Source organism: Musca domestica, unplaced genomic scaffold, assembly GCF_030504385.1.
Source record: "Musca domestica strain aabys unplaced genomic scaffold, Musca_domestica.polishedcontigs.V.1.1 32, whole genome shotgun sequence".
NCBI lineage: Eukaryota > Metazoa > Arthropoda > Insecta > Diptera > Muscidae > Musca > Musca domestica.
In genome coordinates this window covers 10,272,058-10,344,146 of record NW_026712311.1, presented here as the reverse complement: position 1 = coordinate 10,344,146, position 72,089 = coordinate 10,272,058, and the positions used below count along the sequence as shown (strand labels likewise).

General features: G+C 36.1%; 1 protein-coding gene across 1 annotated transcript; it reads left to right on the top strand.

Annotated features, from left to right (window-relative positions):
• Positions 1-18,729: 18,729 nt before the first annotated feature.
• LOC101894020 (mucin-2) lies at positions 18,730-53,671 on the top strand. Its single transcript, XM_005178010.4, has 5 exons — positions 18,730-19,177; positions 49,451-49,766; positions 49,824-50,061; positions 50,120-50,282; positions 50,343-53,671. The coding sequence occupies exons 1-5, from the start codon at positions 19,091-19,093 to the stop codon at positions 53,181-53,183; spliced, it is 3,645 nt and encodes a 1,214-aa protein (XP_005178067.2). The 5' UTR covers positions 18,730-19,090; the 3' UTR covers positions 53,184-53,671.
• The last annotated feature ends 18,418 nt before the right edge of the window (positions 53,672-72,089 follow it).

Genomic DNA, 72,089 nt, shown 5'->3' with positions numbered 1-72,089 from the left:
CTAAAATGGTAAAGACCGGACCAAATGCATTATGGAAAAATAGTTAAAGTGAAATATATGTAGAGGCGCTGCTCATAAAAGGGACATTTTAACATAAAAAGCATAATTACAAAGCCGTTTCTACAATAACATTTTCTCTTAAAAAAGTTCGGCCGGGTCGAACCTTGAATACCCTTCACCATTTGGAACGAATATGGAAATTTTCAAAAAAGAACAAAATATAAAAATTAAAATAAAAATAAATACGTAAAATTAAAAATATCGAATATAAGGAGGAGTTTATATCGGGGCTATACGAAGACCTGGACCAGCATAAGCTACTTTTGTCATGAGCCATTACAATATTCAAATACGAAACTTGAAAAAGATATCAGGTGGATAATGTAGTTAAAATAATCAAAATACCAAATATATGGAGGTACCAGGGGACAAAGTACTCAGAAGAAACTCCTTTTGTGAATTTTCAGATAATTTCATTGAAAAATTTTGGCTACAATCATCAAAATACCGAATATCAGGAGGAACCGTTTTATGGTAGCTATACGATATCATGGACCGATATAGCCCATCTTCAAACTTGACCTTCCTGCAGACAAAAGATTGATATGTGTAAAATTTTAGCTTCCTATTTTTATTCGGTTTGACTCTAGTGTGACTACAACAGACGGATGGACCGGACAGGTGGAATCGGTGTAATTTAATTATAAATTAGCTTGGCTACGAAGTTCACTTTAAAAATTTACAATCTCTTGTTAAATCGTCATTACGCCATAACATAACCAACCGCATTTGAATTTAGAAGACCCCGAGATAGAATGATGATGAGGAACGTTTATAAAACGATTTTGTTTCTCCTTTTTTTATAGCTTTCGATATATGAATGAATTAGTGCAGATATACGACATGCATGTGTGTGTGTATGCGCCTGAGTGTGATTATAAATTGTACCAGATTCTCTGTCATACAAAGAGATAAAAATCCCCCCTCAACGTGTACATGCAAATATTCACACACACACACACACGTATATAGACCGAACAACGTATTAAACATGATATTGATTGAACATAACAACATTTATGAGACAATTTTCCTTGAAATTAAGGAATGGGCCAGGGTGCTGCTGACGATGATGATCAAACCGTCATGGCTTTGTGTCAGTGCAAGTATGTAGGTGTGCTTCCGCGTGTGTGTGTATGTGGTATATTCTGTGCCGCCGTTGAGTGTACACGATGCATATGCACATTTACACAATTGAGTGAGTACATCATCACTGCTGATTATGATATTCCTTGTCGCATCATGAGATTCAAAGCTTGGCGTGGCAAAGAATCATTTGGACGATGATGCCACCACACAGCCAACCATCCGATATCAACATTGTCATTGCACCGCTACCAATACTACAACTGCATTGTACGGTGGCCGTGTTGATGCTGGTTCCCGGATCACTGGCAATGTTCTCTGTCGATGGGTAGTTGGCTGTCTGTGGTGGTGTCTCTGTCATTTAATAGTATTATTAACGTTACGTTTGTTTTTATGCATTTAATTGAGTAAAACGCAAAGAAAAAAACCTCCAGCTATAAAGAAAAGCGTATCATTGAAATGTTATAGCAATTATTCGAGTTTATATGGAATTTTTATTTAAAAAGATAATTGTGAATTATATGCACACAGCGACAGAATGGGTGGAGTGTGTGTGCGAGTGTATGTGTGTGTGAGAGGAAATCAGTAAATTATATACTGGCATTCACTACTTCAATCATCATTTCGTTGGCATTTAGTTTATTGGCATCGTATAATCGTCTTTGTAAAAGAATATCATTTGTGAAGATTGATTTATTGGTGTCATATGTAGATGGAGAATCGACTCTAGCCATTAATTTGGTAACATTGTAAGGCAAGCTCGAACAGGAGAATAAGTAAGTCAAGATTTTTTTAATAAACAATAATTGAAAAAATTTATCAAGACATAGACAAAATCAAATAAAGAGGCAACGGTTCCAAGGGATTTAATATTTAATTATTTGACGGCGTGCTGAGTGCGAAGGTGTTGCTGTTGGAATGTCCAAGGTCTGCGGATAAAATGTTTGCGTGTCCAAGGCTTTTATACACCCTCCAGATGATTTTTGCGATAATATTCGGCATTTATTCTGATGCCACGGTCGATAAATATGAGCGGAGAACGACTATCGGCTGTTATGGCGGCCCACACCATCACCATGGCCGGCGCTTGAGTTCTGGTGGCCAACCGAAGGTGCTCATTTTAAGCTGGCATCTTTGGCAAGTAAATACGATCATTTTGTTTGTTTAAAAACTGCTGGAAATGAATGTTTACTCATCGGAGATAACCAAATTCGGCAGTTCACCATTTTCGGTCAAGCGAAGCAACTCTTCAGCTCTTTTAAGTCTATTTTATTTCTGTCGCGGTGTAAGTTCATGCACATATTTACCTAATTGAATCTTGCGATATTTTCAGCTCACGAGCCATTTTTCGGCCCCTGCGACGCGAGTTTCGATGAAGTCGCTTCTCTACTTTTCGAACCATTTCTGCTGATGTTGCTGTTTATTCCGTCCACTTCCTTGACGTCGGGCTACGCTACCAGTATCACGGTAACGAGCAATGGTACGAGACATAAAAGATTTATTCATATTTAATTGCTGGGGTGCTCTAACGATAGCCACTTGTGGTTTTCCAGCCAAATATAAAGAAATCACGCTCGAATTCAATCACGAATAACTTCTTTTCTGGAAAATTCTCACCAAAATGCTTTTGGACGCTTATAAACAATATAATGAGCTATCACTAGAATGATTTTAACAGCTGTCGGACGAGTGGCTTAAAATTACATAAGTCTGAAGTTGGTTGCAGTTTTTTTTATCACAGCCAGAAATATATACAGAATTGATTTCGATGGGTGCAACAGGCAAAAACGAGACAATCCAAATAAAAAGACAAAAAATCCACAAAATTGGGAAAATATTCATGAAAGTCAAGATTCTGAGTTACTGAGGAGATTTTAATACTTGTATCGAACTATAATGCCTTTAATGTGAAGTTCAGAACTAATTTATTACATTCAATATTCAATAAAATGGAATAATTTTCTCACAATGACTAAAGAGCGCCCTAAATCGCCTCACCCTAACTAGACTATGTCTAAGTTGTCATCACAGTACTCACTTCTTAGCCACTTCAATTACCATAATAAATGAATGACAATTTCTAGTCGAGATGCAAATAGTCAATGTTTATGCTTGGAACCTATAATGGGCACAATTTCTGGCATGAGTTGCAGCCAAATGGCAATCTAAATAATGCAGGGAAGAGACGCTCCAATGGCAACCTAATTTCCCACTGGAAAAAAAAAAAACTGAAAAAACAGAAACTTTTCAGACATAAACACTCACTTAATGTTCTCTGATTTGCATTTGCCTTGGATTAGCATTTGGTGAAAATTTTATAAAATTATGGGTACTTATTTAGCCATATTTTCCATTATTCTTCCTGTACTTCTCGTGTTTTTTTACATTTTGAAATTGTTTTCAAGTGCGTTTGCCAACAAAGTCTGACGGGCACACTGGAAAATCAACAGACAACCGGAGAGCTGGAAATTGTCATCAGAAAATTTAATGCGGGTGACTATGTGTGTGGAAATCACTCACCTAGATAATCGCAGAAGAACTGCAATAACCATGGCTGTGGAAAAGTGTTATGCGGTTTTTCCTGGTTACATTTCATGGTTACTCTGCTGATACGCTCAAATATGCTGGCAGCATTTGTAATGACTGTTTTGGTTTAGTTTTTGCTTTTATTTCAAGTTCCGTTGTGATTTTTCCAGAGCTAATGTTAGCCCTGCAGTTGACGTCTTAGATCTTTGTAAACATTTCAATTACGGCAATTTGGCATAGAAACCATGATTCGTTTAAAATAAACCCAGGAAAATTGTTACAACGCTGTGGAAGCGCGAATGTGTGTCACTGACAAAAACGTGACCACAACAGAGATATGCAGTTGAATTCCGTAGACCGCGACACACGTGAGAGGTGAACCTGAGAATTTGGTTATGAACCGAAGTTCGCTTCAGAAAATTAGCAATTAATTTGTAATGCACTCGGAAATATACTCTCTATGTCTTGCGAAGACATTTTTTGGAAAAGCTTGCGCTTGTATCGCAAAGAAATCGCATTTGAAGTCAACAAAGTGGTCAATTAATGTAATGTTATCCAAATTTTAATTAGCTTCTTTGTAAAACTATTTATTATCGTTATTCTCCTGGCGAGTCCTCAAACCCTCCATTCTGGTACAACATTTTGGAATAAACAATTTTTTTTCGTTTGATAAGAAATTACCTACAACACAGTTGTATCACATTTACACATACCATATGACTTATTTAAACTCCTAATCGGATCAAACCGATCTATGTTTCACGTCATAATTAAAATGTCATAAACGTGTTATCAACTTTACTACTCAAGATGGAAGTGATCCTCTGCAAAGGCGACACAAAGTGACTATCAAACATCTCTAAAGATTAGCTTCTCAAAAAAGTTTCAAGATTTGTTTTCTTGTGTTGTCCGTTGTATCTTGTGGTTAAAGTGAAATCATATAAGCCGACCGTCCATCTTCATGAAATATCGGTCATTATATTCATATAAACCAGGCAATGGCAGAAGAGGCGAAAGAACGGAAGATAAACAATAGAAAACACATCACAAATTACCCAGATTGTTTATAATAAGCTTTGGCAAATTATAAGAATATGTTGTTGGTTTTGTTGTTCTTTTGGTAAATTTGCGCATGCGTAAACTGGGTCATTGTGGTGGCTGGCTGACTAGACATGAACATTTTTTTTTATTTTTTGTTTAAACAATTTTAGAACTATTTTCTGTTTGTTTGGTTTCTTCACAATGTAGAGATTTTGCAAACACAAACGGTTATTGTTGTTATTTGGAAACTATTTATAATTTTGTTGTTTATTTGTTGGCAATTAGCCACAAAATGGCCAGAAACATGAAGAATTTCTACAAATTGAGAATTGAATCAAGAAATATCTCCCATGTGGCTAGTTAAGAGTTAATTGTTGGGAGATTGAAAGTTTGCCATACATGCTAACCGAAAAAACTGCCGGTGGTGTTTCTTTTCCTCACTTTTTAAGCACTTATAAATCAATTATTAGAAATCGAAAAAAAATCAGAGGAAATACAATGTTATGTTCTCAAAAAGTTGCTAAAATGTGGGTTTTGAAATTAGATACATTTCTAAAAAGTGAAAGTAAGACGGAGAAATGCCTCAAAAATCCTACTGTAATTTTACACTTTTTCGGATAAAATTCTGAAATATGTTAAATGTAATTTGTAGCATTTCATTCCAAATTCGAGAGCATCATTTGTAAATCGTAAAGATTCAAATGTAGTTCTGTAATACCGTTGGCAATTCTAATGTTTGCATTTTTTCCGAATTACCCCTGAAAGAGTGTAGACAGCTAAATCTGAATTTGCGAATTTCTGCTACAGTAAAATGTAGACCACTTTATTCGGCTTAGGAAAATTCTTATATTATTTTTTTCTGATCCCAAAATGTTGTAGGCATGTTAGGAAAACTTAACACCAACTTATCAATATACGACCACGTTCTGGTATTACCCTCACACGAAGCCTTTTCCATGATTTCAGCTATTTTGAGGGTCTTGACCGGACTTTTTTAAAAAATGTTTTTTTTTTTTTTAATTTTGTATTATATTGAATTTGAACCCCAAGAGAATATTGGTTGTGTACGTAGACTTAAAAGGTATTTCTATATGGAGGAATACTATAAAATGAAAAATTTTCCTGAAAATGCAAAATCATTTGATTGATTTTTAGTTGAGAACATGGATCTAGGAGGTTCCGTTATATGGGGTTCACCATAGTATATACATATGTTGAAAATTTTCCGTAATATGGTTCTCTACCGCCCAAGTAGCATAAATACAAATTTTTAACCAAATTGGTTGGAAAATGTGGCCAAGACCCTCGAAATGGTACTTTATGTGAGCGCTACTCCGAAACGTTGACCTGCATTGAAGATATTCTGCAGAGAGCTTTTCTGCCTCCTTTGAAACTTAGGTGACAAATAAGTACCAAATCAATTGAAAATGTGGCCCATATCCCGGGGTTATACCAAAACGTGGACCTATATTGATAATTTTTTTGCAAGGCTACTTTCTTGCTACCAAGAATTCAAATAAATAACATTTTCCGAATTTAATTTTAAAACCAGTAAGCAAAGACTATAGTCGTAGGGGCCGACCAAGTGATACCCTAAAATCTATTGAAAAACTCCCTTTATGTTCAAAACCATTTTAGTCGATTTTTGAAATAATTAAAACAGGTTTTTGGTTAATTTCAACCTCTAAATATTTTGTGATAATCTACAAGCACAATTGCATGTCAAATGTCGTGAGGATCGAGCCATTATTGCGACCTGTAGTGTGATTACAAATTAACATGTACTGACGGATAGGCGGACATCCATAGCTGGATCAACTCAGCTCGGCGAGATAGGAAGATCCATATATAGAATCGTGGGTCTGGGACCAATTTCTCGACGTGTTACAAACTTTTTGTCCCAAGCAAACTTTTTATACATCCAACACACAATGTTGTAGTCATACCCTACAACCTAAAACTAACAAAATATACTTGACGTCGGGTTATACGCTTATATGGGGACTATACAAAACCGAAAATTTTGTACAAATTATTCTACATGTAACCCATAGGGCTTTATCAAATTTTAAAAGTTCTTTCTTAAATTTTGGGAGCTAAATATTTGAGGCCCTTTGTGTGTGGTTAAAGCTATACGTCTAATGGGCCCAAAAAAAAGGTTGACCGTGAACCCAAAGCACATTGGGGATTTTGGTCTACTAAAAAAAACAAACTCCTCCACTTGTAATTTCCCAACCACCAGTTGGGCAGTTGTACAGGGTAATAAACGCAAACTTATATTTAAAACTGATAAAACATAGTTCGCTCAGGATATGAAATGGGAAATTAAAATTACCTCGGTTGAAAAAAAGCACAAAACGTTCACAATACCCGTAGGTGGCCGATACCAAACAGGGAAGTATTTTTTGTCAATAATTTGTGTTGTAATTATTGAATGTCCACGTTACGCTCTTACAACATACAACACACATTAGGAATAATTATGCGAAGATCACTTAGTGTGATCCACACACTGACTTGTAAATAGATTTTTTCTTAGCGTTAAGTTAACTTGAGTAGTGTGTAAGTAGAATAAGTTTCACTCTGAATAAAGCAACCATCGAGAGCAGAAGTGCGTTTTATTAACACAACGGCAGCAAAATAGAGGACAAGCAGATTTATATTCAACAATTTGTAAATAATGCAAATCCATACTTCGATAGAGTAATAAAGTTTGATTCAAAATTATGTTCAACATATTTGCAAAATGTTAACAAATCTCTATTAATATACTTTAATTTATACAATTTTTTTTTAAATTGCGATATGCTGACAAATATAAAATGTAATTAACCTTTGTGGCGTCCGAAATATTTTCACATAATGAAATAGGTAAATTCTGATTAATACAAAAATTAACTAAATATCGGAGACTGCTTCAAAAATATTAAAAACTATTCAATTTTTCACTTAAGAACTTCTAAGAATAATCTACAGAATTCCATCGTAATCCTCATGAAATGTTTATCTATTTTCTCGCAACTTGTTACGATTCAACAATTACTTATTAAATTCCTTTGCTTCAAATTCCCTGCATTGATTTCAAACAATAATCTCATTTTCTCATCTAATATCGCAGTTTCAAGCATTAAATTGAATATTTAATGATTTCAAGTTGAACACGGTAACCCCGAACATCATTACTCTTCTCGATTTGAGTTCACTTGAGTTTTCAGATGGTTTGTATTTGTGGTTGATCAAATAAGATGTTGAACATGAAAAAGTGTGCAAAGTGACAGGAAGATGTAGAAGAAGAGCAAAAGAAACACACGGACATCTATCAATGTTAAACACACCTCAGCAAAAAAAAGCACAACGCAAGCTTTAATGTACAAATGGCTGTGTGTGGGAATGTGTGCTTGTATGTGAGCATCCATGTGTGTTTGTGTGCTAACTAAATGAAATAACAAGGATTCCCTCAAAACGGAAAAGCTGAGTGAAGATAACACGTTAAAGCATTTGCACATTTTTTACAGTTTGACACTGAAGGCAATCGATCACAGCGAATCAATAAATTTGACATATAAAATGATGGTTTTGCTTTTGTTGCGCACACTATACTCATCCCCACCACCCCTTACCCCCAGATCAAATGCTGGAAGTTGGAGGTGAGGTTACACCATTCCTCGTTTGCTGGCGTGCAGACAGACGAAGTAAAATGTACAATCCACACAGAGCGATGAGCGATAGCTACAACACCAGCAATAACAAGGACAAAAATCATTCAAACTTGAAGTTGAGTTACGTGGGAGAGTGACAGGGTTCTCGACAGAGTGTGAGAGAGAAAGGGTATTTGCTGAGAAAACGCACATTTTTCATATGATTAGTTGTCATAGTTATAGTTGTTGCTCCTCTTATCCTTGTCAGTCAGTCGTTGCATGTGTGTGCAGTTGCATTAGTGAGAGTAACGATGATGATGATGTTATTGCTGCTTCTGCTGATGTTGTTGTTGTGCCGTTACCGGCAGCAGCTCATTTGACATTAGACATGACACGACATCAATTTCATCAATTTTCCTGTTTAACACAGCCGCAAAAAAACACGATTTCTTTCTCAAGAAGAAGAATATGAAGAAATGGAAGTGGGAGAACTAGAGAATGAGATATGTTCAATAGGTTTGATGTATGGCAATGTCTGTCTGTTGAGCACACAAGTTCACACGATTTTTGCTTGTGAAGGCAGAGGCGTAGTCAATATTTTCTGTGAAATATATAGGGATGGCAGATGGTTAAAAAAAATTAAGTATTAGTGGTGGAACATTACATTTTCTTTGGATCCATAAATTAGACTTCAGAGTGTATGAAAGTATCTTTCTCCCCAAATTCTCCTGTTTGATTTTAGACTTATATAAGGTTTTACTCTTAAATAAAAATCACCTTCATCCCCAAATTTTTCGTGTATTTTCTACTTTTCGTGTATTTTCTACTAGTCAAAGTGTGAATAATTTAAAATTATACCCTACGGAATAGTTAGCAATTTCACAGTATGTTTGCAATTTAAGATGATAATGTCGGTAAGACTGATTGCCGGATAGGTTGGCACACTTTTCGCTTTGAGCTGTGTCAGAATCACACAGCATTTGACGTTGACGATTTCATACGTTTGAGTTGGGGTATGGTTAGCGTTCACTGCTGCTAGGGTAAACGTTCAAAATTAAATGTCTTTATTGAAAGTTTTCACGTCGAACCCTGCGCTGCTAAAAATAAAAGTATTGGAAAAGTTCTAACTTTGTGGCCCCCAGTGAAAAACAAGGAATAAAACTTTAGTATTGATCATCATTTAAGGTTAAGTATACAATTTGCTCGCAACCATCCGGCGAGCGACATAAGATGCGGCAGCAGCAGTCGTACTTGTAGTACAAAAAAGAAACGGAATATGTACCACCACGCAAAAGGTGTTCAAGATAAAGTTGTCGATGGCAAATTCTGTTGTTGCTTTTGAGCATTTCAAAGCTTTTGATTTAGAGTGTGATGCGAGCACAGTATTCGGAAGTCGTAATACAAAAAAACATAAGAAAATGTAAGTTAAAGCTTTCGAGTTTTTGGCAAATGCATCGAGAAGGGAGTAGTACAAGTGGATATGTGATAGAAATCCTCCTAATGTCTTATTATTTTGTTTTTGTTTGTTTTGTTTTTATTTTGTTATTTACCCAATGGACAGTTAACAAAGAGTACTATCCATTGACATCATAAAAAGGATACTACTCTTCACAAGCTTTTCAACGATACCAATATTGGACCGGCAGAATTTTCATAAAGTTACTCTGGTCAGCCATTTTTTAATATTCTTTTCAAAATATTTCCCAGAAATCACTTTGGAATCAGTCCGAAATTCCTCCTATGATAAATTCCTATTCTTAATCATATTGGGTCGTTAGAATTATCCTGGAAGACAATGGGTGTTTTGTTGCCCTACAGTCTATGTATTCGCTTTAACGTTGACAGAGCTTATGTCTTCAAACTCTTTAAGAATATAATCGCCCTCTTAATTCCGAAAAGGCACCTCAGGTATGAATATATATTTTTTTGTTTTACATTTTCAATAGGAATCCCTTGTCGTCACACTGTTCCACAGCACAAAAAATTACCTGCTAGTGTGTTATTTTATGCGGTGAAACTAACGATGTTGCGGAGGATATTAATGGACTTATCAAAATTCTAAATTTAAGCAATTTGTCAGGCTTTAAGTTTTCTTTGAAAAGATAATTTTGTCTGCAAAACTTTTTCTACAACATTATTTGGTGTTGTTGTTGTAGTTAGAGTAGCTAGCTAGCTGGCTGGTTGGCTGCTGTTGATGTGTCTTCACCCGTACATCATCTTGTTGCCAACATCCGACACAACTTTTCCACAAACACACTTATTCTCAATGCAATGGGTATGGGAAATGGCTTAGAAATTTAATTCAATTAATATTTTTTATTGTTTGGGGGCAGGCTGGCTCGAACAGGGTGGGTGGGTGGCTGCACGGACAGCCGACACAATCCAACACAACTCAAGTATGTGAACATAATTTCAATTTCCGCTTTGTTTTACAATATTCTGCTAAGTAAGTGAACCACTTCATTTCACACTTTCGATTCAATTGCACTTCCGGCCTCAAGAGGTCTGGGCAAATACGAAGGCGACGACGACAGCGGCCAAATGTGTGCCAGCAGACACCTACGCCCCCTAGAGTCTGGGAGTTGCAATCCAAATTGTAAGTACGAAAATGCTACCAGTTCTGGCACGGACTCAATTCTATGGACAAAGCATTCAAGCAAGTGTATGTGTGTGTGTGCGTCTAAGTATGTGTACATTTGTGTAAGCCTCATGGATGTGGGTGTGTGTGTTGATGTTCTCATTCTGTTTTTGCCGGGGTAAATGTTATAATGATTTAAATACTTTTCGTTCACTTCAAAAAACGTTTGTGTTTTACTCTTTACCTTGTTTACGTTCTCTACTCTCCTCTTGCAACGGAGAATTGCAATTAACAAGAAGACTTATATCTAAAGCAGAAACGTTTAACCATGTGTGTATGAACTCAAATATGAGGGAGATGCAAAAAAAAAACGGCAGAAGACAACAACAACAACCAAAATTGTTAAGATAAAATTGCCACTTTGTTAGTTTTATTACATTCATTGGTGTTTAAGAACCAACTTTGTAAATTGTAGGTCAGTACGAATTATGAATGTGAAGGTATATCAGAAAAGCAATTATGGATGTGAAGGTGTCTCAGAAAGAAATGTGTTACATGTAGTAACATTGAATGGGTTCTAATTAAGGACCATCAGAGTGACTATAAGTGTACTGGAAAGGCATGAAGTTCCTCAGCGGATCATTTTGGGTACCATGGTTTGGGAATGGAAAATACTTAGGTTACTTTGCGATTTAAAGTTTTAAAAAGCGGATACACGTGTCTTCTACTTATTTTAAGCAAGCTTTGGAATTTTTGCTGTAACTATATCAAAAATGTAATTTTGTCACACAAGTTATTGGGAGAAAATAGAAATTAGAGTATTTCCTCCTCCCGTTTTATACCACCACATTCTATCGAGTGTATATTAGCTTTGTCATTGTAACTCCTCGAAATACTCATGTCAGACACAACGCTTGATCAGCGTAAAATTCTAAGCCGATTTAGCAATGTCCATCTGTCTCTCTGCTGTAATCTTTCGAACGAAATTAGATAGACAGTTAAAATTTTGCCCACATGTATATTTTGCCAGAAGGCAGGTTAATTTCGTAAATGAGCCTTTAGGTCCCCCTTATCTCTCAATATTCGGTATTTTGATGATTTTAGCGACTTTTTTTTTACCGGAATTATATCAAATTTCGTAATTGAAGTTCGAAATGTGTTCTACAGCCTATGATTAAAAAAGTGGATCGTCTTCGTATAGCCCCCATTAAAGGGGTTTCATTTGAGAGTTATTTTTCTAAAGAATTTTTTTCGAAATTCCGTCAAAACGGTGGAGGTTATTAAAATCTCGAGCCCGGCCGAACTCAGCTTAGCACCACATAATGGTAAGGGGATTATGTATTTGTGCATTTATTTGTAACATGGAGAAGGAAGCGAGATAGACCCATAGTTACTTTTCAGGATCTTCATAGACAAATTTTCTGAGTCGATTCATGTATGTCAACCCGTCTGTATATGTATTTTTGTGAAGAAAATGCAGGTCGCAGTTATTATCCGATTGACATAAAATTGTCCTTTACCCAAGGACGAATTCAGTCTAGAATCAAGTGTAACATTTTTGGTGAAAATCGGTTTAGATATAGCTTTGGCTCCCACATATATGTTTCATCCGACTTGCACTCTACAATAATGATATTTGATACCAGATATCAGATACAACCCGAAAATACCTCTATAAAATTTTATCGCAATCGAATCAGATTTTGATATAGCTCCCATATACATCTTTATTCAATATAAGGTTTATTCTGCACCAAGTGGCTAATATCAGCCCAAATGAACTGAATCTCGACAATTTCTAAAAATAAGTACTTCAAATTTGATGAAAATCGGTCCAGGTATAGATATAGCTCCCATATATATGTTTCATCCGATTTGGGGTTTTAAGTACCTCACATGCGTAAACAACAATAATATTTGATATTGGACATCAGATACAGCTCGAAAAGACCTCATTCAAATGTTATCGAGATCGCTTTAGATTTTTACATAACTTCTATATGCATCTTCATCCGATTTTACGATTATTGTTCAAGTACAATTATATTTTGTGAAATATATTTAAAACCCTACTTCTGTCATTCCCAAAAACTTTCCGAGTATTGCTTATGCGAAAAATGCACAATGCATATGATTAAGTGATAATTTCCACTTGAGATTCGCCATCATAAAATCATGGTTAATCATAAGCGTTTAGCAAAGAGACATCATCATCTGAATTCAAGTCATTGTTTTATGGCGCCTATCACCCCCTCATTCGTCCGATCCAAGGGGTTGGCCGCCAACTCATTGGATATTTATGTAGCATGCAAATTGGGTCAACACCGTCATGTTTATCACGTCGTTCGTCGTGTTCAAGTCAAAAACAGACTCATTTCTTTGCTCTTAGTCGACTTGATTTGAACATCATTATTTGAGAGTCAGTCCAGCGGGCAACAATGGCCGTAGATTATGGCCATCATTGAGCTTAGCATGTTGGTCGAATTGAAAATAATGTTTATCTCAGAACGATGCCGTCGTCTTGCCAACGCCGCCTCCACCAGCTACGTTCGTTTGTTTTAGCCTAACTGACCGGAATATAATGACAGTGAAATTTTATGTGTTCGTTGGTGTTGTTGTTGCCGCTGTCGTTTCAACTAAAACTCTCAACTCTTCTTTATTACCATTTTTGAGCGAGTGTTTCGTTGTGACTGTGTGAGAGAGTTGGTTGTTTTCCATTTCTTTTTTGGATTATTTAAATAATGAAGCCTTTGTTGTTGTCACTGGTCTTGTGTTTTGGTTTTTTTCTTCACTTCCATTTCTTCTTCTTCTTTAGATTATGACCAAACTTTTACTTTTTCTTTTAACGATTACCATAAATGTATGAGCGAACGAATGAATGACCGAGCCATTCCAAAAAAAAAAAAAAAAAATCACAAAAGCCAAATGCATTCTTCCATCGAAAGTGTTAACCGAAGGAGGAACAGAAAACAAAAGCGATTTTCAAATTATGATCTCTGCGCTCTGGATATGAAATTGAGATTGAATTTCTTTGTGCCTAATTATAACTTCTGAGGAATGCAAATAAGAGCGAAAGTGGAACACTTTATGTTCTGTCAGTTTATGTGCGTTAATTAAGCTGGCCAAGATCATTTATTATGGCCACAATATTGTTAATGGCCGTAAATGAAAGTGAAACTTCGAATGATTCTAATGAGAGGGGGGAATTTGTGAAAAAAAGTAAATTTTAATTGAAAATCTGGGGGGGGGGTCTGTATGAAAAGTTATAATTTATGAATGGTTTCTTTTCTTTAACAATAGAGATTTAAATTTCTTTGCAGCAATTGTAATGCTTTAAATAATTGTCAATAAAAAAGATATGGCCTATAAGAAAAAATATTTTCTAATAAGGGAAAAAATTTCCGTTTCAGATGTCATTTTCTTTGAGATATCCAATGACGCAAGAGACATATGAAACAAACGATTGAAGGGCAAACATTTGTAACTTCGAAAAATTAATAAATTTATAAGAATAGATGCTTACGAAAAACAAACCAATGTATCACATCAATTCCATTATTTAGTTCGAAAAATGGCTATATTTTTGGAAATGCTTGAAAAGTATTTGGGAGCCAAATTGCTAAGGAACATTCACGGTGAATTTTAGATCCATATAAACCTTTCGAAAAAACAATTTGGATCACATTTTGATTACCTTACAATGCAAAAAATATTTTCCGAACGTATATTTTGTTATTAATAAAAGTTCGGCAGGTACTAGTCCATTGACACCAATTTTATCCAAAATTTTTTAAGTGCACCTTTTTATACCCTACACCACATAGTGGTAAGGTTATTATGTCTTTATGCATTTGTTTGTTACATGGAGAAGGAAGCGAAATCGGTTCAAATGTAGATATAGCTTCCATATATATCTTCAACAATTTGTAGGTAATTGTGCACCAATTGGCCAATATCAGTCCAAATGACCTGCATTTTGGCACATCCGACCGAATTCAATCTAGAAACAAGTACATCAAATTTGGAGAAAATCGTTTCAGATATAGGTATAGCTCCCTGTATATGTTTTATCCGATTTGGTGTTTGAGCCCCTCACATCCACAGTAAGCACTCCACTCGAATGATATTTGGTACCAGATATCGGATACACCCCAGGAATATCGCCAAATTTTATCAAGATCGGTTCAGATTTGAATATAGCTCCCATATATATCTACAACCGATTTCAGTTTTTATTGTGCACTAAATGACCAATTTCAGACCTAATAACCTGAATTTTGGCACATCCGACCGAAATCATTCTAGAAGTAAGTACATCAAATATAGCTATAGCTCCCATATATATGTTTCGTCCGATTTGTTCTTTAAGTCCCTCACATTCGTAATATGTATCGGCAACGATGATATTTGGTACCAGATATCTGATGGAGCTCTGAAATACCTTTGCCAAATTTTATCGAGATCGGCTAAGATATGGATATAGCTCCCATATATATCCTTAATCCGATTTCAGGTTTATTGTGCAAATAATGGCTAATATCAATCCAAATAGAGTGCATTTAGGGACGTGCGATTCCTTTTGGTGGAACTTGGTTGCGATACATATTTATTTAATATTCTATAGCAAAGTTATTTGGTATAAATGATAAAAATATCTCCGCCAAATTTAAAGAAAATTGATTTAGAATTGGATATGCCTCCCATATATTAGTTCCCTCTGAAACCAAATTATAGCTGCACTAAAGCCAACGGTTTATAGGTGGTTTGCCATACTTCAAATAAATTATTTTGTTACGGGAGCTCAACTAAATATGCATAGGGTATTATATAGTCGGCCCGCGCTACTTTTGACTTTTCCCTCCTGGGAAAAGTTCTCTTCATCCCGTAACAGAAAAAACTGTTCTGAAAATAGTATTATTTTTGTAAAATCGATAAAAAAAAACATAATTCCAAGTATTCAAATGTTTTCTTACATTCCCCTATTCTTTGCAATTTGCAATAAATAACTTGCCTTTTTATCGCAAATTATTCGAAGAATGCCATCGTTGCTATTAATTTCCAATGAATTGCGTTGATTATAATTTTCAACACTATCTTTTTAAAGAGAATCTTTACATTTTATTATGAAATTAGCATTCTTATTACCCTTAATCTTCTTTGGGGGGTAGAGGTCTTTCATAATTGCATTTCGCCAGACACCCTTCGTGTTTTTTTTTTGTTATTTACAGAGCATTCAAGTGAATTACAAAAATGAAACACTTTCATTGCATTTGGATTTTCTTCTTTCAGTTTTATAAGATTTGTCACCTCAACTAAAACTAATATCTACCCCGCCGCCCATCTCTCGCTCCACTTTTGGCATTCCCCTGCAGGAGTGAAGAAGCCACCAATGGAAATACCAGTTTTATTTCATTTTAATTTCCATTTCTTCAAATTCTCTCTTTCGCTGCTGATGCTGTTGCCGCTGTTTAATAAAGTCCAAAGATACTAAAAAGAAGCAGCAAAGCCAGCGTTTTCTTCTTCTTCTTCAGCGCCACACAGCAGACAGTTAGAAAGATGGCAATGCAGTAGTTAACAAATTCCAGTGATTCCACATTGAATGGAATATGAAACGAAAAAAAAAAAAAACTGCATCTCAAAGATGCAACATAAACCGCATAAACTTCCATCCAGTTCGAGTCTTGGGTTAAACAGAAGAAGTGCCTCTCTGCTTCTTGGCTAATAAAGTAGTTTTTCATTTAAACTGTTTCTTTCTTTGATTTTTCGGATTTTGTCTTTGAAAAGAGTTTTCATTTTTTATTTTCCTCGGAACAAAAGCAGCTGACGACAGAGTCGAGATAAAAAAGGGGGTCTCCGTTACTCTTGCAGAGCGGGTGGGGGTAAAAAAAGAATGAGACTGATATTTTCACTTTTATCTTTCATAGGCAGTATGGTGTCATAAGATATGAATTTAAATTCAATTCAAATGGTATTGATTTGAATGGTATGATTTGAATGGTATTCTATTGGAAATATTTACAGTTATGCATTCGAAATGGGAGAGCAAGAGATTAATAAAAACCAGCATAAAAAATTGAAAGGAAATACAATTTTCGGGAGTTATTGTCAATCTCTTTTTATAAAAAGGTATATTCGACTGGTTAGAAGGTCTGAAAATATAATTTACTCTTCAATTATTTTGGGTTGCAAAAAAAAAATGGAAAGACTACCTGTCGAATAAATATGTGTATAAGATCTTTAGAGCGATAAGTCATCCGATTCGGTTGGAAAATGTAACTGCAACCTCCGATATGCCGGGTATCAGAAAATACTTCAAATCAGATGCTTGCCATGGTATACACCTATAATGTTTCCTTTATTTTACAAGGGGAAAACTTTGGAGGACTTCTTGGAACTGGAGGACTGTCTCTAAATACTCCTCTTAGATCGCATCTAAAGACACCTATTAGTCATCCCAAAAGAAATCCTCTAATCATTATCAGAACACGACTTTTGAGTCTCTAAAATCGCCTTCTAGGTCGTCTCTAAAGACACCTATTAGTCATCCCAAAAGAAATCCTCTAATCATTATCAGAACACGACTTTTGAGTCTCTAAAATCGCCTTCTAGGTCGTCTCTAAAGACAGGCTTCAATTTAAGCTGTGGTTATAGATTATGTCTTTAGGTTGCCTGTAGAGATGCACTTTAGTTCGTCTATATATATACTATACTCTCAGCACCTCAGGCCTTATCTCTCCTTAAGACCACCCTTTAGCTCGTCCATAAAGACCACTTTTAATCTACAGAGACCAACCAGCCTTTATAGAGACTTCCTTCAACTAGTCTTTAGATACCACAATTTTGAATACATTGCTTCCCTTCAGCTCGTCTATAAAGACTCCCTCGCTTCGTACAGACATATACCAGGAAATTCCATCTATTTTAAATTTGAAGTCTTCAAAATGTGAATGTCACCAAACATTTTCTCTTCATGTTGGCTTGCAATTAGAAAATGTCAAACGGCTATTTATGTTTAGCTTATCTAACCAGCAAACGTTGGGATGAATTTTAAAATATTTAATTCTCAATAAAAAAAAACTTCAACAACCAAAATCTGTAAAATAAAAATATTTCCATTAGTGTTTGTATTAAATTTGCTCAATTTTTTTTCTATTTCAGAGCTCTTGCATGGTGTGATGGTGCTGTAAACCAATCTATTAACTGGTGATCAAAGTGGGTAATAGGAGAAAAAAGAAAAAACTAAACAACAACAGCAACACCATTCTAAGCAAATAACATTGAGGACAAAAACAGCAGAATCGAACACCCAACTTCTGACAACTCATCGTTCTTCATCAATTTCATCACATTTTTGTGGCCAGAACAAAATAAAAAATAAAAATAAAAACAAAAAACAACTTTTCACCTCTCACCGTGGCTGCTTCATTAGTTAATTGGACAGTGTTTTTCATAGTTATTCCGAGAAAGATAGAGGACGCGCTGGTTTTCTGGTGGCCACATCGGGAACAAAGCACAAGGACAAAGTTGCAAATTCAGAGTGGAAAACAAAGTTTGGCCGGCAACATAGCGGCAACGGCAACGTCATCATTGTCATAGTTATTTTTCCAAAACAAAAAAGTGAAAACTGCAAAAACACGTTCGAAAATTGAACAGGACATAGAATAGAACTCAAACACACACACACACACACACATATATATATATAAATATATATAAATTTAAATATGGGAATATCAGAGGAAAATTGATCGTTTTGCCACCAACAAAAAAACATTGCAACTACACAAACTATCAGAGGAGAGGGAAACGCCAGCTCTTCAGTATATGTTTTGCCGATTGGTCCACTACCATTTAGCCCATACATATGTGTGAGTGCTGCTTCAAATAAATTTCTACAGAAAGTGTATCCGCCGCGCGCGCTCATTTGTTTGCATGCAGCTGCAGGACAACGGCAGGGGCAGCAACCATCCGACGTTCAAGTAGACGTGAGTGAATGAGTGTGAAATATTAAAATTTCACAGAGTGTTTCATAAAAATAAACAATACGGGTTGTTTTTGCGGCGTTCAAAACGTTTGAAGTGTCGTACCAACACAACAGCAACAACAGCAAAAAATAAGAAAAAACAACAACGAGTACGAGAACTTTACCGAGCAAATCAAAATGGATACGGTTTATGGTACAAAAAAATATTTCCAAAGTTTATCGGGCGCCAGTGATATCTATCGCAGTCCAGCATGTCGGGCAGTGGTGAGTATTTATTTTTTTAATTTTTGTAAAATTTTATAACACAAAACTTTTCGATTATCTTTATACTCTACATTAAGGATGATACGCAAATATCGACTATAGTTTGCTTCACATTTATTAGTTATAAGAAAAAAATTATTCGTAAAAAAATGTGCAGAAAAATGTTTAAATTATTCAAATAATTCTCAACTTAAAAATATTAATACTGAAACGGTGGCTCTGATTCCTCTCAATGTGATAACAAAAAGCCGACTTCAGTTGTATTGTCTTTTTGGAATGTAATCCGAATTTTTTATTACAGTTTAGAGTAGCTTTTTGACAAAGGTTTTGACAGGAAGTTATGACACATTTCCGTCTCCGTAGATATCGCCAGGACTTTTGACAATGTCAGGCATGGTGAAATTTTACTAAAATACCAAGGATTATTGAAATCAGGATCACTTTAGAATAAAAATGGGTGAGCGACTGTCAAACCGCAGCCCAGTGTTGGCAAGTGTTCCTCAGATATTATTCCTTGATTTGTTGTTAAATAAAATATTTTCTTGTTTAATTCGGGCTCTCTCTCTGTGACCGTCTTCTGACCTATACTGATGATGTACTGTTAGTCTATTTTGATCCTCTTGCTAGGTCGGTTAATAAGTGCCCTCCTCAATATTTGGTGTAGCCTTTCAGGTGGTGTTTGATTGGATCCGTCATACAGACTACGTCCTGTCCAGGGCCAAATATCGGTATTTTGGATATGGTGGAATCTTGACCCATGATGTTAGGCTCATGGTCTTCCGACAGTTGAGCAGGTCCCTTGTCGCGTATGCCTTCCTGGTCGGGTTTGACATTTCATCACCATTTTTATTAACTGATGGAAATACTAAACTTATGGGAAAGAAAAATACTCTCCCTTTTAGCTGGGTCTCCGCTAACCCGCAGGGCAGATAAAATTACTTAAGGACAATCTGTGATAGGGTGCAAGTCATTGGCTTAGCCAGACATGCCATTCGAAACCATATCGGGGGAGGCCCAAATGAAAAAAAAAAATAAAATAAAAAAATAGATTCTCAAGCAAAGTTTCCAAAAAGAAATATCTAAAAATTTACCATTTCAGGAGGAGACCCGCGCTCCTGCCCCCGTTGGTGCAAGGAGATATAAATAATTTCTAAATAACTACAATTGAAATACCCCCTTAAGGCAAGAAAACGTCACTTTCTTAAGTAATTCCGTATTTAATGGCAGTGTAGGGCATCACATAACCGATTAACTCCTGAATTTCCCATTTTCCATGTTTTATTGTTTGTTGCTGTTTTATTATTTTGTGAGTTATTTTGGCACTCTACAAATCCATTAAATAAACTGCGGAGAAAAACATGAAAGGATTAAGGCTTTCAGCTTTCAAACTGACACATAATATGTTTTAAAGTTTTATTTTTTTTTTGCTGCCATTATGTTTGGAATTTATTTCTCATTCCAGTTCTGTATTTTTTTGAGAGTGGGAAAACAAGAACTGGGTTGGGGATGGAGGCGTATTTATTTTAATTTCGTTAAAAAAACATCGTAATTGTATCTTTCACACAGCTAGCTAGTCTGCAGGATGGATTGGCATTAAGGAATTTATGGAGCTTTTTTCAAGTCAACACCCACAGCCACAAGTGTGATGACTTTTTGCCAGTAGTCGCCGGAAAAACTAGGAGAAAAATATTCGTTGGTCACGTATATATCATGAATTGAAATATTTGTTTTTTTCTGGATTGGTTTGCGTTGACAAAAGTTTGTTTTTGTCTATTTTGTTAAATAGAAAAAAGTTTTAATCAAAAGCTGGAGCATTACACATGCGTCTCTAATTGGTTTGGGAGCATTAATTGAAAGGTTTTATTTTAATTGGAAAACTACAGTAGGGTGATTTATTTTAGAGTTGAGATGCAATCGTTTGAAATGGGGTGGTAATCGTGCGGTGGGGAATGGGGTATTTGTTTGACAGTCCCGGGAAGACGTTTTCCTTATTTGCCAGGAGAAAATCTAGGTACACAAAATATTTCCCCCGCGTTTTATGCCTTGGCTCACACGCATCGGATATACTCTAGTATATGCCGTAATTTTGTGTTTCTCCTGATGTATATTCACTACTTCATTTCATCTTCACATTCCTCCCATAATAATCTACATCTGCCTGAACGTATCTTTTCTCTTTGTCAAAGAGTGATTAACCTCGTAACAACCTCAATACAGGACGATTGTTGTTCTCCAACTGCCAGCAAATAATCAGGTGGACATGAAAATGACAATATCCTAGAAGTCATTGTTGGCCAGGCAAGATGATAGAGTATGGTAGTTCATATATATGATATGATGTCGTATTCCCCTCCCTCTAATCACAACAAGTTTCCCGCTTTCATTCGTTGGGTCAACGTCTTGTGATAAGCTAGACTGCTGAATGGATTTAGCAACATCAGTGTTCATCACCGCTTCCAGGGTTGGCCAGAACCTTGACTTTTTCAACCATTCGAATAGAAGCGATTTCATAGCATGAGCTTTCTTATATTTTCAGTACTGAGAGTAAGGATTATATGCTGGGTGGATGGAAGAAGCAGCAAACCTTAAGTATGTCAATGACACCAGTTAGTCATCTTGATGCCGGAGCGAAAGGCAAGATTTACCAACTCACACACACAAACACATTGTGTTGAGACAAAGCCTCAAAAGAAAAATCATGGAAAGCGATTCCAGCATCCGTTTAAAAATTCTGTTTGACTGATTTGTCTCGGTTCATAATCTAAAAGTTGGCAACATTATTAACACTCGTCCTCATCGCTTTCCACAAGTTTTTGTGTCCATGAAATTAAGACAAACTTGATTATGATCAGTTATTTGCAAAGGGGTAAAAAATATGTCCAGTTTCGAGGTTATCGATGGCAAAAAAATATATGGCATAAAAAAAGCATTTTATATTATACGATTTCATGAGCCCCAGATATCCCATGCACACAGAGGGTCAAAATTAGGAGCACTGAAAACATCATCACTTAGCTAATGCAGTTAGTATGTAGTTGTTATTACTAGTTTAGTCATTACCGCCCATTAAACCTAAAGTAGCTGGTTTAAGTCTCCTACGCTCATACAAGTCGTTAAACAACAATTAATGTTCGTACCAGTCGCCTCCATCAGGCCTATAAAAAACCAGTAAGGAAAAGTCAAAAGTCGGGCGGGGCCCATTATATTATACCCTACACCACGATGCACATTTAGTAGAGCTCCCATATCAAAAAGAAATTATTTGAAGTAGATCATACCACCTATCAACCTTTGGCTTTAGAGCAGCTATAATTTGTTTTCGGAGGGAACTAATATATTGGAGGCATATCCAATTCTGAATGAATTTTTCACTAAATTTGACGGAGACATTTTTATCTTTCATGCCAAAAAAAAGAAAAAACAAATATATATCGCAGTTAAGTTCCACCAAAAGGAAAAGCACTTCCCGAAATTCACTCCATTGGAGATGATATTAGCCATTGTTTACATTAGCACATTAAACATGAAATCGGATTGAGGATATATATGGGAGCTATATCTAAATCTTAGCCGATATAGATAAAATTTGGCAAAGGCATTTCCGAGCTCTATGAGATAACTGGTACCAAATATCATTGTTGTCATATGAATATTGCAAATGTGAGGGACTTAAAACCTCAAATCGGATGAAACATATATATGGAAGATATAGCTATATCTGAACGATTTTCACCAAATTTTTTGTATTTGCTTCTAGACTGAATTCGGGCGGATGTGTCAAAATTCAGGTTTTGGGAGATATATCTAAATTTAAATGGATTCCCACTAATTTCAATATGGTTCATCCTTGGGCCTAACAAATATTGTTTGGAAAATTTCATCTCAATTGGATAATAAATGCGTCCTGCATTTTGTTCACAAAAATACTTGAACAGACTCAGAAAGTTATTCTATGAAGTTCCGCAACTATCTGTCAATATTGTTTTCTTCTCCATGTTACATCGATATGTGGTGTAGGGTATAAATATTAAAAAAATATACAAAGATTTTGCCGATGCTCCTAGAAGTCGTTAAACAACAATTAATGTTCGTACTAGTCGCTTTCAACAAATAAAAAAATAGAGTCGTGGAAACTAAAAACAAATTCCAAATTCAGTTTTGTAAGTACTTACTTTCCACGATGTAGCCATGACGAAATAATGTGTTAGGATGCAGTTTTGTAGGTATTGACTGGGGTAATTATTTACTTTTGCTGGGTAGAACTTTTTATTATTGACCAGTCCAAATCTTATCTAATTTTTCCAAAGATATTTAAGACTACGTGCTCGAATTGTCAGAATTCTAGTGTCTCAGGGAAGTAGGGGAGTCCTCAAAGCGTGCAAGATGCTCTAAATTCATTTTAGTGCCCCAATCAATTCAGGTCCAACGATTTTTTACTTTTAACCAGTCAAGCCCACTTTTGAAAACTTTGTTTTGCCTTAAAAATGTCAGTAGGTGTAACCCCAATTATGGTTTTTATTATTTTCTTGGAAAGTGTTTTCCACAAACTTGTTCAAAAACCATATAAATTAAAAGCGAATACCACAAAAAGGTATTACAATTTATTATTAAAAACAAAATTAAACCTGTCAAAGTTCAATGCCAATGATTTGTAACGAATATTGGTTATATTAAATGTAAGTGTACTCTGTGTTGTGCTAAGCAACATCCCTACCAATAGCGAAGAATTTTCTTTGGCATTTCCAACTCTCTTCCATTTTTGTCTACCCCCCCAAGAAAAAATAGAGTTCCCCAAAAATGCAATAAAATATTCAAATGAGAAAAAAGTGAGTGATTCTTTTTTGAACCGTCTTCACATTTACTTTGCTTTGAAATTTCTACAAATTTTGGCAAAATGAAATACAGACTTGGATGTAAAGTCCAACATCATTTGAATAGCAAAGGTGATATTAAATTTCCGACACTTTTTTTGTTACATCGACATCCTGCCGTCGATGTAACTTTGTCAATTTTGACAAAGCGGTCGGGTCGACAGGGCCAAGATTTAAGTTGGGATAAGCGAAAAAATAGGTATTGTGTGAATTTTTATTTTACGCTGCCTGTGACCAAGAGAAAACGTTGAACTATGTGTCGTCCCCTTCTTCGGATGTAAATTATCATTCCCGGCTTAACGTATTACCAGCAAAATCGTTGCGTTGTGTTGCTGCTATATTGCCTTTCTGCTTTGTGTATTACGCCTTTGTCCAAAAGCTTTAATAAAATATGAACATAAAGCCAATGCACTCACACCTGTAGGAGGATGATGGTGGCAATTCGTTTGTTTGCCCTGAACTATATTGAATTTGAGCGGCCAGGATGTCTTTGCCGATGTCGACGACTCCTTCATAAGAAGGATAAGCCGCACAACGTCAACTTATAGTAGCTCACCTATATTACTTTATGCCACGAAATACTATCAAGAATCAGAGTAGGAAACTCGAAGAAGACCTTTTAAATATTTTCATTCATAGCATTGGTGGCTTCTCTCCTCTTCTTCATCTTCTTTCTTTTTGGCTGTCATAACCACTTTTTGCCCGTCGTCTATTGTATGTGGGCCTTTTTAATATTTTGTGGCTGCTCTATGCAGGTTTGATGGGACTGGAGAAAATGCCACAAAATAAAGGATGTAAATTGAGGCATATTTGCACGACAAGGAACAAAAACCAACCAGGCGCTGCTCGAATGGCTGAAACTGGTTTGGGGTTTTTATGTTCTATATATAGGAAGTCAGGCAATTCTTTCAAAGGTGCTTCCACAAAAAATCCTGATTCATACCTCAATGTAAATTTGTTAATTTTATGCTGAAAAAGATAGGTAATTTTTCAATTTTCCCAGATTTCTTCTCTCACACCGATTTGGTTATGAATGCGCTATTTGTGAATTCGCAGAATTTTTTCTTTCATTTTCACTACCATCACCAGTTTGCCTTGCAGAAAAGGAAAAACAGATCGAGTTTCCATCTAAGCGTTACTTGTGGCATAGTATGAAAATGTTGGTAAATTGGTAAATTCAGGGTTACAAAGTAGGAGTCATGAAAAACAACAGTTGGATACACAGAGGGACATCAGGCCATGCCTCTTAAAATTAAGGTCCATTTCTTTCTCTAAAAGCTAAATTGTAAAGTAGCCTTACCAATTTTTACATTTATTCTAGAAGCTACCTAACTTTATCATTTCTGGGAGTTTACATCTCATTCACTCAGAATTTGTTAAAGTATAGTTTCCATCAAGAGGCTTCTTTGAAACCATAATTATGCTTCCATCATTTTTAGTCCAACCCCAAATAATTAAAAAAAAACTTTCCTCTATGTTGCAACAATTTTACTATTTAGGTTTTTTTGGCCAATGTTTTTTTTTTAATATGTAAACTAAAGGTGTTGCATTCATTCATGGTTGAATTCCAATTCAGACACTTTTTAGATAGACCTTCTCAGCGCCAGCGAATCTTTAGCCATCCTTCCTGGCTACTGTCTATGGACACGTATCCTGCTGGCTTCAGTAATGACTAAAAAGCATTTTCTCTACATCGTGCAAGGAGTGGGGAAATGAGGGCAGAAAAAAAGCCAACACTTACCAGCTGAAAACAATTTTTTGTACATCCTCCCCTAGTCTTGCTTGCCTGCGTCTCTTAGGCCACTCGAAATGGGGTTTTTTTGTAAATAGCTTTCAAATGATGTTGATGTCGATGATGAGGACGATGATTGTGTTAATGAGTCTCTTAGTCACTCTGTTGTTTGGCTATATTGTTGCAAGGATTTTGTTGCAGCTCTTTGTTGTAATATCTACTCAAGCGCTTATTGACAACAACTTAAAAAAAGACTGACTGACACTTGGCGTTCTTATATTTTTACTACAAAACGAGTTGCAAGACATTTTAGATAATACCAGCAAATCTTGAAGGAAGCAAAACAAGAGACACACAAAAAAGACGAGCACGTGTAGTTTACAACAAAACAAGTTAAAGAGAATTAAAGAGAAATTCCTCTTCAATCCAAAGCTAAAACTCCTTCCTGTTCCTTAAGCGCCCTCGGTGTAAGATTTCCAACAAAGCTGTTGCTTCATGTTGCATGCCATGCCATGCATCAGTGTTGTGCCACCCACAACCGTGTTTCGTGTTTGTCGTAATTCATAAACGGCGAACTGGGGAGAAAAACTCCGCTAACAATGCATGTAAATTTTCTATGGGTCGTTAATACGTCCTCTTCATGATTGCCGTGATTTTTACACGAAGTTCAGCACTCTTCAATCCCTCGACATCCGTTCGTATTCTCAAGCAAGCAATTCTCCATTCAATAACCCATTACCATGCTGCCAGATTGCAGTGAGGGTATGCTGCAGCATGGGAATGCTGCTGCGGATTTCCATATTGTTTTTTTTAGAAACACAGACATTGTAAATTTGAAACAAATGTAAAGACGCAAGGGTAGAGATAAAGAAAAGCTTAAATCTCTTCATAAATATAAGCTTGCCCAGCCAAGGGGTCCCACTGCCAAGGTCTGCATTGGAAAGTGAATTTTTAACAGTTGCACAAGTGCGGTACAAACAATAACATGCCATACCACCATTCAGCCAGCCAGCTAACCGACAATCAAGCACTCAACACCGGCAGCAACAACAACAACCCAATATCCACCTACAAACTCGAACCAGAATTTGCTGTTGCAGCGGCCAAAGCCACAGCAGCATCAATTCCATTGGCACAGTGGCAGTTCTTCAGTAAATATTCACCAAAAAAGCCACAACAATAACGAGTCGACTAACAGTAATTTGCATACATGATAGGATGGAAGGATACCACGAGCAAGAGCAGCACAAAAAAAGGATTGTCTGTCTCGAGAATGCAGCAAAAGCCAGCGGCATAACGTGTGTGCGGTTGCCAAGGATTTTGTGAACACAAATTGCATCTTTGGAGAATTTAAACTTTGAATATTGTATTAGAAAAGATGATGTGATTTTTTGGCTGGCTTTTTGAGTAAAACTCTGTGATTCAAAGGTTGAATAAAAAAAAAAAATACCAAAATAAAGCATGGAGGTGGGAGAATGGAAGAGCTCGTATATTGAGGATTTTTTTTCTTACCATAGTTAGAAAAAAATTCTAAACTAATCTGCTTTTATGGATAATCAATTCAATAAAGTGAAACCCATTTAAGGAATGAGCCTGACCGGCCAAACATTTGTTTCTAAACCACTGGTACATAAGCTGGAGATTGTAAAGCCTATAAAGTTTACTTTATTTATAATTCAATCATTTTTTCAGGTCCTTCAACAAATTCTTTAACCAACGATATACCAGAAATCAATGATATATAAAAGAGGAAGTGTATTTTGTACATACTTTTGAGTTGGTTGAGGAGCTGGGAAAATTTAACAATTAACAAGTAAAAATGCTGTAAGTTCGGCCGGGCTGAATTTTGAATGCCCTCCACCATTTGGAACTAATTCGGAAATTCCCAAAAACAATAAAATCCGTTAAAAATTCTGTTAAAATCTTAAAAATACCGAATGTAGCTGTTATATTAGGGTCTATACGACGACATGGACCTGCATATGTAACTTTTGTCATAAGCCACTACAATATGCAAATGCGTTACTTAAAAAATCGGTGAATAACGTCGCAAAAATCATCAAAATACTGAATATCAGGAGGTACCGTTATATGTGGGCTATACAAAGACGTGGTCCTGCACAGACAATCTCCTGTCATAGGCTGTAGCATCCATTACGAACATCAAATACCAAATGTAAAACAATTCCGGTGAATAATGTCCCTAAACTCAACAAAGTACCAAATATCGGGAGGTACCGTTATATGGGGGCTATACCAAAACGTGAACTTACGTGGCCCATTTTCAATACCAAAAGTCCTACTTATGTCTGTAGGACTTTTATACATTTGAGTAAAATTTTTATCAATCTACATCATTTCGTTCGGAAGCAAGAGTGATTTCGCCAGGCGGACGGACATCCCTAAATCGACATAGAATTTTATGCTGATCAAGAATATATATACTTTGTGGGCTCTAACATGTATATTTCGAGGTGTTACAAACGGAATGACAAACTTAATATACCCTCATCCATACTGTGGTTGAGGGTAGAAAAATAAATATTTCAAAATTATTGTCTTCCCAGCGGTCAGAAAATATCACATGTGTAAAATGCAGTGATCTTGTCCGCTGCCGCTTACGACAATGAGTAGGAATATTAATAGTCATTTAAATTTGGTCTTTCGAGCCGGATGTTCTTTTCTCACTTTCTGTATTGATCCTTTGAGCAGGATCTAGAATTGAATCAAAAGTCAAACCATTCGGTTGTTTTTCGCTTCGCATTTACATTGGTCCTTCGAGCCGGATCTAGAAACCAAAGCGAAGCGGTTGTGTTTCTCTTCTCATTTACATTTGGTCCATCGGGCCGGATAGGGAATTGAATCTAAAGCCAAACCATTCGGTTGCCTTTTTCTTCTCATTTACAGCAAGCTAATATCTTACCTAGTCAAGATTTTCAATGAGTTGGAAAATAGACCACAGCGTTAATTCGTCATCAATGCAAATAAAATTTTAAGCCTCAAAATAAAATCTACCTTTCATATAAAAAATATTTCAAATTCTCACAATGACTAGAATAGAGACAAAACTTGGGAAATTCCTTTGCCGATCACCTTCGGTAAACACTTCACACAGCTTGGCATGCCGTCGCACCACATGGTCATACCAGAAGTGGAAAAAGTAAATATCTTTCTTAATTCAATTTTAACAAATTTCGATAAACTCTTGCAGCAATTCATTGCTCAATGTCAAAGTTATGTGAACGAGCAACTGGATGAAAACTTTCCAGCTGAGCTGCACTAAAAGTAAACTTTGCTAACAATCCATGGAGTACAAGATGCTGAAGAAGCTATAGGAGAAGCAGAGACAGCATCACTACAAAAAAAAAGAACTGTCAAACTTGTTAAGGTGTTTCGACGCAGAGCAAACGGAGCAGAGAACCAAGGGGGTGTACGAACGCCTACAACGCCAATGGGCTGGACCTGGCCATGTAGAATACAACTGACTCATTCAACTTTAAATGAAATACACAAAACACACACACACACAACAACAACAATAGTCAACTTTAAAACAACTAACCAAAGGAAACAACTTTGTAAACAAAAGAAATAAAACAAAAAACTAAAAAAAAAACAATTTTACAGTTGGCCATGACCAAAGATAATTTAAAGGAATAAAAGAGGAAGAAGAAAACATTCATCCTTCTTTGAATGTCGTACTTTGTGCCTTTAAACCATAACTGTAAGAACGATTGCAGCAGACCCAGTCCCACGACCCAGACCCAATCTCAATACTACAACAACAACTACAGAAACATGAAACCAAATCAAGAGAGGAAAGCAACATCGAAATTAACAATAACGAATTTTTTGACCAAAGATAGCATTAAACAGGATCTCTTAAGTGTTGCTTTCATCGAGACGCTGCGCTGCCACCGGCAACGAGCAACCGGAGAGGAAACAGCATAATAGTCAACTTTCGGTTGGTCTGTAAATGCATGAAATTGTTTGTTGCTGTTGTTGTTGTTCTCGTTTCTTGTGTTTCTTCCCGTTTTGTTTTCCTTTTTCCATTGCTTCTGGTTCCGTTTTAGCTTTTCTTTTCTAGTTTGTTGTATTTTCCGATATTTCAATGAACGTTTTTCGCTTGTGTCGGCTTAAATTACTATTGTTGGTGCTGAAAAGCTTGTGTGCTTGTTTTTTTTTTGCAAGATTGTTTGGTGCATGTAGAAAAATGCAGTAAACAAGAGCCAAAAATACATTTTGAATATCTTTAATAATTTTCAAAAAACATGAAAGTAGAAGCATTTTTAGATAAAAAAAATGTGAGCATGGAATAAAAAGAATGTTAGTCGTTCTTTATCTTCTGTTTATCGAATGTTTGCCACGGCCATTGCCATTGTTCAATTCACTTTCGATCTTCTGTTATGAGAAGAAAGATAAAAACCGTTTAATTGGAACGATTTATAGAAGCTGATTCAGAGCAAAGGGACTAACATTTCCCATAAAAAATCAGAAACTTGAAAAAATAAAATTTTCCAAACTCAGAATGTAAAAATAATTGTTTATGTTTGTCTTAAATTGCATAATGGAGTAACTTTTCCCAAATCTATAATTCTGCCATTTATGTCTTCCTCCATTGCATAAGAAAAAAATTAAGAGGGTAATATATAAAAAAGTATGAGAAATTAGGTTTAAGCTAAGTTTCAGGTTATTTTGCTTTAAATACAAAACTATTAGAAACTGAAAAGTGGGAAGTATCGTTTAGTTTTTGTACCCGTTTGGAACAGATCGAAGTATTCATGGGAGATTCGTGATCGGCGTACAATTCTAAGGCCACCTGTCTGTTGAAATCGAGATAGAGATCACAATAATTGCAATTGAATTGAAGTTGAATTTGAATTGAAATTGAATTGAAATTGAAATTGAATTGAAATTGAATTGAAATTGAATTGAAATTGAATTGAAATTGAATTGAAATTGAATTGAAATTGAATTGAAATTGAATTGAAATTGAATTGAAATTGAATTGAAATTGAATTGAAATTGAATTGAAATTGAATTGAAATTGGATTGAAATTAAATTTAATTTGAATTGAAATGAAATTGAATTGAAATTAAATTTAATTTTGGTTGTTGTTTGTTGTTTTTCTTTTCTCATTTACATTTGAATTGAAATTAAATTTAAATTGAAATGAAATTGGATTGATATTAAAATTGAATTACAATTGAATTGAAGTTTAATTTGAACTGAATTGAATATCAAAATCTTTTAATGCCGAACCAAGTTTTGAGACAGGCTCCATAGAGGGAAACGGTAGTGGGTACATTTCATTCAGTTCAGATATATATATGGTTATATTGTTTTATCCCTAAGACCCTCCACCCCAATAATTCTATATTTAAAAAAAAAAGATCATAACTGAAATAAATCGTAGAGAGCATTCGATTCGAATGGAACTTCACACATGATAATATTTATATCAAATTTAAGTCTAGTGCCACAATTGGCAATGTCTCATTTTTCTCATTAACTTTTTTGGAAACTTTGCACAAACTATGCACAAATATTTCTGTCGGGATTATACCTTGAAGTTTTCCACATCAAATTAAAAAATAACAATCTTTAAAAATTTGAAATTCCTGCAGAATTTTCTATAATATGCGCACCTCTAAATATTTATCTAAAATAATATCGAGTGACAAAATTGTATAAAATTGGTATTTTTCATACAAAAATTCAAATATTTGATAAGGGTTTATATTTCTAGATTAACCGACAGATAAATTCTAACTTGTTTTTCTTAATTTTAAGATACGAAAGTTTTCCATTATTATTAGCCAAGAAATTACTATAACCTTATACTATTTATTTCTTTTAAATAATTTATTTCATGCGGAGTTGTAAATTCCTTAAATTTCACATCGAATTTTGTTAAATGCGGATCTTCCAAGGCAGCAGCATATGCACGATGGACTTGCAACAATGTGCACATATTTTAAAGGAGCTTACATGTACATTATCATTAGATGTGTTTGTTCATGAGATATCCTTTGCTCCATCCTTTCCGTTAATGCTTTTGCTAAGGCACTGCTGCCGCCGCCGTTGTTGTTGCGCTGTTTGCATTCCTTTTGTAATTTTGTCTTTTCGTTGATGTTGCTACAGCATTTGTAATTCATTTCTGTTGTTTTGTTATTTTTTCTCATAACAAAATTGCAACAATAACAGCAACAACAAACACAACATCAACAACTGAGATAACAAAATCCATTTGATGCCAATGCTGCTGACAAGGAATTTTTCGTTCTCTAGCTGTTGCATATTGCAATGGTACGGAAATCCTTACATGTCAATTGCGTAAAACGGAAGTGGGGATTTGGTGTGTGTGTGAGTGTGTTCCTCTTCTTTATGGGGGCCACCACCACCCGCAGAAGAAGCAACACCGCTATCCTCGCCGCCTACACTGCCGCAGTCACGTCCTTTCTTTGTCATTGTTGTTACCCATTCTATTATCATGTATTTTTTCTAGTTGTTGTTGTCCTGTGTCACAGAATGCAACCCCAGTCTTTATGCAAAATTAAATCAGCTATGTGTGTGGGTGTGTGTGTTCGCGGGTTTGAATGCGTTTGTGTCTGTGTTTATGTTGCTTTGAAAAATAAATGGTTGACTTTTGAGCTTAAATTGTTTGTTACAAAATTAGCATTGCAAAAACTCTGTTAAAATAGCTCACTCCTACACACACATAAACACAAATACAATCGCAATGTAATGGTGAGCAATAAAAATGTATTCAAGAATAAATATTTAATTGAAATAAAGTTCGTTTAAATGTTTAAAGTATGGACTGAAAGTTCTCACGGATCTATTTTAATTGGACCATAGGACATTAAGAGACAACTGGGAGAATTTCAAAATCTACTCCGAAAAGCCTACATGTAGGATTAAAGAATAAACTAACCCCACTTTTATCCCTTCGCTTACAGCCTATGTCACCAAATCGTTATGATTTCCACATCAAAAATTGAAATCGATTATTATTTAACTCTAATATTGAATTCCCAATACAAATTGATTTCGCATTATTCCCTTTATTCTATTTTCGGACAATTTGAATGCCTTGTGTGGGTGTGGGTGTGTGTGTGTGTGCGTTTGAGCTCTGCACAAAATGCATGCTGTTTGAAAACCGTTTCGCATTATCGCATGATTATGTGATTACTTTGAACCTGACCTCATGTCTGTATCCTGTTTCTCTATCTCTCATTCACTCTCTTTGTCACGCCATTCCTCCGTACATGTCATCACCCGGCTAGGACGAATAGCAGCCCGGCGAGGAAGCAACACACAGTGTGGCTAACAAAATGTGGCAAAATATTATGCTGCTTCTAGCCAACAAATTTTCCACTTAATGTTGGTTCTAAACTTCGGTAACAACACCGTACGTGTCGGTTGTTTTGATTCAACTCTGCCCATATGGCTGGTTGGCTGGCTGGCTGATGGTCGTCGGTCGGTCGGTTGGTTGGCTGATTCGGTTTGGATTGCCAGCGCAGTGCATTATGCTGCAGTTACACGTTTACCTCCTTTCCTGCTGCAGCACGTTTTCAGTTTAATATTTTTAGAGTGACATTTGAGGTCATGTTAGGTGTCAAGTTTGATTGAATTTTCTCATGCCACCTCTGTCACCTGAACCCCGTCCATCATAATCCTGCTCTGGCTGCAACAAATTCTCTACTTAGTTGTTAGTTTCCTGAGAAAGAGCATGACATGAGTGGCAACGAATCAAAGTTCTGACTGTTTGGGTGCGTCCTTTTTTCTTTATTGGCATTAGTTCAAACTAATATAATAATGGAGCCCCTAATGCATGTGACGTCGAGAATATGCTGCTGTGGAGATTCCTTTTGTACGCGGCTTTTAGTATTCTTGAGATATGTCTTCTTTTCTTCAAAGTTGAAAAAGAAAGCCAAGGCAACACTTATCATCAGTTTGTCTTCTCTCACACATAGGTGCACATTTTTTTCGTTTGGTTTTCAATTCAGATTTTTTCTTTTATCCTTGCCTTACATCCTTGTTAGAATATGCAAAAGCTTTTTTGTTTGGTGTGCCGGTAACCTCTTATCTTGAGTTGAAGATTAAAAAAAAAAAAAAAACAAAAAACACACACGAAAAGAAGAAATATTCATATATTTCTCAAGCTTGACAGACAAATAGACAGATAGACGGATGGTGGTTTCTTTACATGTCTGCTGCAGTAGATTTGGACATGCTAGCAAGCAAACCAAACCACTTCCTGGAAATTATTCATATGCCAAAGTATTGCGGAATGATTCGAGTTTTTTTCTCTTCGTGTGTCTCCTCTTTGGTTAGGGGTGACGAATGCATTTCATTCTAAGGCCAATCAAAGAATCTGGGCAAACATAATCTCATTCTGACACAGAAGGAAACCGAAAGGAAATAAGCAGATAAATAAACACGCATGCATTTTCACACACATACATATATCGAAATTCACACACACACACTCATGCAGGGGGTAAATAAATAAATTACTTTAGAGCAAAGCAGAAGAGGAAATTGTATAAAATGTGTGACGTTGAGCCAAAGAAGACTTCCACAATTGGTTTCTTGTCAAAGAGAGATTGTTGAGTTGCCGATAAAGCTTGAACGGTAAAAACACTCATCTAAAGATACACGAAAGCTTTGGGTGGGAAAGGGAGTAAAATGAAAAAGAAAATGACCTTTAAGACAGTGATAGCTCAATCAAATATGAATTCTTATCGCCAATCAAATTTGTTTTTCTTTTTCAACAAAAAAAAAAAGAGATGGAAATGCAAAAATAAAAAAAAAAACGTCATATAAAGAGGGTGCTGTTCTAATGAAACGGAACTTATCAAAAGAGGGATGTATACACATGAAAGATATGAATACAAAAAAAATGGTTATCGATTTCTAAATGTCACACTATAAGGAAGTTATGTTCCGTTCATGGACTGAAATGTAGTCATGTACAAGGGGGCAACATACCGATGTGTTTTATGTATAAATAAGAAGTATTTAACATATCTTTAGCGAATAGACAATTATAAGCAATAAAACAAGCAAAAAAGCAGAAAAAAATGAACAAAATTTTTGAAATAAAAAAAAAATAATAATCCGCTAACAATTTTGCTAAAATCTAAAGAAAGCTGAATATTGGTAGTAACCGTTATATTGGGGTCCATATGAAAACGTGGATGTGCATAGGCAATTTTCGTCATAATCCACTACTATATTCAAATACGAAACTTGAAACAGTACCGGTGAATAATGTCGTAATAACATCAAAATACCGAATATAGGGAGGTACCGTTATATGGGGGCTATACGAAAACCTGGACCTGCACTGGCAATTTTCTGTCACAGGTAGTACTGGTTACAAATGCAAATGCGAAATTTGAAACCATTGCGGTGAATAATGTAGCTTAAATCATCAAAATACCAAATACAGGGAAGCACCGTTATATACCTGGAGTATCAATATAACAAAGTTTCTAAGCTTATTCTATTCGATCATATTCAGAACTGCACGCAATACCAATTTTAGACAACCAGAATTCTCATTAAAGAAAAACTTTTGACATCAACATCAGTTGACAAAAAACAACAAAAAGAAAAATAGTATCATTTAGTACTTTTGTACCAATTCTTAGAGATCTGCAAATTCTGGATGGATCCGTAATTCCCGCCTCAAGAGTAATAGTACCGTATAAACAATGTGGTACCATTTGGTACTTTTCGTGCCCTTACGGAATAAATTATAACATTTTGTGCTTGTTAGTAAATTCCACTATATACCACTATAAACTGCAAACTCAGGATAATTTTAATTTATTGGTCTAGTTGAACCGTCTAATATATATTCAAAAACAAAAGGCTTTAATTCTGACACTACCCCCCATGCACCAAAACTATAATGAAATAGGAGCGCCCATTGAACCCATATTACTTCAACTTATTACCCTTCATTTAATTCAATTTATTACTTTAGTCCATGTTCAGTTTACTGTTGTTTTTTGCTACACTCCCTCTCCCTCTCTCGCTCTCTCTCCTTTTCTTTTTACCTCACTTCCTTTCAATGTCCTTGACTGATGATGACTTGTGGAAAATTGATTTAATTTGAATTTATGTATATTTATTTCTATTCCGTCATTGTCCCTCCTGTGATTACCAACTACAAGATTTACTCGAACAGTAAATGTGATAAATGCAATTCCAAGTTTATATTTTCTAAATACAATTTCCTCTACGACAGTCTATAAAAACCATCAACAGCAAATCTGGCTTTGATGGCGTTCATGCCGTCAGCAGTCGTTCATAGACGGACCAGCTTGGCTCTATGATAACACTTTACGCAACAAAACCAACCGGCCAGGAGGATAACCGACGAAGACAAGTAAATATCATAATATTGAATAATGATCGAAATGAAGGAAAAAACACAAGAAAGACAACAAGAAAAGCAAAAAAGAGAAGCGAAAAGAACTTTTAAAAGGAACAAAAGTGGAAAAAAATGCAATCTGCATGCGCTCGAACAAAGTAGAAAATAATAACAGAGGCTGTCATTCAAAGAAGGGCCAAGAGTTCAGTTTAAATCAGTCTTGAACTTCTACGCCATTACTGCAACAACGCCGCCATCTATGGCTGGCTGGCTGGCTGTTGGTTGGCTGCTTTGCACTCCGGCCAAGTTCTTGGCTAAAGCTGGCATGACTTAAGGGGACTAAACAAAGTTTGTCCCTTTTTTTTCTTTTGCAGTTCGAAGATTGAATTATAATGTAATAAAAAGCAAATCACAGTAGACTTTTTTCGCAACTATCCTCCATTCCTTCTTAGGCGGCTAGCTGGTTATAAAGGCAGTCAAAATTACCACTTTAGCTGGGATGCAAAAAAAAAAAAAAAACAAAACGAAGGCGAAAAAAATCATTGGAAAGCCTTAACACATAAAACGACATCGTGGAGAAACAGCAAGCCAGCTGGTTGGGTTTAAATTGAAATGGGTGGCAGGGAAACTGGTTCGTGGAAGGCCCACAGAACAGCATCACACCAACCCTCCCGCCCAAGACCAAAAGCAACATGAACTTAGATGTAATGCAAAGGAAATTGTTCTTAATGCTGTTGGTGGTACGTTGCTGATGGAAATGGAGTTGGCATTACTGAATGTTAAGTACAACAGAATATGGTAAGAAGCGACAGTCGAGGCAGGCGAAGTGCAGTGCCAGATAGGTTTCTGCCATGTTAAGTACACCAAACCACCGTCATCCGCCATTCAGCCAACGTACTAAGCAATGCATTTTTAAGTGTTAAAGTCTTGTGTTTACATCTGGATTTACGTTGCATCTTTTAACGTTAGTTGTTGTTGATGTTGTTTTGTGTGTGTGTGTGTGTGTTTGTTGCTCATCTCCGCTTTGCCTTCTTGTACATCTTCTTTACTTAGTTTTTTTTGCCATAACAATTGAAAACTTTACAATATTGTGTAGAGTGTAAGTTGTTATAGTTGTGCCATTGTTGTTGACAGTTTTGCGCTGTGCATCGTTTTAAATATCATTTCAAAGTTGCGAGCCTTTAAAAGTTACGCATCGAAGGGGTTTCTTTGATTTTCCTTTTTTTTTTTGTGTGATGTCGTCTCTCGAAGTCCCTCGAACATTGCATTTATGCGCCATAACAAAAGACACAAAGTCATTAACTTTAATTCAATACCCTACACTATGGAAATTTCTAGTTTGGTATTTTTTAGTTCCATGGAGGAATGACTATTTCCGGAATTCCATTCTAACTTATCTACATAAAATATGGAAAATATAAAATTATGTAAATAGTCTGTTATTTTCTTTTGAAAATAATAAATCGATAAAGTATTGAGTTACTTCAATGTTATCCAATAGGAAGTTCTTAACAGGAAGGAATATGTAATTAATTGGTTACTTCGAAATATGTGTTGTAATGAAAAATGAACTCGTGTTGGATACGAGTGTAGAAAAATGTTGCTAGGATCTTAAATTTGAAAATTTTTAAAATTATATTTAAAAAAAATTTCAACTATGTTTGTTTCGAATGTTTTGTTCAGTTTTAGATTTTATCTCATATACATTTTTGCAATACTTAGTATAGGGTTACTCTTAGTCAACCTTTTCCTGATTCGTCTCTTATACTTAATGATGCATTTTGTTTTTCCCATTAAAACGGCATTTTTGTTGTGTATTGAAAGCTTTTATAAAATATACTTACATTTTATGTTTTTTGTCGTTGAAGTATTCATAGAACGTTCAGTTTTAATCAAGGTAATGACCTGAAACTAGAAAAACAAAGAAGTTTTTTTATATGAAAATAAACAGGAAGGGAAGAAGTATAAAGCGAGGGATCTAATGCCACTTAAAAAGGCATAACATTTAAACAATAAGAAGGTATTAAAATAGTAAATATTTTTTCCTTATATTCAACAGCAACTAATTATGAATGGACAATTATGAAAATTCTCTGAAGGATCAGTGAGTGTGGGAGTTTCAACACATTTTCTTGGAATAGCTGTAAGGAAGGAGGATAAAAAAAAATAATAAAATATTACGATTTGTAATGTCCGATAAATTCGTGCACCGTTTGTTCACTCCTAGGAGTAAAAAAATATTGTTTAATATCGCTCGAAAAACAGCGAGTATTCTTTGGTCGTTGGAGAGTGGGGAAAAAATTAGCTCGAAATCGAGCAAAATCTACTTTTTCCGCCTCCACCGTTTGCGTTTTTCAATCTTACTCTACTTCAAGCGATTCCACTCCCAAATAATTTTAACATTAGTGACTCGGGAGGGCTCCCACATGAAATCGAAAAGTGAAGAGTAAAACTTGCACTCTTCTAGTGCTACTACTCGCTATCAAGTTTCGCTCACGAATAAAAACAAGCAAGTCTGTGGAATGTCCGATCAATTAGTGCACTACTTTCTCAATCCTCAATATTGCTTTAAAAAAGAGAGGGTATTCTTTTCTCGTTATAGAACGGGAGAAAAATTAGCTCGAAATCGAACAAAATCGAATCTTTTCGCAACCATCCCCACCCCTTCAACACCGGTTTGAGTACACACGCTCAAAACCCACAAATAAGCAAACATAATAATTTTTCCACTCGATTTCAGTATTTCTCTATTTCGTTCGATCCGACTCCTACTTTAATTTTTTAAACAGGAATGATTCGATAGCAATCCCTTATGAAACAAAAGAGTAAACTTGTCTGAAACTCGCACTGTTCATGTGGTTCCTTTGGTGACCATGTTGTTTTGTTCCCTAGTAAAAACGAGCAAGTATGTGCTCTTATTAAAATGTAAGAGGTTTGGGCAAAATAGGATATACAAACGATTTCCTTTCGAATTCTGAAGCTCATTAAGTGAGGTACAATTTTTAAAAAAAAGGTAGCTGAGTTCAAGAAAAAAATGATAAAGGTTGTAGCTTGAACCCTCTTGGATACTTTCACCAAACAAACTGACTTTCGTTTATGGATCAATGAAATTTCGTCCAATGAGGTGAGCCTTTATTTGGATGAGTCTCAATTTAAACCATATCGAATCTTTAGTCCGAAGTCCACAATTTTCGAAATTATCGCCCATAATGTCTTAAAGGAATAAACTCCTCATTCGGTTTGTAAGAATGAAAAAATTGACATAACTTTTATTTCCCAGTGAAAATATAACATCAAAAACATCTCCCATAAAATGAATAGAAATAAGAATAAAAATTAAGATTCAGAACCGTCTTCGAGTTTGAAGTCATTTAGAGCCCTGGTTGTAACGGGCCTGTTACTAATCGTGATTTTCTTACTATATGTACTTTACAAACTTCCTTCTATGAGATTTTAGCCTAGCTTACATAATTATGTATTATCTGAATGATTTTCTTCTTATGAAAAACAAAACTTTTTTCGCGGCTGCTACATTTTCATAATCCTTTCCCAATTTTATTAACTTGTAACATTACAACCCTCTGTAATTTAAATTAACGAATTTACGGATGACAGAATTGTGCATATTTGATTCCAAAAGTCTGACAATGATTATGTTTCGAATAAATTGTTTGCTAAATCTCTGATCTCTGACACGTAACAAACATTTGACAACATAACTGTCAGAATGACATATGTAGATAACAAAAACATATTAAATCATTCGCACAAAGGCTGCTTTCATGAGCAAAGAAAATGTTACAAAATGAATATCGCCCAAGCACACACACACACACGTACAATCATGTTTGGGGCAAATATTCGTAGTATTATTTAAACGAATTATTTTCAACATAATCTTTGCTGGCACATAAATGTATTCGATTGGTATAACCTTTTGAATGTCAAACGGTAGAATGTAATACAAATTAATTTCTAACTGTTTATTTTTGGGGTCTACTCCCACTTTTGACGTTTGACCAAAAGCTAATGATTTCAGCACAACAAAGGGAAACATAACGTTAGTCAACATGCCATTGTTCTTCCATCCACCTCTTCATCCATATTCATCTTTGTGGAGAAAAAAACCCAGAAATAAACTAAACAAATAATAACTTACTAAACAAATCGTTGTTGTTGTTGTTGATATGTAGATGAATGCCAATGGAAACGGCAAACGCATTTTAGTGGTGATATTCTTCAACGGCTTAGAACTCTAATAATAGCATAGCTGTTGCCTCAGCAAAGGTGAATGACTTTCCACTCTGAAAATATGAAAAACCTGTATGAATGAGCAGCTGTTTCGAAGTCAACAGCTGATTTCATGCTCTTCAGAGTTTTATATTCTCTTAAGAGATCATAAGAGAATTCCAATGGGAGCATTCCCATTTAGATTCTAACATTTAGAACAACCACTAAATATTCTCAATTGTCCAATTAGAATTTTATTTAGTTCTGGTTCTCTCAATTGATCGGGAGAATAGGAATCTCATTAGTCGTTTTCTTTACATTTTAGGTACATCTAAACAGGTGTTTGTAGTTCGTTCGTTCTTTTGTTGTTGCTGTTGTTATCCCATTAAGATAAAGATAACAACAACAAAGACTTGATTGCCGGTGTTGCACATGCGCATACCCAAATTCGAGTTTTGTTTTTGAGGAAAATAATTGATTGTTTGCTTGGACAAATAATAGAAGGCAAGTTGTTGTTTGGTCTGACTATCTGGTGTTATGTAACGTTATGTCTGTCTAAGCAAGCGCAACAGGATGCAAATGTTGCAGTGCAGAGATGGAATTACGAATGGAATTTCTTTCGAATGTGCTGGCTTAAGGTGGCAATTATTCTGTATAGCAAATTTGATTCCAGGATGGGTAGATAGAATGCCGGAACTGGGGACCAGATATGAAATGGAATGTAATTCCGTTGATTCTGATTACATATATTATTTTGATAAAGTGGTAACGAATGTGTTCATCAATTTCTGTGACGTCAGTTAAAATAAATGTATTATTGAGTTGTAATAGCCATTGAGTAAATGTGCTATGAGTCAAGTGTTTCTGTTGAAAAAATCTATTGTCCATCCCGTTTTATTTTGATACTCATTTTAATGATTTTAGAAAAATTCAATATTGGATATATGCAAATTTTTCAGAATGAATATACCTCATTTATATCATATTCATTTTATATATTCATTTATATCATATATTGCATACCGATGAACAACTAGATTAACCATCTCTTTCATTAACACAAGGGACTACACCTGTTCGATATTACTCTGTTTTGTGGCTCACAATAGATGTTAAGACCAAATCTATATTAAGATTGTCACACCTTAATAAGCACCCATGTAGGTATGTATCTAATCCCAGCATCCATGTCAGTCTATTAATAAATACAAACTTCAATCTTGGGCTCTATGCGCCCTAGATTAAAGTTTAAATTATCATATTAAAGTTCATAAATGACGAAGATGCAGACAAGGATGACAGACCAAAGGACACAATATGAAAAAGTCATTCAACCATAAACATGCTCCATGCATGCATTCAGCCACAATTTATCTATATTCCCCATTGTGGAGAGTACACCGAGATAATGACTCATCCTAAGGAGCATAAATAGATGATGAGGATGATGATGGAAAACTCAAACTGAAGAGCCAAAGACCAGAGACGAACGACAAACAAAGGTGTGGTTGGTGATTTTGTTGTTACAGTCGATAGTTGCTGTTGTTGTTGTTGTTGTTGTCTAGATGGATGGTTGGCTGGCTGGCAACAATGTTGGCAAGCAATTGTAAACTTTGTTTAGAGGAAAAAAAAGTGATAAAAGAAGAAGATTAAGAAACGATCCCAAACAAACACAACTATCAACATAAATACTTGTGAACATTTGAATATGTTTGTCGAGGGGAGGGGATATTACAAAATATTACAAAGTAATAACTACATTGAAAAAATCTCATTCCAAATAATAAAAAAATAATTACAATAAACATTTGTGTTACATTGCAAGATAAGATTACAGCATATGACCCCAAATTATCCCCCTTAAAAAATAAATAGTTTTTAAAAATTTCTTTAAAAATTACCACTGTGCCGCATTCATTCGAAAACCTAATTTGATTCTGTGTTGATATTTCTTTAGCCAATGGTTTATCATCAATGAATGTTGACAGACCAAATATCTATGAGGGACTATATTTGAATTTATCTTTATTAAAAGTCCATGGCAGGCAACAGATTCATTCCCAACATGTCAGGCCAGGGAATTCTGGGAATTCACAATTTAAGGTAAAAATACTGCAAAGCTCTGAATTGTTGGTCTGATGTGGAACGAAGTCACGCTCGATTTAAATCCTTTAATTTTAAAATTTTACACAGACTCACAGACAGACTGAAATTTCTAGATGAGCAAAATAATAATTTCTTCAAAATAATTTCTTAGAAATCGAATGTTAATTACGACTGAGAATACTAAACAAAAAGAGGTTGATAAAAGTTCTCGACTTCCCATCCCTGTGGGTAGCTTGAAAAGTCAGCAAATAAATGAATAGAAAAGACAAAAAAACAAAATGACACCCCAAAGCCAGGCGGCATCATGCGATTGGGAGAAGTAACGCAAGTGCGTAAAGCCTCAAATGAAAACTCTAACCATATGGTCGGGATTTAATATACGTTGAAAATATTAAATTTAACTCTGTACCAGGCCATAAACAAAAGGCCAGATGAATAAATGGATGACTGACTGGCAACACTAACGGAAGACTTCTAGATGACTGATTGTACGTATGTGTGGATAGTTGGGAAGATGGATGGCTGGATGGATGGATGAATGTACGGCTAAAGAAGAGATTGGTACTTTTAGTGATACTACACAGCCTAGCACTTAAGCCACAAAACTTTGCATGAACATTCACAATGGTTAAGAGGAACTAGGAGATGAAACTGGCAGAAACACGGCAAGCTAGAATGATGAACAACCATAAATATATAACTTTATACCTTTAACATTGTGTGGCTACAATACAAAATAAAAACAACAACAACAAGCGCCAACAAATATTCAGCTGGGCTGACACAAAGACGGACGGACAAAGGCTGGAAGAAGGCTGGTACAGCGACACTCGCATACAATTCCAATTCCAGCCAAGAATAAAAGCCGGTGCCTAACTATCGAGACACTTGTTTAGATGGATGCGTATTCTATAGACTGTGAAAGTAACAACACGAACAACAGCAAAAACAACAACACAAAACCGCTAAGAGAAGAAAAACAAAAAAGCGTATTCCTATGGCAACCAGATCTACATTCATACAAAGTGAGATTTTTTTTTGTTATTTGTTTAAATTGGATGTGTGCGTGCAGTTCAATGAACTGGCAGAGCGCACAGCAGCAGCACCAGAACCAGCAGAGACTGAAGCAAGAACCAAGTAAATGATAGCCCTGGCAGTAGTGTTCTGCATCTTCGAGTGATGACATCGTCAACATTGACGTGGTTGACAAAGAACATGATGCCTGGTTTCAATAGCAGCACATCATGATGACAGTGGCCACCAGTGTCGTTGTTCCCCCCCGCCGGCCATGATGCTGCAGCAAGTTAGTTGTGCGTTCACCAACGAGAGTAAAAGCCCAACCAAATACTTTTCTTCGCCATATTCTGCCGTTAGAGCTTGCCAAATGAATGAGAAGCGTTAAAATAGCAGCCATAGTAAAATTCTTGCTTTGGAGATCATAGAACGATATTAAATCTAATCTAAATGACTTGAGGGGAATACAATCAAAGTTAGGCAGCAAACCCAAGCGTCTGACACTCAAATGCCAGCACTTGTAATCACTGGATGGCAAGTCAGTACTTAGCCACGGCATCATAATGTATCTCACTTTGACTGCCTTCTCAAACCAACCCACCAACCAACGACAGCTGTCATTGCTCCAAGAAGAAGAAAAAGCAGAGGAAGAAAGAAACGTACGACAAGTAACATTAATCTGTGGTTTGTCTATGGGTGTTGTCGGTGTGTTAGTGTTCATATCATTACCAACTTACTTTAGATGAGTCTAGAAGTATATAAAACGTACCACATTACAGTAACCCTGAAGAGAAATGCAGTAACAAACGTACGCTTTGTTTCTAAAGTACATCATTATATTGCGGAGCTTTTGGGAAGTAGCAACAAAGTTGTAGAGCAAACATTTCTACACTTGAACGAATTCTTGTTAGCAATAGAAGTCGAACTTAATTAAATATGTTTATAGTTTGGAGTGAATTTAAATGTAAATATGGCTTTAAGAATGAAATTCTTATATTCCTAGATGAATTGTTTGAGAAGGAATTGAGTTTAGAAATTGAAAAAAAAAAATATTATTGATTTATTTCTTTTTATTAATTATTTTTCAATAAATTGATTACGATTTTCATAAGTGGTCACAGGTATTCGCATGTAACATAAAATAATTTTTATTCTAAACAAACTGTTAAGGCCTAACCAAGCGTCCTACCTGCTACTTAAATAAGTTGAGGTTTAAAAGTTTCGAGGGTTATTTTCTAATACGTTTGTTCTGCTGTTAGGAATTTCGAAATCCGAAATTTTTTCCTAGCACCAGCTGTGACATTCATGTAAAATTTCCATATTTTTTGGTCGTGTTGTGGGATGTGAATATGATAGTATTCTTTTAGTATATGAAAGCCACAAACTATTTTTAAGGTCCTTTATATAGCCATAATCCTACACAAAAGGTACCCAATAATTTGTTCTATACTTCGCACGAATTAAGATAAAGTTTTGAAATTTGATAAAGGGCTTTGGATTAGTTCTAGAATCATAGATTCCCTAAAAGTGGTAGGCCCACTTTTGGGTATAGTCTCTATATGAGAGTTACACCTACTTTCAAGTTTTAATTTGCAATTAAATTTTGAATATAGGTGAAAATATTATGAATATAGGAATGTAGGTCCACTTTACTTCTAGAATCATTGATTCAAAAAAGTGGTAGGCTCACTTTTCGGTATAGTATATATGAGAGCTCCAATTAATTTCGCCAAATTTTGATATTTTGCTGCAAATATTATGAAGATAGGTCCACGTTTTGACATGGTTTTGGCCAAATTTTCAAATTGATTTGGCTTTAACTGGGTAGTTAGATTTTTCATAGGGTATTTTCTTAAAGAGCCAAAAATATGACAGGGAACCCTATAACTCTGTTGAATGTTTGCTCTTCTGACCAAATACCATCACCACACCACATAATAAAAACTGGACCGAGATGATCTATTTTTTAAACAAATATTTCTAGAAATAATCCAAAGTTCTCTTTCAAATGTCAAAGTTTTATATTTAATCTTGCAAAGTATATCCCAAATTATTGGGCCCTTTTCATATAGATAAAGGAACTTAGAAAGGTCTGGGGTTTGGATTTACAAACAAATGTTATGAAATCCGCATGGAATTTCCTATACCCTTGATTGGCTCTTGCTTAGTGACTGTAATAAGTCTATCAGTCAGTTAGCATTTGTAGATTGTATGAAAATTTGGACCACTAATTTCTAATTTTAGATTTTCCGCAAAAAGACTTTCTCTTATATGTTAAAGCCCCCACACGTTACTGATACTTTAGGTTTTTCTAGGCTTCAACAGAATTTTCCAACCAAATTAGTGGCTATTTAGCAATTCTGATAGACTATAAACTTTCTTCGAAGAAAATTACAAATGTAAGCCCATGGTTTACTTTGCACTCTTTTATTTTTTGTCGGTATTTTCAAGGTTTCGGATACAAAATAATAATGTCGCTAAAATCATCAAAATACCGAATGTCGATATATGGGGCTATACTAAGACTTGGACCTGCGTACGAAATTTTTAAGCATAAGCTACAGTACAATACATTACAAACTTCGAATACGAAATTTGAAACAACTGGGGAGAATGATGTCGCTCAAATTTGAGCCTTCTATCTCAATTCGAGCCTTCTATCTCAGACGGATTTCGCTAGATCGTCTTAGAATTGTACCCTGATCCATAATATATATAATTTGTAGGGTCTAACATGAATATTTCAAGGAGTTACAAACGGAATAACAAAGCTAATATACCCTCCATAGAATGGTGGAGGGTATAAAATAAACTACGTTACATCAGCAACTCAAAATTGGAATAAATAGCCTTTGGCTTTTTCGGAGCTACAACAGTTTCTTTCAGCGTAGAACTGTTTTTTTACTTTTTTCATTAATTCTTCACACTTATTTTTGTTGTTGCTAGGAATACAATTAAATAATGTTTGATGTTACAGCTCTTTCCTTAATCTGTGGTTGTTGTTCCAGAGATGTGCAACAACAATCATAGTAGATAAGTAAAATCTAAATAGGAATGGATAGAAAAAATTAACTTATATACTATTATAGAAAAAAAACTTTGAAACATTTAAAAAATTCTATTTTTAAATTGTGTGTATTTCAAAATTTACAATAATATCAAAAACTGTATAAATAAAAAAAATCATCCGGACATTCTTAATCAAGAAAAATAATTGAGATTTTTTTTGGAAAACAAATCTAAAAATTCCGATTTCTTTAAACATCGAGACACCCTATTTTCCTTCCCGATCTCATAAATTATAACAAAGTATAAATTTCTTTAATACATCAAAGGAATTGCATTAAGTGCTATTGGGTGTGTGCCTGTGTGTGTATCAGAGAATGAAACTAATAGTTCTGGCTAATGTGTGCGTATTTTTTCTCGTTTTTTTTTCTAAGCATTTCCATTTAAATTTTTCCACAGGGGGAAGTTTGATTACGTTTCCGTCAGTGCAAAGAATTATATGTTTGGCATTTATCGGGGAAACAAACAATTCTAAGAATAAAAACAGTTGCGGGAAAATTTCATTTGATTTCACACAGTACTCGTAGTGTACACAATGAAGAAAGTGTTGCGCAATTTTATGCAACACACACGCACAATTATTCGAACTTTTAGAGACAATTTAACAAATTAGAAAAACGCACACTTCATAAAAATAGAATATTATTTTTCTTAAAGGTCATAGATGGTATGCAAAGGGATTTTAGATTTAGATAATAAGTCTAACAAAACCCCTCAATATAGGTCGGATAAGTCTGAATTGAATTTAAAGGGCGTTTGGAAAAATGATTTCACACATTATCCATTGAATCTCAAACTCAGGGTGAGATGAAAAATCCGCAACCAACTTCAGACTCTGCTGTCATTTCTAAGCCACTCGTCCGACAGCTGTTAAAAGTATTCCAGTGACAGCACATTATATTGGTTACAAGCGTACAAAAGCATTTTGGTGAGAATTTCCCAGAAAAAAGTTATTCGTGATAGAATTCAAGCGTGATAGTGTGATTTCTTTATATTTGGCTGGAAAACCACAGGTGGCTATCGTTAGAGCACTCCAGCATTCAAATGCGAATAAGTCCTTTGTGTCTCATACCATCGCTCGTTACTGTGATCCCGGTAGCGTAGCCCGACGTCAAGGAAGTGGACGGAAGAAAACAACAACATCAGCAGAAATGGTTCGAAAAGAAAAGAAGCGACTTGATCGAAACCCGAGTCGCAGTGGCCGAAAAATGGCTCGTGAGCTAAACCTATCGCAATATTGAAAAATGAACTCGGGGTAAAGCCATTGAAATTCCAAAGGGTGCAAGAATTTACACACAGGAAGAAATTGGTTTTCTCCGATGAGAAAACATTCGTTATCCAGCAGTTTGTAAACAAACAAAATGATCGTATTTACTTGCCAAAAAGATCAGCTGAAAATGTGCACCTTCGGATGGCCACCGGAACTCATGCGCCAGTCATAGTGATGGTGTGGGTCGCCATAACAGCCGATGGTCGCTCTTCGCTCGTATTAATCGACCGTGGCATCAGAATATATGCCGAATATTGTCGCGAAAATATTCTGAAGGGTGTATTAAGGCCTTGGGCACGCAAACATTTTGGGCGGAGACCTTAGACACCCAAGAATGGTTACAAAATGAGGTTCCTCGCTTCAATTCCACCAAAATCTCCGGATACCAATCCGTTGGACTATTGTGTCTGGAGTATTTTGGAAAGCAAGGTTGGCACTAAAAAATACCAAAGTGTCGATCACCTCAAGCAAGCGCTTCGCCGGGGATGGGCAAAAATACAGCAGAACAACATTCGGGCAGCGTGTGACGGCTATTTCCGACATTTTTCTTTCATTCAATATAATCCAAAAAAAGAAAAAAAAAAATGTAAAAATTATGGCATTTGACTTTGTTGCAGTTTTTTTTTACCTCATCCTGCATTTTTAATCTTGAAGTTTGAATAGCTTTTATATAAATTTCATTCAATTTTTTATTGTTTTTTACGGATTTTAGAAGACTTTTTAAGTGGGCCAGATTTATCTTTCATGCATTATCAATTTATTTTGTGCCAAATATGAAAAACAAGATATAAAATATAATTTTATAAAACTTAACCTGCGACAATTTAGAATTTTGATATTTAAAATCTATGAACTTGATTTTTGTAATGATGGCCAAAATTTGCCAACAGTCACTAAATCCGCTACTCAAATTGTCAATGATTAGCAAGAAAATAAAGCAATACTTTTTTATGATAATTATCCAAAAAGGGCCATTACCCTTCTAACATAAATTCTTCGAAGCAATCAGCCGCAAACTGAAAATTGCGTAATAAACAGGAAGCAAAATATTTTCCACAATTATTTGCGATGGCAGAACTAAAAACACAAAAATGTCATGTCATAAACGAAGAAGTAAAGCAGCCATCAAGTCATGGAAAGACGAATGACTTGACTTGGAGACTTAGTGGCGATTTAATATAATTACAGCATCATTTCGATAATGATTGAGCAGAAAATAAAATGGCTTGACTGGGAATGGGTTTCATGATTTGAAGAAAATTTCAAGTGCCGAAGAGAAAGAAACATTTCAAAATTCGAAAATGTTGTGATGTACGGATTGTGATGTGGGTGGGGATAAGATTAATGTAACATAAAGTATGGCCATATTTCCATATGTAGAGGTGCCGATTTTATGATAAATTTAGGGAATTTATTTGAAAATGAACTTTTCTGCCACTATTGCAAAATAGAAAAAGAGTTAAGAAAAATTTTATTAAGGCTCGAAAGGCTTTATCTTCCCTTTTCCAACACAAACACAAATTACAGAAAACAATATTGTCTACGTGTAATGGTTTAATCAATTTTATATCTCTCCTCTCTCTATCTTTCCAGTCCAACGATTACACATACCAAAACACTCTGGGAAGGCGTTCCACATTGGGTGCCTATTATCACATGAACAATCAGCCCTCGTATAGCACCGACAATCTCAACACCCAGTATGGTTACAACAGCTCCTGGGGCATATGGAGAGATGGACGAAACTTGGCACCCTCAACATTTTCCGCCAAGCCACATTTGCACTATCAGAAAACCAGATCGTTTTCGATAATATTAACCACTGCGGCATTTATAGTGCTGCTGGCGGTTATATCCATTGCAGGGTTAGCATTTTATTTCAGTTCCATTAAAGGCAACATGGAGGACCGTAAGTCGAAATAAATCTAGTTTTTTTCCAAGTTACTAATTTATTTTACATTTTCAGCTGTTTTGGGTTTTGAGGGTACCTTCCGCATTGCCAAAGGTGACATGTTTTCCACGGGTCTCAAATATAATCACACTGCTTCGTATAAACAGAAGATTGAGTTTTACAAACGTTTTGTGGATAGAGCCCTAATGGACCAGGGTTTGCAGCCCATGCGAACGGATGTTTGGGGCTTCGGAGAGGGTCCATTGATAAAAGTGAATTTCCGAGCGTTCTTTGATGTTAGGAAATTGCCTCAGTAAGTCGGCTATACAACACTTCCTATTCAAATAGAAATTACCCTAATCTCCTTGCAGGAACATACACAACGTAGAAGAATACATAAAAGAGGCCATCTTTTTGGAAACCACCACAGCCAAATCGTTGTACAAAACTTTACGTATTGACTCGGATTCCGTAGAAGTGAAACGTATTTTGGATGAACAAGTGGTTAAATCGGCTTCATTGTTTAAGGATGCGGTATGTCTAGAATATCCACAACCATTTTAAAGCAAATGTTTTAAAACCTTAATTTTTTAGCACACGGTGCCCACGAGCCAGACACAATTGGAGAAACGTCTTATGAAGAAGGGAGGTAGCCCACCCGCCCTCATCAACAAACCCTCTGGAAAGAGCCGCCCAACTCCTAAGCCCCATTCACCGGATGATGAACCTGATGTCGATGTTGAAAATGCACCGGTTATTCAAGGCTCATTCGAAGGATCCTTTGAGATAACCAAAACAGATGCCGATATATCGCAACGCAAGAAGACAACTCCCACAAGAGCCTATGGACATAGCAGCAGCTTGGCCCCCAAAACCGTGACGCCATATGCCCTCAGAGTGAAACCCAAAAAGCCAGGAATTGAGAAGCTGACAACAATTATGCCACAATCTCTGCCAGCTACCAGTAGAATGACTACCACAAGCAGTAGCAGTACCACTACCACAACAACATCGACTACCACGACGACAACAACAACCACACCAGCTCCCACCACAAGGAGCACCACAACTACAACAACCACCACAGCGAGACCAACCACAACTACATCGAAGCCAACAACCAGCACAACCCCTTCTACCACAACAACAACATCATCGACTTCAACAACAGCAAAGCCAACCACCACCACCACCAGGCTGCCAACTTCCTCTGTTCCGCTCAATCATTTCACGTACCCCTCAATTATATCTTCCTCCCATCCACCTCAAATGCTACCAAAATTAGATCAAAATCTCTTCACTTCGGTGCCAGTTTTGGATACCCAGCCCTGGAGACCAATTCACCGTGAGGTGCCCGAATTTTTGCCTGGTCCACCACCTTCCTTCCCAACGAAGACTCTACCTTCGGTATTGCAGTCAACACCTCTGCCACCCATCGCCATTAATGAGGAACCTCCCCGGAGACGAATTGATGAAATTGAATTACCTTTCCTACCCGAAGAACCCAGACCACCAAAACCAGCTCTGGATCCTTACACACCCAATTTCTTTGGACCGGCCTATAGGAAGCCAGAAATGTCAAGCGAGACTAAAAATCCCCATGACATGATGTTTTATCACAGCTTTGGCAATCCGGTCTTTATGCCAGCATCGGAAAGTATTGAACGTTTGGGAGTTGGATCCTCCGTGCAGCCACATCCATTGCCCGTTCCTTTGATCGATGATGTGGTAATACCACCATTTAAACCGCTAACACCTGGCTTGACTTCACAAAACAAATTGCCTTTTGAGATTCCAAATGCAAATGATAAATTCGAACATTTAGGCGATGGAATACTGGCCAAGAAACCGGAAAATATGACTCAAAACTCCAATGAAAGCATTGATATGCCCACAACAACCACATCAACCACCACAACCACTCCTGCAACGATAGTACCCACAAAGGCTAAAGAACAATTTGAACCAACTATCAAGCCCATACAAGATGAGATGGATAGTTCCTCTGTAACATCTGAACTGGCCGATAAGATTGGGGAATTCTTTATGGACTGGCTAGACTTGCCCAAGGATGAGGTAAAACCCAAACAAGAACAGCCCTTGGAATCTCGCATTGAGCCGGAAGAAGATTCATTTACTGTGTCAAGTAAAGAAACTGAACTGGAGTCAGCATCAAGTGAGCTTTCGAGCACCACAAACTCCATTGCCGAAGAAGAATCATCCACCACCACCTACTCGACATCAACATCACCTGGTAAACCGAACTTTTTGAACCTCAAAGAATTGATTCTGAAACGGAATCAATTGTCGAATCAAAGAAAAAGTTCAGATTCAACGACACCCGTCATAAGCTCCACTGTAACAACAGCGAAACCCACTACCTCCACCACAACAACTACTACTACAACAACATTGGCTCCCATTACAACAACCACACCAAAAGCATCCACCGTTACCACCAAACGCATCAAATATCACCCAAGCAATAGTAAACCCCCTACCATGCTGGACGATTCCAATCTATTCCCCTCCCACTCGAAATGGGAATTTGTCAACAGCTCAGCTGCCAATCATTTTGGCCACACGGGCAATATGCGCAAGGTATTCAATACCACCCTACAAGCGTGGGTGTCCGAAGATGTAGAGAAGACGGAGAAAACTGAATCGGAGACCTTGGATGACATCAAGACAAAAATCAATAATGCCAGTAATATTCAAGATATCTCCTTTATATTCGATACCCTGGCTTCGAAATTGGGAATAACAACGAGTCTGCCCACCAAGGAGCCACCATTTTCCCACAACAAATTGAAACAGTCACAGAAGAATGAATCGAGAACTAAGGCCACCACTACCACAACCATGAGGACAACACCCACAACAAGTACCACAATACCGACAACAACTACAACCACATCCAAGCGACCCATCACCACAACTCCTCCCGTTTTGAGTGTGGCCTCTGAAGAAGATGATCTGCTGGCTTTGGAGATGAGAAGAGAACCGTTTATAAAACCAATGTCTAGCTTCATTGATGATACTTCGGCCGAAGGTGTGGGAGCGGCCATCCCTGTTGTTGGCGAGGCCGAGGTCGAAGTAATCGATCCCACCAAATACGAAGAAATGTTAAAGTCCTCACATTTTGCTGACGCCACAACCACGGAGACGACACCCAAACTGGTGACATTGCTACCAGTCAGATCGAATTCTGGCATTCGCACCTACAGACCTCTGGTGGACACCGGTAGAAGTTCATCGTCATCGTCGTCGCCTAATGAGTCCACTCAGGCCACAAATGCAAATCCGACAACAACAACCAAAAAACTTCCTACATCTAGACCGAGTATTACACGTCGGAAAAATGTCAATCAAAGTCGGAGATTTCCACCTGCCGAGGCGGTAATTCGAGGTGGCCTAAAGGTCACTGTTAAGTAGAGCAATTCCAACCCTCACAAGACTATTTTTAAGCAGCTTTTTCTCATCACATATATTTTTCGAAACTCTTTCATGACAACCTTTTTCGATTTCGAAAGAAGGTTTGGCGATCAACCCCCACGTAGATTAGGCCGAGATTAGTATTGAATATTGACGAACAACGACTTGTTCTGGTGTTCTGGAGGTTGGCGACCGCTGTACAAATACCAGAATGACTTGAAGTACGAGCAATCAACACAACTAGTTGTAATTTATTTATAAGGCAATATTTAAAAACAAACACTATTTTTAAATTTTAAATTTTTTAGGTTAGGTTTCTTAATTCTATTCCATTCCAAATTTTCATATTGTTAATTGTATCTAAAAAAGACGAAGATGTGTCTAAATATTTTGTAATTATTTCTATTTCAAGATTGCACCTAAACACTTAATGTAAATTTGTATAAACAATGATTTATTATAATAAATTTATATATTTTTTAAAAATAGCTCAATACTCGTGCAACTATCTGATTGGTATCGGAAAACTTCAGCATTACTCTGCTCTAGTTTTATAAACTTCCATCGATTGGCGGGTGATATATTAAAGTTTCGACAACTTGTTTTGCTATTTTTTTCCTCTCCTTCCGACAAATTTTCTGAAATTATCTTCCCATTGCTCACTTACTTCCGTTTCCGCTTTACGATGCCAGTGCAGTTGTGTGTGCGTCCTTCTTATTTGGCACAGTTACTGCAGCTCGTACACACTTGTTTTCCTTTTTATGCCATGTCCTAACACTGGTGAGCTGGTGTGTCGGTGTGAGTGTCGAGTGTTTTGTACATGCCATTGGTAACACCTGACACTGCTGATAGTGCTAACTAGCTGTCAATGATCAAATGATGGCAGAAAGAGCATTCAAGTTTACACCGATATCCACCACTACATTGCCACTTAACTGTCAGGCTCTCTACTTGCGATACTCTGCAACCGAACGAACATTATCATGGTGGTCACAGAGTAGAGTAGTTGAGTTGGGCACCAGGACCAACCAATGGCATGACTCCTTTGGATAACTGTGAGTGGCGGTTACAAATGCTGATGGCCAAGTGTTGAGAACAACGACTCGGATTGCACTGCTGCGGTTGCCACTGCCGTTGCTAACTACTTTGTTGTACTCGGATACCATTCGACAGTTCATGCCATGTTTGGCACTTTAAATAAAGTGGGTAACAGATGGCTGTCCCAAAAATAAGAATTGATAGTACAACGTTGAATATTTTACGGAAGAAATTAAGAGAATGCGGCCAAGAAGGGAATGTAAAATCGTTATCGAATGACGTTTTGATATTGAGTGAGGATAAAGATTGAGAGTTGAATCGTACTCAAAAATCAAAATGAAATTCTTGAGAAACAGAATGTTCTCTAGTAAAATTGGCTATATTTATTTCAGAATATCCCTTAAGAAGCTATATAAATAATCTCAACAATCTAACAATACGTGAATGACTTTTTTTGAATCTAGGAACATGCAGCGGAACTTAAATAAAAATTTAAATCATTAATTTTATAGACGTTGTTGTTCAAAATACCAACCGGCTAATAATCCATAGTGGTGTTTGATGTAATTAACACCAAAATTTAAAAAAAGATTTTGTTGACTCAGTCTGTATTTAATAATAAAATAATCCATATACCACTCTGTAATTTGAGCCAGAAGTTTGTATCACAGTGATATGTCTGTCCTACACCCGTCATCATATATCGAGGAACAAAGTCGGTCTATCTATGTGTATCCGTCGGTCTGTCTGTGCCAATTTGTGATCACGCTACAAGTAGCAACGAAGGTTCGATTCTCAAAAAAACTAATTTAAGGGTCACAATGAAGCCGTTTGGCAAGTATCTCAAAGCGGAATTTTCGAAAATTTTAAGTTTGGGAGACAAGGGTCCACAATTTTAAATGAAAATCTAATAATATTTAGTGATTGAAATAAATATATTTACAAAATGTACAGGAATATAGGGCAAATGCGAATGTTTCGTAGGGTATCTTCCATTACCCCAACCGTCTACAAAAATTTTTATACGGTTTTAGACCCTAGGTCTTTCATTTGGAGTCGATCTAGCGATGTCCATCTGTCCGTCCGTTTATCTGTCCGTCTGGCTGGTGTATACGATAACTCTCGATGGGAGTATCTCATTTGATCCCAACTTGGTATATCGTAATATTATTGTCAAACTTAGATCGAGTTCAGAGATGAGCAATATCGGTCCACCCCTTCTGATACCTCCCCAAAAATGAGTACATTTTCAAAAAAAAAAAAAAAAAAATATATATATATATACTGCACAGAAAGAGAAAGGATAATGCGATTTTGCTCCAACTTTGCATATCCTAATATTTGCGTCAGTGATAGGACAGGTGCGAAAATGGACAGTATCGATCCTGTCCATCAACATTTGAAAAAAGTATAACTCTTGTAAAATGTGATGTAAGAGTCCGATTGTCTTCAAATTACACACATCACAATATTTTTTATTAATCGAAGATCTGGTGTGACGATAAAATGTATCGGTCCACTTCTTCTGGTACCTCCCTCACAAAGGGTTAAAATGATGAGTACCCATGAAACTCATAAAATCTGAAAATAACATCCGATTCCATTCAGACTTGACAGATCTCAATATTTCAATCAGCATAAAGATAGTAGAGATCGAACCATTCTCTCTGGTACCTCCCCCGCAAAATGGTTAAATTTTTGCATAACCAAAAGGATCATAAAATCCGGAATAAGCATCCAGTTCTCTTCAAATTACAAACAACGCAATATTTTTATTAGCCCAAGGTATGGTGTGAAGATGGGAATATATCGATCCACTCCTTCTGGTACCGATTCCATTCAGACTTGGGACATCTCAATATTTTCATCAACGCAAGATTTTTTATGAAGATGATAGAGATCGAACCATTTCTTCGGGTATCTCCTCCGAAGAGGGACAACATTTTGAATAACCAAAAATATCATAAAATCCGAAATAGGCATCCGGTTATCTTCAAATTACACACTTCACAATATTGTATTAAACCAAGGTCTGGTTTGAAGATGGGATATTTGAGTCCACTCCTTCTGGTACCTCCCCCACAATGGGTCAAGATTTTGAATATTCATGAAGCTCATAAAACACGAAATTAACACCCGACAGTTATAAGATCTGGTACCTCCTCCACACAGGGTTCAAGATTTTGAAAAATAAACGCAAAAAGAAAGCGAAAAATGCATCAAAACCATCCATCTCCTCAAATTTTCCACTTACAAACATTTTTGCTTACACAAGATCTGTTGTGAAGATGATATAAATCTACCAACCCCTTCTGGTACCTCACCCACAAAGGGTCACAACTTCCAATACTTATGTCTGTCATAACTTGCGAAACTATTCGGCGATTCTTTACAACTTCATATATCTAAATATTTCTTTTATGAAGAAATCTTATATAACTATGTAATTTATCGGAATTTATGATTGGATATAAATGTTCGATATCCTTCAAATTTTGTTCATACTAATATTTTTATCTGTATTAGATGAAGTACGAAAACGGAATACTTCGGTCCACTTTATCTGTTACCTCGGTCGTATTTCAACATTTCCCAAAAATTTGCACACATCTCATATAAAGTACAGGAAGTAGTTGTTATCGTCCAAATCTGTCACGTTGTGATATTTATATCAGTCTGAGGTCAGATACGAATTGGTATTGACCAACTGTTTCGGAACCTCCCCCATAAAGGGTCAACAGTTTGAACAATTATAAAACAAGGCTGGGGGCATACATTTGCGGCAAAGCCGACTGATATATGCCCTTGTTTTGAAAAATAAAAAATTTGGGTGATATCTCCGATGTTAGAGACCGAAATCGTATTTGTTGCTTAACATTAAGTAATCGAAAGTTTTACGTTACAGCAAGTACGAAAATACAACATTTAATACCATTTCTACGTAAGAATCAAACATTTAACGCTACTAAACGTAAAGCTAAATAATTTATCAGTATAATAGTAGAATGTGTGCTTTTGTCTACAACGTATCCTTGTATGATATAAATATACCCCTTACACGGCGAACAAAAGGAGCAATAATCTAATTCTTAATTAATGTGTCTACAGCAGTTATATTTCAAAATATGTGTGGTTAAATGACAAACATCAACATACTCAAACATTAGAGTTTTAGCACACACAAACACACACACACACACATGCACGTCTGTACTTTTTCGAGCAGAACAAAACCCTGTTTGCATTCGACAAAAAAAGATAACCCAAAGAATTGGCAAGTTTTGGCAAAGTTTTGCATGTGTGTTGTTGGTCGCATCCAACCTCCCGCCACCGATGCTGCTACCCGCGGTTACAATAATAACAGGAGACCTATTCAATAGTGCAGTGTTCTGTGGTTTTGTCTCTGCAGCATGTCGACGAGTGTTGGGTCTCGCCATTTGGTTGTCATACAATGCTGACTTATAGCTTTTGCTGCTATTAGCGTAACAACAGAAAACTTTTTGCGTTTTACACAACTTAATTTGAACATTTTGTCGGCGAATGTTGCAGTACGTCTTAGTCGGTGTGAGTGTGTGTCTGTGCATGTTTGTGCTAAGGAAACTTAGCACCATTACAAAAAGAACAATTGTGTCTGTTAGCATTTACACCTAATTAGCCTTCCACCATACATAAATCTTGCTCTCGAACATAATCCGAAACTCCAGCTGCTGTAGCCTGGTGGCATAACAATGCAGCGTCATTGTCATCATCGTCGTTGTGTCACAGGGATTCCTTGAAGCGAGCAACCAAGACAATGCAAATCATCATTGTTCTATTCCTGAGGCGAAATTGGTGCGATGTTAAGTATACAAGGACCCTCTTAATCTCGTATACTGTCTCTCTCCTATTCTGTATGGTATCCTAGAACACATCCACACGCAGGCACACACACAATACGGTACAAGCAACCATATGCCCTGTTACAAGTGCAAGGATTATGTGCTGCTGCTGTTGTTCTTGTTGTTATTCACTTGTTAGTGACGTCAAATTTTGCTGTTGCTTTTGTTACCGTTGGTGATACTGTCTGTCTGTCTGCCTTCTCTCTGTTGAAAATACCAAGCTTTTGTTGTTGTTGTTGTTCTTTCAGTTGCCATTGCCATGCCGTTGAGTTCTCTAGGATATCCAATATTATATTTCCTTTGGCTTAGAAGTTCAGCACCCGAAATTATCCTTAATTTACACTTGAAATTTCTTGGCGGCGTTTGTCTTTTGTCTGACAATTGTATTAGCTTACTAATTAGCTTCCAGCCATACAACGGATAATGCAGCCAATCCGTATGCCATGCGTACACAGACATGCACAATCAAGCACACATGCTGATGTAGCATCTGAGGCGATTGAACGAAACGAAACAGATGATGGCGAATTTTGGTTGTCTTGGAAATGGCAATAATTATTTTTCATTCCATCAATATTTTTAGCCGAAAGACAAAACGTTGATTTGAAACGTAACGACGTTATGTTTTGGCTTTGATTATGGCATTGAATTGAGGTATAAATAAATTTAAGACATGTAAATAACGGGAATAGAGACATCAGTAGGATTGATCCGTTGAGCATACGAACTGGAGTGCGATTTTTATTTAAAAAAAATTAAGAAAGTTTCCACACCATTAGGGAATGAAAACATTGAAAATCTGTCAGAATACAAAAGCCCGTGAAGATAAATTTTAAAATATAAGTGCAATGTGTTGGTGCGCAAGGGGTTAATTGAAAAATATTTTTTTTAATATTAATGATTTTTACCATTTTTTTTGGATAAATCAACGTATTTTTAGATTAAATTAATTTAAATTAAATTAATTAATTAAATTAATTTAACAGGAAAATGACACAATTTCCCGACGAGGACGAATAACCAGAGTGGTGTTGGCGGTAGGGAAACTGCGTGGAAAATGCTGAATTGCACAAAAACTATGCTAGCTGCGGGTCTTAAATGAAAGGTCTCGAGGAGTACTTTCTGGCTATATATGCCTTATATTCCCAACTGATTTCAGATAATCGATTTTTTTCGATTTTCTAACCAAAGTGGCGGTTTCGGTAGGGAAACTGCATGGAAAATGCTGAATTGCACAAAAACTATGCTAGCTGCGTCATTGAGGCGGGTCTTAAATGAAAGGTCTCGAGGAGTACTTTCTGGCTATATATGCCTTATATTCCCAACTGATTTCAGATAATCGAATTTTTTCGATTACGCAGCCTCAATGACGCAGCTAGCATAGTTTTTTTTGCAATTCAGCATTTTCCATGCAGTTTCCCTATTTTTCAATTAACCCCTTGCGCACCAACACATTGCATTTATATTTTAAAATTTATCTTCACGGGCATAGAATACAATTGATTCAGTTTTTATACCCTACACCACAAGGAGGCCAGGGTATTATGTCTTTGTGCATTTGTTTGTAACAGGCAAAAGGAATCGAGATAGACCCATAGTTCCTTTTGATGATCTGCATAGAATCACATTCTGAGTCGATTTATGCATGTCCGTCCGTCCGTCCGTCTGTCCGTGTATTTTTGTAAACAAAGTACAGTTCGCATTTATTGCCCTATCCACATGAAATTTTGCACAAATCATTTGTTTGGCCCAAGGACGAACCCTATTGAAATTGGAGATAATCGGTCAAAATTGAGATATAGCTCCCATATATATCTTCGTCCGAATTGCCTTTTATTGTGCACCAAACGTGTAATATTAGCCCGAATAGTATGAAATTTTGCACATACAACCATTAGGCCTGAAAATAAGTATGCCAAATTTGATCGAAATCGGTTCAGATATAGCTATAGCTCCCATATATATTGTTCATCCGATGTGTTATTTTTGTCCTTCGCAGCCGTAATATGCACTCTGTTACAAAAATATTTGGGGAAATATATCAAATACAGCCCAGAAATACATGTGCCAAATTTTATCGAGATTTAGATATAGCTCCCACATATAACTTCGTCCGATTTACCTTATATTGTGCACCAAACGTCTAATATTTGTCCAAATGGGATGGAATTTGGCACCTAGGATGGAATTCAGTCTAGAAGGTAGTATGCCAAATTTGGTGACGATCGGTTCAGATATAGCTATAGCTCCCATATATACTGTTCATCCGATTTGTTATATTTGTTACCCACAGCCGTAATATGCCCTCCGTAAGAACAATATTTGGGGAAATATATCAAAAACAGCTCAGAAATACCTTTGCCAAATTTTATCGAGATCGGTTCAGATTTGGATATAGCTCAAATATATATCTTTATCGGATTTCAAATTAATTTTGCACCAAATGGGCAATATAAGTCCGAATTTAAAAGATACAAATGCTTCGGCATATTTAGTCCTTTGAACTTTAAATTATAATTATAATCATAGCGTGTATGATTAAATTCTCCCAAAAAAACTTTTAATTTTTATACGGAGCTCTACTAAATTAGCAAAGTGGTGTAGGGCATCATAAAGTCGGCCCCGCCCGTCTTTGTTATGTGTTATAAAGGCACGCCTTAGAGATTTTTTTTACTGGTTTTATAATAGTTTTTGGTTAGATAACTGGCTGATAACTATCCTGCGATAATAGGACGTCTTTAAACTCCTCAAAATACCATAAATATAAATTGGTACCGTATGACTATATCATATGTGAACCTGTATCGAATATCTTTTCCACTGTGCTGTCAAGCCGCGCCCTTATAATACGTTATGTCAGGACTTTTTAAAGGCTTAACTCTAGTTTAGTAAAAACTTTTCAATTTTCAACCTAACAGTGGTAGGTATTTTTACCCTGATTCCGGGAAACTATTTTCTTCTTAGGAGACGGACCTGGGACCCCGGATTTTTGATCGGAAAGTTCGGGTTCAATACCAGGGAGAGACCCGGATCCATTTACCCGATATAGACAATATAGGTATTGTTGGAAAGTTTATAAAAATATCCAACTGTTCTACAAGTGATCACATGATGGGATTACTTAAAGCGGTTCGAAGGTTATAGTTAAATGATCGATTTTCTAGACCCGGATTCTTTATAAAACCGTAAAATAATCGAAAAAGGGATCAATATGGGGGTCAACAAAATGGATGACAAATTATAGCTGATACTTCTACCTTTCCGAAAGGCTAATAATTGTGCTTATACCTTTTCTAAGTCCATAGATATCGGACTTTCCAGCCGCATAACGCGATTCTAACCAAATTATGTTTTCAATAAAAAAGCTGTATTTCGGGTAGCCGGCGTTGGACTTACAAAAGTATCAAATTTAGAATATTTTGTAAATATCCGGGTTCTAGGGTCCGTCCCCCGTTTTCGGAATCATGGAAAAAATACCTCCCTCTGGAAAAAATCGAAAAAATAGAAGAGTTTTCTAAAAACTAGAGTTGTTCCTTTTTAAAATACCTAAAATAGAATGGAAAAGTTAAATCGGAAGCTTCCTCGATTCAGAATTTTGAACCAATAAAAATTCTAAACACAGAATTACAATTAATTCATGTCAAAAAATGTGAAAATTCTCATATTTTTTAAAGAGCTAAAGCTGTTACTGAGGTCCACATATATCAAAGTTTAAAAAAATTCCTTAGAACATTTTGTCAAACCTCTCATATTCCTGAAATCGGAGCGTGCCCTAAAGGGGAACATTTTATAATATTCTAAGATCTAACCTATAATACAGGATCTCTTTAAAGGGTTTAAAACATTATGTTTGTTTTAAGTTGAACCTAAATATCTATAGTTTGCAATTTCAATATTTCCGTTTTGTTACAATATGCGCCAAAACTAAAAGGCATATTTTCCAATGTTCATTCTTTATAAAAGTGGAACCTATAAGAGAATTGATTTTAAACCCATTTCGGTTGACCGGCAGTATTCATCAATTTCTATTTTCATAAAATCCACTTCCAAAAAAATACAAATTTTTTGAGTGGGACTCTTTACAAACTCAATATTAAATGCGAACATAAATCTGCAGTTCCTTTCAATACTAGAAACTTCTTAAACTATGGAAATTTCACATGGACGCAGATACACATACCTCCTGTTTTAGTTACAAAAACATGCTCTTTTTTTGCCCTACCATTCCTGTCAATTTCAACAGATTAAAAATGTTGCTCAGTTCGCTTATCTGTCTTAGCTACAAAGCCGGAAGTAACTAAATCTCTGCACATTTTGTTGGAAGGAAAACAATAAACAATCAACCATACAAATGTTGTAGTATGCGAGAGAGGAAAAGGAGATTGTCAACAGGAAATAGCTGCAAAGCTTTTTGTTGTAATAAGCACACACACACACACACGCACGAACATTTACAAAAGAATAAAGAACTAAAATTCTAAATGCGAAAAGGCTTAACGAATGACACGAAGTGAAATTGAAAAGCGAAAGACAACAACAACAACAGAAACACTGCAGCGTAGAATAAAGATGGCGGTGTGGAAAACACCAAATGACAACAGGAAAATACTCAAGAGGCAGGTGTCACGTGGGGTCGTAACGACTAATTAACTTTTACAGAGCTCTGAGCCAGAGCCTCTGTCAATGCGAAATAGACATGTTTCGATACATTTTCAAGTTTCTTAAATTGAAAGAGGCTTAATCAAATTCCTTTGGCCTAACATTTCAATTTAGCTTCTTCAGGTGAGAGACAGCATACATTGCCCACTTTTAATACTTCCTTAAAACTTAACACAGAAACTTGCAAAGCCGGTCAAAACTTGGGACAATATCCAGTGCTCATTATAAATGCCATGACATCATTTGTCCAACAAACATTTTAGTAATGATTAAATGATGCTATATGTAAATCGTCGTTGCACAGTGGGTGGGAAAAAGGAGAGGCATAGATTGTTATTAATTAAGATCCGTTTCTTAATTCGTTATTATTCGTTAAGATTTCAATAGTCTTAATATGAAAATTGAAAATTGTCAAATACGGAAGCTAGACTTCAAAAAATTACCAAAAAAAATATTGCTGTAATATGTTCTTTTTAAATTCTCAAGTACAACATGGATTATCATTAGGTTTCTAACCCAAAATAGAGTCCTTCATATCCCAGAAGGTATATATATATTCTTGATCAGCATTAGCAATGTCCATCTGTCCGTCTGTGGAAATCACTCTAGCCACGAAGTAAGGTGATAAATTTTACTTACACATAAATTGTATGGCTGGAGAATTGTTGATACTGGCCATATTTATTCACGTTCTGGTAAAGCCGCCATATTTTAAGTATTTTTGTCAGCCTTGCAAAGATATGTCCCAAGTTGTGGTATAGAACCACGTATCCGTATATCCGATATTAGGTATTTGGATTATCTAAGGTATTTGTTCCAGGAAATTGTTTCAAAGTTGGTATTAGGTGTTCATCATTGGTACCATCTTTTCTGAAAGCAAATTGTCTGTACAGCTTAAAAAGAGCTTCCTAGTATTCATTCCCAAAAGGTATAAAAATCACACCGGGGTGCATATTGTATCCTCCAAAGTGGAAAAATTTACATTTTACTCAAATCGATTGAAAATCCCTACAACATGGGTATGCCCCCATTCTCCTGCAACAATTCTGAGTTTTTTTTTGGAAAATATTAACAAGGAATTTCAAAAGATCAGTTATTGGGGGCCACCCTTATGTTGGGGCTATTATAAAACCAGATATGCATTGAAAATTTTTTTGTGAGATGAGTTCGAGCCTAGAAAACTGAGTGTGAATTTCCCGAAATAAAGACTAATAAAAGACGCCGCTCTTTGAGTCCCGTGGACCCGACTTTATGATACCCTACACCACTTTGCTAATTTAGTAGAGCTCCACATAACAATTAAAAGTTTTTATGGGATAATTCAATCATACTCGCTATGATTATAATTATAATTTAAAGTTCAAAGGACTAAATATGCCGAAGCGTTTGTATCTTTTAAATTCGGAATTGCCCATTTGGTGCACAATTAATTTGAAATCGGATAAAGATATATATGGGAGCTATATCCAAATCTGAAGCGATCTCGATAAAATTTAGCGAAGATATTTCTGAGCTGTATTTGATATATTTCCCTGAATATCGTTGTTACGGAGTGCATGTTACGGTTGTGGGTAACAAATATAACAAATCGGATGAATAATATATATGGAAGCTATAGCTATATCTGAACCGATCTTCACCAAATTTGACATACTAGCTACTAGACTTAAAGTGCCAAATTCCATTCCATTTGGACAAATATTAGACGTTTGGTGCACAATAAAAGGTAAATCGGACGAAGTTATATATGGGAGCTATATCCAAATCTGAACCGATTTAGATAAAATTTAGCAAATGTATTTCTGAGCTGTATTTGATATGTTTCCCCAAATATTGTTGTTGCAAAGTGCATATCACGGCGGCGGTGGACAAAAATAACAAATCGGATGAACAATATATATGAGAGCTATAGCTATATTCGGCATACATATTTTCAGGCCTAATTTGGGTGTATATGCAAAATTCCATAAAATTCGGACTGATATTACACGTTTGGTGCACAATAAAAGACAAATCGGACGAACATATATATGGGAGCTATATCTAAATTTTGACCGATTATCTCCAATTTCAATAGGGTTCGTCTTTGGGCCAAACAAATGATCTGTGCAAAATTTCATCTGGATCGGGCAATAAATGCGACCTGTACCTTGTTTACAAAAATACATGGACAGACGGACGGACATGCATAAATCGACTCAGAATGTGATTCCATGCAGATCATCAAAAGGAACTATGGGTCTATCTCGTTTCCTTTTGCCTGTTACAAACAAATGCACAAAGACATAATACCCTGACCACCTTGTGGTGTAGGGTATAAAAATGCGTAAGATTCCTTAAGAGCGTTTCAAATAGCGAACGAGGCCACATAATTAGCCCTATACCAACTCGAGTCCATCTTGACACCTTCTCCTCCTCTCTTGACTATTCTCAAATGTGCAAACATTCTTCACTAGTATCATTCTAATTCTCCTTTTCGGCTTTTTGCAATGAAGGACCTCTAATTTTCCTCAATATACATTTTTATCTCCTTTTTCGTAACACTGTAGCCTATTTCAGCCACGGCATTCGCGGTTATTTAAATATTTCACCTCATTTCTTGGGAGACATTCCGCCGAACGGAGTGGCGTTTCCTTTGCACACTCTACCGGTGCATGTAATCATTGCAAGTGGTCTAAGTAAATACTGGTGTCGTTAATTCTGCTATTGCTGCTGCTGTTTCTGGGGCCGTTGCCATGGGTCCGAAGGTCTACAAATTCATGGCGCTTTATTAACAATTACATGACATTTACAAGGCATGAGGTTGCATGTTTAGGTCTAGTTGTGGATTTGCACTTTGGTTATTTGCCTTTGTTCTGGCATTTTACTCACACCTCTGTGCACACGCACACCGACGAACACATCTATGCATTTTGTATTATCCTTGCAAGAAGAAGTGGGTTGCATCAAAGGCCAGAGTGAAGGCGCACCAGCAGCAAAACTTCAGTTGAACCGGTGAAATGGAACAACGACACTCCTGAATGTTGCCAGTTATTGTTGCACTCGAGAGCACCATGTGTCATTGTGGTTGGATATAAAGAGACAAGACTGCTACGGCTGTTGCTGCAACTGGGTGTTGATTCAGTTCCTGGCTTCTTCCTCTGCCACGTCGAGTGAGGTTACAAAGTAAGGAAATTATTTTAATTAGTCTTGGTGGCGTTTTAAATTTCTCCAACGGAGTTTGCCTTGTGATGCCAACGGAAATTTAATGTTGGCCCACATTTTGTCCTTGTCATCTTCCAGAAGATATGCCTCAAGTTCAGCCACAGCAGCAGCATCAACGGCATTGCTATCAAATGTTGGCAGATTTCTCAAATGTCCATTTGTTTATTAAATTTTAATGAGTGGCTATACAAAATGTGACCCCTTTTATTGCTTCAAGTAATCTGAAGAATTTATGAGATTGTTAAAGTGCCCTAGGAAATTGGGAGATTTTCTTTTGCGTACGGTTTCCGAGTGAGCCTTCCCAATGTGTACGAAGGTTTGAGGGGAAGTTTTGAAAGGCAAAGCTATACATTTTAAATAGATGTACAATTAAAATAAAGGTAATAAGAATTATTTACAACATAAGGTAATAGAGGTCTATTGATTCTTAAGAAGCTATGAAAATAGCTTCCAATTTAAGTATCATATTTAAATAATCTTCAATATAGAAGAATAAAGTCGAATTTCGGGTCGATGCAGAACTTAAATCCTTTGCTCCCCTTAATTTATAAACCATAATAGAAGCAAAGAGTGAATTGATAGGAAATATACTACATTCTATTACTTACTAGGTCCACGTTTTAATATAGCCCCCATATAATGGTACCTTCCGATATTCGGTATTTTGATGATTTTAGCGACATTATTCACCGGAATTGTTTCAAATTACGTATTTGAAGTTCGTAATGGATGCTACAGTCTGTACAGGCCCAGGTCTTTGTATAGCTCCCCTATAACAGTACCTCCCAATATTCCGTATTTTGATGATTTTAGCTTCATTATTCACCGTTTATTTCAAGTTTCGAATTTGAATATGGCAATGACTTATGACAATCAAAGCTTATGTAGGTTAACGTCGTAGAGACCCCGATATAACGGCTATATTCGGATTTTGTTTAAAATGTTAACAGAATTTTTAACGGATTCTATTTTTGAAAATTTCCAAATTCGTTCGTGGAGGGTATTCAAAGTTCGCCCCGGCCCAACTTACTGCTTTTTAACTTGTTAATATTAAAATGTTCAGTTTCAAAACAGAGATTCGTTGCCAAATGTGAAGAAATACGAAATACAAATACGGACTCAAAGAATGAGCAAAAATATAATTATTGCTGTAATCTGTTCTTTTTACACCCTCAAGAAGACATGGATTCTCAATAAGTTTGTAATTTCTAATGAGGTCATTTAGATCCCAAAAAGTATATATTCTTGATCAGCATTTGCCATGTCCAACCGTCTGTCTGTGGAAATCACTCTAGCCACTGGCTGGAGAATTGTTTGTACTGGAAATAGGTCATATTGGTTCACGTTTTAGTGAAGCCTCCATTAGGATTTGCAAAGTTGGAGAAAAATCGGATTATCATTTCTCTGTTTGGGCAACAAGATATTTTTATCTCCGAACTCGATCATAGTTTGATGACGGTGAAATGGAACAACGATACTCCTGAATGTTGCCAGTTATTGTTGCACTCGAGAGCACCATGTGTCATTGTGGTTGGATATCAAGAGACAAGACTGCTACGGCTGTTGCTGCAACTGGGTGTTGATTCAGTTCCTGGCTTCTTCCTCTGCCACGTCGAGTGAGGTTACAAAGTAAGGAAATTATTTTAATTAGTCTTGGTGGCGTTTTAAATTTCTCCAACGGAGTTTGCCTTGTGATGCCAACGGAAATTTAATGTTGGCCCACATTTTGTCCTTGTCATCTTCCAGAAGATATGCCTCAAGTTCAGCCACAGCCACAACAGCAGCCGCATCAACGGCATTGCTATCAAATGTTGGCAGATTTCTCAAATGTCCATTTGTTTATTAAATTTTAATGAGTGGCTATACAAAATGTGACCCCTTTTATTGCTTCAAGTAATCTGAAGAATTTATGAGATTGTTAAAGTGCCCTAGGAAATTGGGAGATTTTCTTTTGCGTACGGTTTCCGAGTGAGCCTTCCCAATGTGTACGAAGGTTTGAGGGGAAGTTTTGAAAGGCAAAGCTATACATTTTAAATAGATGTACAATTAAAATAAAGGTAATAAGAATTATTTACAACATAAGGTAATAGAGGTCTATTGATTCTTAAGAAGCTATGAAAATAGCTTCCAATTTAAGTATCATATTTAAATAATCTTCAATATAGAAGAATAAAGTCGAATTTCGGGTCGATGCAGAACTTAAATCCTTTGCTCCCCTTAATTTATAAACCATAATAGAAGCAAAGAGTGAATTGATAGGAAATATACTACATTCTATTACTTCATAATCAAAGGTCAATTTAATAAGAGTCGCACAGGAGGCGAAACCAGGCTTCATTCCTCTCTTGTTGCCAAAAGTAGAATTCAACAAAACACACGCCTTCACGGTGCCACCTTGTAAATACACCTTCATCATCACGCCATAAAAAATTTATTTCGCAAGTGACCATCTCACTTATTTTACAACTGACCCTCGCATTTACCAACTATTTTCAAACGTTAGCTTTGAAATGCAAAAAAAAAAAAAAACTCTTCGTACATTTGCTCGGAAAACACTGGGAAAATTTAATATAACGTTTTTTCCATTGTCTTGCTTTTGTTCTCTGTTAAATAATTCCCATCTCGAAATAATCACTTGCCGCAGGACAACCCCATGCCGCCACCACCAAGGAGCAACCGGGGGAAGTTTAGCTATGCTGTGCTCTTTTATTTAAACATAATTTTTGGGGAAATTGCGCGTGGCACTTTGGTAAACTATACACAAATTAAATAGGGACAACAACAACAAATAGCGGAATTGGGCAAAGTTCTTGGTATTTTTTTTTTCGCCGCATATTTTTAAGAGCTTCTCCCCTCTCTCGCCCCTCTGATTATTCATACCGATAATTGCTATGGTAACCGGTCGGTCGGTTGTCCTATAACAACACTATCTTTTATACACGTTCCATGGCAAAAAGAAGAAAAAAGTTTCGCAATTGTATGTCCCGCAGCTGGACAATAAAAAAACGGTAGCTGGAGTACAGATGAATAATGAAATCGAATAGTTTACAAAGTTTGGGCATTTAACATGTCTTTTACATGGATGACTCTTCTGTACTTTTTGCATTTTTCGTAGTCAATGTTGCCACTCGCTCTGTGCGATATGCCAGGCAAGAGCACCTCAACAAGAGGCAGCACAGCGTAGATTTGCTTTTTCCTTCCTATTTTAGTTGGACATAATGACTGGAACATCGAAAATTAGGCCAAACTGATAACAAGCTAAATATTTTACCGAGTGTTTTCTTACTGCAGGCGACACATTTTGCATTTGGGACATGTTTGCAACCTCGCCTTGGACATGTTTTGGGGGGGTGAACGGAATGAAAGCAGATCCAAATTGAAACTTTAAAAAGTGTTTAGTCAGGCCCAGAGACAATATTTCATATGCCAATATCAATTGCAAATTATCTGGACAGCAGACACAGAACTGATATCGGAATGCTATTGAATATTCAAATTCCCAGGTCAAATATGTGGCATGCATTTTTCCCCAATTAAGGCTAATGTCACACCTCGCTCAAAGACACACATACACACACACAAATCATTGTTACCGATTTGTTGCAGAGGCACAAGAAGTCAATATTTTACAATTCACCTTAAAAAAATGTACTTCGGATTTATGGGCACTGTAGCTGTAGCCTGGCCGTTGTGAGATCTGAGGATGGCATGGACATGTTCTCTGATTAATATTCTTCCAATGGGATGCCAATTAATGCAAAAATATACAAGTGCCAGTACAGAAGATAAGGCAAGGTAAATACTTCATTGTTGCAAAATATTCCATTCAAAAACAAAAGGATTTCCAAAAAAAAAAAAAAACTGAAGCACAAAGGAGAATTTAGGAGTGCATTCTGACATGGGGCAATTGTTCAGGTTTGTCAAAATATTTTAATTTGGATTTAAGTTAATTTTAATGAAATTGGTTGAGTTCAATCATAGGTTAAAAGAAAGCAGAATATTTGTGCGACTTTCCATATACTTGCGAAAAATAACCGATGAGAGTAGGTTGCATGACTTCTTAAAGGCTCAGAAAATATTAAAAGGGTATATACATCAAAAGCAACTTAAAGCTTTAACAAAGATATACTACAATGCCCTCCGAATTTCAGTAAATTGACAAATTAAAGAATGGTCAAGAATTTTTATGTTTTTGTTATACCCTACACCACATAGTGGTAAGGGTGTTATGTCTTTGTGCATTTGTTTGTAACATGGAGAAGGAAACGAGATAGACCCATAGTTACTTTTGAGAACCTTCATAGAATCACTTTCTGAGTCGATTTATGCATGTCAGTCCGTCTGTCCGTCTGTCCGTCCGTCCGTCTGTCCATGTATTCTTGTGAACAAAATGCAGGTCGCATTTATTATCCGATTAAGATAAAATTTTCCAAACAATATTTTTTTGGCCCAAGGACGAACCCTATTGAAATTGGTAAGAATCGGATCAAATTTAGATATAGCTCCCATATATATCTTCATGCGATTTCGGGTTAAATGTGCACCAAATGTCCACTATTAGTCCAAATTACCTGAATTCTGGCACACCCAACCGAGTTCGGCCTAGAAACAAGTATATCAAATTTGGAGAAAATCGGTTCAGATTTGGATATAGCTCCCATATATATCTTTATCCGATTTCGGGTTAATTGACCAACAAATGGCCAATATCAGCCCAACTGGCCCGAATTTTGGCACATGTGACTGAGATTAGCCTTAAAGCAAATAGAACAAATTTATGTTTTATCCGATTTGGTGCTTAAGCCTCTCGCATTCGTAATATGCACTCCACAAGAATGATATTTGGTACCAGATATAAGATACAGCCCAGAAATAGCTGTTTGTAATTTTATCGAAATCGGTTCAGATTTGGATATAGCTCCCATATATATCTTCATCCGATTTCGGGTTAATTGTGCACCAAATTGATATAAGTCCAAATGGACTGAATTTTAGTACATCGGACAAAATTCAGCCTAGAAGCAAGTACATCAAATTTAGTGAAATCGGTTCAGATATAGATATAGCAACCATATATATGGTTCATGCGATTTCAGGTTAATTGTGCACTAAATGGTCAATATCAGCCCAAATCACCTGAATTTTCGTACATAAGACCGAATTCAGTCTAGAAGCTAATACGTCAAATTTGGAGAAACCCGGTTCTGAGATAGCTATAGTTCGTAAAATGCATGATAGAATTAGATAGATTTTGATTTTGTACCAAATATCTCTGAAATGCGCTGTATAAACCTTTTTACGAGAGCTCTACTAAATATGCATAGTGGTGTAGGGTATCATATAGTCGGCCCCGCCCGACTTTTGAGCTTCCCTTACTGGTTTTTTTTTTGAGAATGTGCCGAAAATAAACCTACCTCGTTTCTATGCAGTATTCAATGCCTCTACGAATTAAAATGTTCTTCCACTTTGATTTCAATGCAGAAACAAAACTAAGGTAAAATTGAAAAATCCTTAATTGTTAGGCCAAATGAAAATTTACTAACAATGCCATACTCTGCATTATAAGGAATTACTGGTGAGATTTTGGGGGTAAGGTTTTGATTGGTTCGTGCAACAAAAATTTGAAAATTTAATGTTCCTGACCTCAAACGTATGTACCATTTAAATGCATTCCATTAGATTCAGGTAAACTTTGCTTTAACATAAATCACAAAAATTCAGAGAAAAACCAATGGGTATGAAATTGCAAAATCATATATAATTTTAACCTCATCAGAAAAATGGTGACATCGAAAAATGTGAATTGACTTCCATTTACAAAGGCACAATTTTAAAGTTATCTTAATCTATATTTACCATTCTGATAATTTTACCCATAGCTCCAAATGTGGACTGACCCAATATAGTCAAATCTGTGAGGAAATATTGTCGAAAAATTTGGCCGACTTCAAATTGAGGGTACCAAATAACCACAACCTCCGCCGCACACAACCTTCCAATAATTGTGGAAAGGCTTCAAAACTTAAGACAAATTCTTAACCAATTTAATTATAATGTGCCATTTTAGGACTAGTTCGGTTGAAAAATAAGTCAAACGTTTTGAAATGGGAACTTACCTTACCGTAGC

Excerpts from the sequence above, each read along its gene's own strand:
- LOC101894020 (XM_005178010.4), top strand. The coding sequence starts at position 19,091 with ATGGATACGGTTTATGGTACAAAAAAATATTTCCAAAGTTTATCGGGC. Across the intron at positions 50,062-50,119 it reads GATGTTAGGAAATTGCCTCA|GAACATACACAACGTAGAAG; the intron begins GTAAGTCGGCTA and ends ATCTCCTTGCAG. Across the intron at positions 50,283-50,342 it reads CTTCATTGTTTAAGGATGCG|CACACGGTGCCCACGAGCCA; the intron begins GTATGTCTAGAA and ends TTAATTTTTTAG.